Genomic DNA, 70,949 nt, shown 5'->3' on the forward strand with positions numbered 1-70,949 from the left:
CACACTGGTGACAATTCACAGAGGGCCGATTAACGTAGACACCCACACATCTTGTGCAAGTGGGCGAAAGCGGAACACCTGGAGGGAAGCCGCGTGGTCGCAGGGAGAACATGCAAACTCCACGCAGACAGCGCCCGGGGCCATGGACGGACCGGGTCTGTGGCACAAGGAGGCAGCAGCAGCAGCAGCAGCTGTAGTAGTTCTGTTCACTGTGCCGCTGGTCTTAATCAGTTTTTAAAAACTCATTTGGTTTTGTATAATGGGAGCGGGGAGAAAGAGGGGTGGGGGGGGGGGAGGGAGAAGAGGGTGGGGGGGAGGGAGAAGAGGGTGGGGGGGAGGGAGAAGAGGGAGAGGAGAGGGTGGGGAGAGGAGAGGGTGGGGTGGGGAGAGGGAGGGGTGGGGAGAGGGAGGGGTGGGGAGAGGAGAGGGTGGGGGAGAGGAGAGGGTGGGGAGAGGAGAGGGTGGGGAGAGGGAGGGGTGGGGGAGAGGGAGGGGTGGGGAGAGGAGAGGGTGGGGAGAGGAGAGGGTGGGGAGAGGAGAGGGTGGGGAGTGGGAGAGGGTGGGGAGAGGAGAGGGTGGGGAGAGGGAGGGGTGGGGAGAGGAGAGGGTGGGAGAGGGAGAGGGAGGGAGAGGAGAGGGTGGGGAGGGGAGAGGGTGGGGAGAGGAGAGGGTGGGGGAGGGGAGAGGGTGGGGTGGGGAGAGGGAGGGGGTGGGGAGAGGAGAGGGTGGGGTGGGGAGAGGGAGGGGTGGGGAGAGGGAGGGGTGGGGAGAGGAGAGGGTGGGGAGAGGAGAGGGTGGGGTGGGGAGAGGGAGGGGTGGGGAGAGGGAGGGGGTGGGGGAGAGGGAGGGGTGGGGAGAGGGAGGGGTGGGAGAGGAGGGGGTGGGGAGAGGGAGGGGTGGGGAGAGGGGAGGGTGGGGAGAGGGAGGGTGGGGAGAGGAGAGGGTGGGGAGAGGAGAGGGTGGGGAGAGGAGGAGGTGGGGAGAGGAGAGGGGTGGGGAGAGGAGAGGGTGGGGGAGAGGAGAGGGTGGGGTTGGGGAGAGGGAGGGGTGGGGAGAGGGAGGGGTGGGGAGAGGAGGGGTGGGGAGAGGAGAGGGTGGGGAGAGGAGAGGGTGGGGTGGGGAGAGGAGAGGGTGGGGTGGGGAGAGGGAGGGGTGGGGTGGGGAGAGGGAGGGGTGGGGAGAATAGGGTGCGGAGGAGAGGGGGGGGGTGGGGAGGAGAGGGGGTGGGGGAAGAGGGTAGGGGAGGGGGGAGAAGGTGGGGTGAAATTAAGGAGGAGAGAGGTGGGGTCGGAGGAAGGGTAGCGTGGGGTGGGTGGGTGGGTGGGGAGAGGGTGGGGCGGGGAGAATAGAGAGGGGGGAGGAGAGGGGGATGAGAGAGTGGGGGAGGAGAGGGTGGGGAGAGGTGGGGTTGGGAGACGGTGGGGTGAAATTAAGGGGAGAGAGGGGTGGGGTTGGAGGAAGTGTAGAGTGGGGGTGGGGAGAGAGCAGAGGTGGGGGTGGAGAAGGGTGGGGGGTGGGGGCAGAGGGTGGGGGGTGGAGAAGGTGGGCAGAGGGTGGGGGTGGAGAAGGTGGGGTGGGCAGAGGGTGGGGGTGGAGAAGGTGGGGTGGGCAGAGGGTGGGGGTGGAGAAGGTGGGGTGGGCAGAGGGTGGGGGTGGGAGAAGGTGGGGTGGGCAGAGGGTGGGGGGTGGAGAAGGTGGGCAGAGGGTGGGGGTGGGAGAAGGTGGGGTGGCAGAGGGTGGGGGTGGAGAAGGGTGGGGGTGGGCAGAGGGTGGGGAGGGCAGAGGGTGGGGGTGGAGAAGGTGGGGGTGGGCAGAGGGTGGAGATGGAATGGCCAGAGACCCATGACTATCCTGATGCCGGTCCCTGTAACGGGACCCCACTCACTGTCCAGATCCTCGATCAGTCTGGCGGTCCCGGGCGTGTAGTAATTCATCGCCGCACCTTTCCCTTCCTCTCTCACACACACTAAGGTACAACACGGCATCTCCCCCGCTGTTTTAACCCTTTCACAACTGGGGTGGGGGGCTGTGGTCCCTCTCCTTAAAGGCCCAGTCCCCTATCAGTGTGGAAAAAAAAAGTCGAGGCCGTTCGGGCCATCGCGCCTGTACTCGCCCTTCCATCCAACAAGCCAAACCCCCCCTCCTGCAAGTTTACCCTGCCCCCCCCTCCTATTAAACGATCCTCCGTTGGAGTCCCCCCCCCCCACTGACTCAGGACTCAGTAGGAAGGAACTGCAGATGTTGGTTTTACACCGAAGATAAGACACAAGGATGTTGGAGTAACTCAGCGGGTCAGGCAGCATCCTCTGGAGATAAAGGAATAGGTGAGGTTTCGGGTCGAGACCCTTCTCAAGACTGAGGGTCAGGCGGGAGGGAGACTAGAGGGAAGAAATTGGTACAGAACAAATCAGAGACGGCACCGATGACCAAGGAGCCCCACAAAGGTCCATTGTTGGCTGTGGAAGGGGTGATAACGAGGGGATGCGAGCAGTGAAGCTGGCAGGACTAGGGTGGGGGAGGGAGAGGGAATGCAAGGATTACTTGAAATTAGAGAAATCAATAGACAATAGACAATAGGTGCAGGAGGAGGCCATTCGGCCCTTCGAGCCAGCACTGCCATGCAATGTGATCATGGCTGATCGTTCTCAATCAGTACCCCGTTCCTGCCTTCTCCCCATACACCCTGACTCCGCTATCCTTAAGAGCTCTATCTAGCTCTCTCTTGAATGTATTCAGAAAATTGGCCCCCACTGCCTTCTGAGGCAGAGAATTCCACAGATTCACAACTCTCTGACTGAAAAAGTTTTTCCTCATCTCAGTTCTAAATGGCCTACCCCTTATTCTTAAACTGTGGCCCCTTGTTCTGGACTCCCCCAATATTGGGGACATGTTTCCTGCCTCTAACGCGTCCAACCCCTTAATAATCTCATACGTTTCGATAAGATCTCCTCTCTCCAGAGATGCTGCCTGACCCGCTGAATTGCTCCGGCGTTTTGTGTCTATCAAGTGTGCGTTAGTCTCCCTCACCCGCCCTCCCCAACCCATGAACTCCACTGCCCTCAAGGCAAGACCACTTCAGGGTCAAATATCCACCCATTCACCCTCTGCATCCCCTCTCTCTCTCCCTCTCCCTCTCCCTCTCCCTCTCCCTCTCTCTCTCTCTCTCTCTCAGTCCTTCCCCTCCCGTCGTCCTACTCGTTTCAGTTCAGGTTAGTTTATTGTCACGTGTGCCGAGGTACAGTGAAAAGCTTTTTGTTGCGTGCCAACCAGCCAGCAGAAAGACAATACACGATTACAATCAATCCATTTACAGTGTATGGATACCTGGATACATACATACACTGTTTGTATCGCTGCTCTGTCCACCTCTCCCACAACCAACAATGGAACATTGTGGGCTCCACCTATCTCCCAAGGCAGAGATAGATAGATTCTTGATTAGTACGGTGGGCCAGGGGTTATGGGGAGAAGGCAGGAGAATGGGGTTAGGAGGGAGAGACGTACGAGCCATGATTGAATGGCGAAGGAGACTTGATGGGCCGAATGGCCTAATTCTGCTCCTAACACTTGCGACCTTTTCCTTGATTATCCGTGCTGGGCCTCATTTGTTTCCCTACTTGTACACCCCCTCTAGTTTCCCTCCCCCACGACTCTCAGTCTGAAGAAGGGTCTCGACCCGAAACGTCACCCATTCCTTCTCTCCCGAGATGCTGCCTGACCTTCTGAGTTACTCCAGCATTTTGCGAATAAACCTATTTCTTCCTTCTCTCCAGAGATGCTGCCCAACCTGTTGAGTTACTCCAGCATTTTGTGTCACCTTTCCCATCCCCTACTTGTCCTTTTCTGAGTTCGCCAACGCCGGACGGACTCAATCGCTATCTCTCCGTATTCCCAGCTGGTCACAGTCATCACCAAAAGGAAAACAAAGACAAATTCTCTTTGAATAAAAACATAAATCTTTAATCCTTTTCTTTCACATTCAAGTTTGAATAATTTAAGATGGATTTGACAAAGTGGAACACTGTATTAAAATGTTTTCTTTTTCCCCAGCGAGTTTCAGGATGCAAATAAAGTTTCCAAACAACAATAGAAGAGACAAAGTATAAAATATATTGCACTTAAAATAGAAAGTGATGGGTTTGTACATTGGTTGAATGGGGGTTGCTAAATGTAGTGGGACAGACTTGGTCACTGGAGACCACAGTGTTGGCTTGTACACCGATCCACAACCCCCCCTGGGTGCACCTCGTTCAATGTTTCGAAATATTACAACTCTCCTCCCAACTGGAAATTAAACTAGAACATTTTCAGCTGGTTGGGCAGCGTCTGTGGAAGGAGAAACGCGCAACGGGCGAAGTATCTTTGACCCGTGTCGCGACTGCCTCCCATCAGCAGGTTGGGGGACTCAGGAACTGCAGATGCTGCCAACCTCAAACAAAACACAAAGTGCTGGAGGAACTCAGCAGAAAAAAAGGCGGCATCCGTGGAGTGTGTAGGAAGGAACTGCAGATGCTGCTTGACACCGAAGACAAGACACAAGATGCTGGAGTAACTCGGCGGGACAGGCAGCGTCTCTGGAGAAAAAGGGGATGGGTGACGTTTCGGGTCGAGATGTCCCGAGTTCTACAGGTCTGGAGAAGGGTCTCGACCCAAAACGTTACCCGTTCCTTCTCTCCACAGATGCTGCCTGACCCGCCGAGTCGCTCCTATTTTTTTTGTTGTGTCTCTCTTCTGTGGAGTGCCGAGTTCCTCCAGCACTTTGTGGTTTCCAGCATCTGCAGTTCCTGGCGGCCCTCAAACTGAAGGGGGGCAGTCAGGTGCCAGCTGGAAGTCCCTTCGCCTGTCCTGTTCGCTGTTGATTCTTCTTCCCACACGGACGCTGCCCGACCCGTTGAGTTTGTTGTTTGTCCACACAGCGTTTCAGATCGACATATATCTTTTTTAATTTCTCTCCCCATGATAACACAAGTCTTTGGAAAAGGTTTGGCAGAGACAGTTTCAGCGTCTCACGGGGATGGCAGGTATTGTGTTTGATTCGCGGTGTGTGTGTGTGTGGGGAGGGGGGGGGGGGGAGAGAGAAAGACCAAGTGATATGAGGGGGTTTGGAGAAAGACCAAGTGAAGTAAGGGGGATTGGAGAATGACCAAGTGGAGTAAGGGGGTTTGGATGGAGAATGACCAAGTGGAGTAAGGGGGATTGGATGGAGAATGACCAAGTGGAGTAAGGGGGTTTGGATGGAGAATGACCAAGTGGAGTAAGGGGGTTTGGATGGAGAATGACCAAGTGGAGTAAGGGGGATTGGAGAATGACCAAGTGGAGTAAGGGGGATTGGAGAATGACCAAGTGGAGTAAGGGGGTTTGGATGGAGAATGACCAAGTGGAGTAAGGGGGTTTGGAGAATGACCAAGTGGAGTAAGGGGTTTGGATGGAGAAAGACCAAGTGGTAAGCTGACCGCTCCATCAGTCAATGTGAAGTCCATGCAAACAAACGCTCTGTGCAAACGCAGCCCCCCCACCCTTGCCCGGCATTTGTTTGTTCGTTTGTTCCCCCCTCACTTGTCGCTCTGCGTGTAGACAGTGCCGGGGAGAGATGGCGTCGAGCTCCCGGACGAGTCCAGGGAGTCCTCCTGCCACTGCCGCCGGGGCTTCTTCGGCCGGCGCTGCGGGGAGCGGGGGACTTCTCCCCCGGGGCACCGGGCAGGGTCGTCCTCGTCCCGGCCGTCACTGGGCCGGCGGCGGGGGGGGTGGGGGGTACCGGGGGTGGGGACGAGCCGGGGGCCGCCTCCAGGGAGGTGGTGGAGGAGGTGTTGGAGCCGGAGGGGGACGGGGAGGCGGAGGGGGACGGGGAGGCGGAGGGGGACAGGGAGGCGGAGGTGGAAGAGCTGCTCTTGATGGAGACCAGGCCCCAGTCTCTGTCCAACACCCGCAAGCTGTCGGCTCCCTCGGGGACCACGGGGACCAGCCTGTAGTGGGATGCCTGTAGCTTCGCCCGGCCGCCGCTCGGCAGGTAGATGGACAAGATGCGGTCTCGGATCTCCCGCCGCTCCGTCGGACCGCACGGCGCCACAATGAGTGGAGATGTCTCCACCCGCTCCTTGTTCCTGGACTCCACCAGGCGGCTGTGGGACGTGCTCACCTTGCTAGGATGGAGACAGTGGCGGTGAACGCCCGGGTGACCTGGACAGCCGACCCCCTACCCCCCCCCCCCCCCGGCTGTGACCACCCTACCCACATCTCCAACCTCTCTCCAGAGACCACCTGCCCACATCTCAATCCTTTCTCCATGAGACCACCATGCCCACATCTTCAAACTCTCCCGAGACCACCCTGCCCACATCTCAATCCTTTCTCCATGGACCAGCCTGCCCACATCTCCAACTTCTCTCCTGTGGCATCACTGTCCACATCTCAAACCTCTCTCCCAAGACCACCCTTCCCACATCTCCAACCTCCCAAGACCACCCTGCCCACATCTCAATCCTTTCTCCATGGACCAGCCTGCCCACATCTCCAACTTTTCTCCTGTGGCATCACTGTCCACATCTCAATCCTCTCTCCATCGACCACCCTGCCCACATCTCCATCCTCTCTCCATCGACCACCCTGCCCACATCTCAATCCTCTCTCCATCGACCACCCTGCCCACATCTCAAACCTCTCTCCATGAGACCACCCTGCCCACATCTCAATCCTTTCTCCATGGACCAGCCTGCCCACATCTCCAACTTTTCTCCTGTGGCATCACTGTCCATATCTCAAACCTCTCTCCCGAGACCACCCTGCCCACATCTCCAACGTCTCTCCAGAGACCACCTTCCCCCAACTCAAACCTCTCTCCATGGACCACCCTGCCCCCAACTCCAACCTCTCTCCATGAGACCACCCTGCCCCCAACTCCAACCTCTTACCATTGACCACCCTGCCCCCAACTCCAACCTCTCTCCATGAGACCACCCTGCCCCCAACTCCAACCTCTCTCCATCGACCACCCTGCCCACATCTCCAACCTCTCTCCAGAGCTCCTCCTGTCTACATCTCCAACCTTTTCTCCGTGATTCACGGCAGCCTGACCAAGGGAGGTGGTGGTAAGAGAATGAATCCAGGCGTGCTGCAGACCACTAGGAGGGAAGGTTCAGGGGAAGAGAACACCATGGCCTCTCCCCTGAATGTCCGTAGTTTAGTTAAGTTTAGCGATCCAGCATGGATATAGGCCATTCGGCCCACCGAGTCCACACCGACCATCGATTTTTGAAAAGATTTTTTTTAGAGATGCAGGGTGGAAACAGACCCTTCGGCCAGCGAAGGGACCATCCTATACACTAGGGATCATTTACAATTAGAATTTACAGAAGCCAATTAACCTACAAACCTGCAAGTTATCAACATCCTTCCTGCAGCAGGGTGACCAAAACTGAACGTAATACTCCACTTGCGGACTCGCCAACGTCTTGCACAACTCTAATATAACATTCCAACCTCTTCACTCAATACCCTGACCGATGAAGGCCAATGTAGCAAAAGCCTTGTTGGCCGCCCTATCTATCTGTGACTCCACTTTCAGAGAACTATGTGGCTGCACTGCTCGACCCCTGTGCTCGACAACAGACCCCAGGGCCATGTCGCTCACTGTGAAGGTCCTGCCCTGGTTTGACTTCCCAAAACGCGACACCTGGCCTTTATGCGCATGTGGAGCATTGTGTAGGAAGCAACTGCAAGTGCTGGTTTAAGTGGAAGGTAGACACAAAATGCTGGAGTAACTAACTCAGCGGGTCAGGCAGCATCTCTGGAGAGAAGGAATGGGTGACGTTTTGGGTCGAGGCCCTTCTTCAGACTGATGTCAGGGGAGTGGGCGATCCATCCCCTCCCCCTTCCCAGTTCTCCCACCGGTCTTACTGTCTCCGACTACATTCGACCTCTGTACCGCCCACTCCCCTGGCACCAGTCTGAAGAAGGGTCTCGACCCGAAACATCGCCCATTCCTCCTCTCCAGAGACGCTGCCTGACCCGCTGAGCTTCTCCAGCTGTGTTTGAGTCTACCCCTCAATATGCCCCACATGTGCACTGAAACCGAGAAGCGAGACAAGTTCTGCTGCTGGGAGGTTCTGCTGCAGTTGTACAGGGCCTTGGTGAGACCACACCTGGAGTATTGCGCACAGTTTTGGTCTCCTAATCTGAGGAAAGACATTCTTGCCATAGAGGGAGTACAGAGAAGGTTCACCAGATTGATTCCTGGGATGGCAGGACTTTCATATGAAGAAAGACTGGATAGACTCGGCTTGTACTCGCTGGAATTTAGAAGATTGAGGGGGGATCTTATAGAAACTTACAAAATTCTTAAGGGGTTGGACAGGCTAGATGCAGGAAGATTGTTCCCCATGTTGGGGAAGTCCAGAACAAGGGGTCACAGTTTAAGGATAAGGGGGAAGTCTTTTAGGACCGAGATGAGAAAGTTTTTTTTCACACAGAGAGTGGCGAATCTGTGGATTTCTCTGCCACAGAAGGTAATTGAGGCCAGTTCATTGGCTATATTTAAGAGGGAGTTAGATGTGGCCCTTGTGGCTAAAGGGATCAGGGGGTATGGAGAGAAGGCAGGTACGGGATACTGAGTTGGATGATCAGCCATGATCATATTGAATGGCGATGTAGGCTCGAAGGGCCGAATGGCCTACTCCTGCACCTATTTTCAATGTCTATGTTTCTAAGTTACTGGGGAACGACACCTGTACCTGTGCTTCCTCCGTTGACATGGCTTGAAGATGGACTTGACCCCGGCCACGATGAAGTGAATGAAGGAGACCAGCATGGTCCACACGCTTTCCATGAAATATTTACTGCAAGGCACCAAGACATCGGCACCGCGTTATTTACCGGACACAGCCCTGCTCGTCAGAACATCCCCCGCGGCCTCTCCTGCTCCGGGGAACGTCCTATTCCCGAAATTCCTAACCCTGGAAAAGGACAATCAAGATTCCCCCCCCCCCCCACCACCACCACCGACACCAGCATTGGAGCTGGGTTCTTTGCTTAAAGCCGACTGGACCTTTCCACTGAGAGGGGCACAAGCGATCTTCAGCCCACCACGCACGCAAGTGCCGGAGGAACGGAGGAACTCAGCGGGCCAGGCAGCATGTGTGGGGAAGTGGGCAGAGGGCGTTTTGGGTAGAGGCCCTTCCTTGGACTGGGAGGACACGGCGCAGCGATAGCAAGTCCGGGCGAGAAGAGACGCGAAGAAGACTTCCTCAAAGCACAGGACATCTATTGGAGCCGTAGAGGGGGGGGGCAGTGGGAGAGAACTCGTGTTGGAAAGAGGAGGAGAACCTCTTCAAAGTGGCAACACCTTGAGGAGCTTCCATAGTCGGGCAGTACGATGGAGACGGTGGAATCTGGAGCAAATAACAAAACGCAAAGTGCTGGAGGAACTCAGCAGGTCAGGCAGCATCTGTGGTGGGAAATGGATAGATGGTGTTTCGGGTCGGGACGTTTCTTCAGACTCCCTCTGAGGGACTGGGACTTGGGAGCATGGGACCCCACACAACCCTCTGTGGTTGGACAGCCAAGGTCTTCATACAGTGATGAACTCGGGTGCCAAGGGTTATCAGGAGAAGACAGTTGTCAATAGACAATAGGTGCAGGAGGAGGCCATTCGGCCCTTCGAGCCAGCACCGCCATTCAATGTGACCATGGCTGATCATTCTCAATCAGTACCCCGTTCCTGCCTTCTCCCCATACCCCCTGACTCCGCTATCCTTAAGAGCTCTATCTAGCTCTCTCTTGAATGCATTCAGAGAATTGGCCTCCACTGCCTTCTGAGGCAGAGAATTCCACAGATTCACAACTCTCTGACTGAAAAAGTTTTTCCTCATCTCCCTTCCAAATGGCCTACCCCTTGTCCTGGGATGAGTGGGAAAGATAGGTCAGCCGTGATTGAATGGTGGAGTAGACTCGATGGGCCGAATGATGGAATTCTCCTCCCATGACTTATGGACGAATGAGCACTGTCCTCTCCAATCCGGAACAATTCAAAGAGAATATTTGGAACAAATGAGGAAGTATTTTGCGTTCTGCGAATACCCCGACCTCCAAAGTCGTCTTGACACAGAGGGAATCTCTTCCCGATCTGGCACGACAAAGTGGACCAGGCGCACCCCACTCAATAACTGAATGGTGGCCAATTAGGAAAAGGGGACATGCAACGAGACCTGGGTGTCGTGGTGCACCAGTCATTGAAAGTAGGCATGCAGGTGCAGCAGGCAGTGAAGAAAGCGAATGGTATGTTGGCATTCATAGCGAGGGGATTTGAGTATAGGAGCAGGGAGGTTCTGCTGCAGTTGTACAGGGCATTGGTGAGACCACACCTGGAGTATTGCGTACAGTTTTGGTCTCCTAATCTGAGGAAAGACATTCTTGCCATAGAGGGAGTACAGAGAAGGTTCACCAGATTGATTCCTGGGATGGCAGGACTTTCATGTGAAGAAAGACTGGATAGACTCGGCTTGTACTCGCTGGAATTTAGAGGGGATCTTATAGAAACGTACAAAATTCTTAAGGGGTTGGACAGGATAAATGCAGGAAGATTGTTCCCCATGTTGGGGAAGTCCAGAACAAGGGGTCACCGTTTAAGGATAAGGGGGAAGTCTTTTAGGACTGAGATGAGAAAGTTTTTTTTCACACAGAGAGTGGTGAATCTGTGGAATTCTCTGCCACAGAAGGTAGTTGAGGCCAGTTCATTGGCTATATTTAAGAGGGAGGTAGATGTGGCCCTTGTGGCTAAAGGGATCAGGGGGTATGGAGAGAAGGCAGGTACAGGATACTGAGTTGGATGATCAGCCATGATCATATTGAATGGCGGTGCGTACAGGCTCGAAGGACCGAATGGCCTACTCCTGCACCTATTTTCTATGTTTCTATGTTTCTGTAACTCACCTGCGTATCCTCTCCGCAATGATCGGCATTTCTACTCCTGTGATCGCCTGTTTGGCCCTTCGAATGACCACAGCTATAGCATAGAGGTTGTCTGAAAAACACTACACATTAACCACCTAGCCCTCCCGATGGCTGACCAAGGATACGCCAAAACGGAACCGCCCATGCTGGATTACAACCGAAGGTGGACACAGAATGGTGGAACAACTCCCTGGGTCAGGCGGCAGCGTCTCTGGAGAAAGGGATCGGATGGCGTTTCGGGTCGAGACCCTTCTTCAGATGGAGAGTCGGGGGAGAGGGCAGCTGGGGGGGTATGAAATAGGTGCAAAGAACGAATGAGCGAAAGACGTGCAAAAGGTCAAATCAAAGCCATCAACGCGAATCAAGGAAAGATGGAACCAACAAGACCGTTGTTGGCTGTGGAGAAGGTGATAACGAGGGCAAGACGACAGTGAAACTAGTAGGGCGACGATGGAGGGGAAGGGACAGAGAGAGAGAGAGAGAGAGGGAAAGCAAGTTAGAGGCACCAATATTCATACCGTTGGGTTGTAAGCTGCCCTGGTAGAATACAGGTAGGTGATATTTCGGGTCGGGACCCTTTTTCAGACTGGTTGTCGGGGGAGGTGAGGAAAGAAAGGTGTGAGACAGGAGGGCCAGGGCAGAGCATGTCTGGTGAGAGGTGAATACAGGTGAGGGTTTTCATTTTTTACTTTGATAGGCAGATTGTTGGACGAATGCGGAGACGAAGAGACAGGTGTGAGCCCAAAAAGATGAAAGAGTTGCGAATTGTCGAGCTGAGGGATGGAAAAGTTGTGAAATGTTGTACCCATTGTGAACGGCAGAACTAGAGGGCGAAGAAGGTTCCCAACACAAAACGTCATCCATCCATGTTCTCATAAGGGATTGGTGTAGAATTAGGCCATTCGGCCCATCAGGTCTACTCCGCCATTCAATCATGGCTGATCTATCTCCCTCCTAACCCCATTCTCCTGCCTTCTCCCCATAACATCTGACACATTTACTAATCAAGAATCTATCGATCTCTGCCTTAAAAATATCCACTGACTTGGCCTCCACAGCCTTCTGTGACAAAGAATTCCACAGATTCACCAACCTCTGACTAAATATTTTTTTCCTCATCTCCTTCCTAAAAGAACGTCCTTTAATTCTGAGGCTGTGACCTCTGGTCCTTGACTCTCCCACTAGTGGAAACATCCTCTCCACATCCACTCTGTCCAAGCCTTTCAATATTCTGTACGTTTCAATGAGGTCCCCCCCTCATTCTTCTAAACATCAGCGAGTACAGGCCCAGTGCCGACAAACGCCAATCTTAGGCGAACCTACTCATTCCTGGGATCATTCTTGTAAAACTCTAACATTCTCCAGGGATGCTGCCTGATCCACTGAGTTACTCCAGCACTTTGTGTCTATCAGGGGTCAATGATGATTGCCATTAGATTAGTGTCTAATACCAGCGGGATAGGAACAGCACGGTGGCGCAGCGGTAGAGTTGCTGCCTTACAGCGGCAGGGGCCCGGGTTCGATCCCGACCACGGGCGCTGTCTGTACGGAGTGTGTACATTCTCCCTGTGACCGTGTGGGTTTTCTGTGGGTGCTCCGGTTTCATCCCACACGATAATGCTAGTGAGTGGGGCAATCGCTAGTCGGCACGGATTCAGTGGGCCGAAGGGCCTGTTTCCACGCTGTATCTCTAAAGTCTCAAAGTCTAGAGGGAAAAGGTTTAATGTGATAGTTCAGATGAGATCTGGTAAAGACTTTTTCTCACTCAGAGGGTGGTCCATGTTGGAACACACTGCTTGAGGGTAGGTACTCCGAGAACATATGAGAGGTATCTAGAAGGTCAAGGGAGTTATGGACCCTGGAAGGTTACAGATCAAATGCTGGGGATTAGCATGAGGTTCGATCCTGACTACGGGCGCTGCCTGTATAGGGTCCGTACGTTCTCCCCGTGATCTGTGTGGGTTTTCTCTGGGAGCTCCGGTTTCCTCCCACATTGAAAGGCTGGAGCGATTGGGCTTGTATACACTGGAATTTAGAAGGATGAGGGGGGATCTTATTGAAACATATAAGATAATTAGGGGATTGGATACATTAGAGGCAGGAAACATGTTCCCAATGTTGGGGGAGTCCAGAACAAGGGGCCACAGTTTAAGAATAAGGGGTAGGCCATTTAGAACGGAGATGAGGAAGAACTTTTTCAGTCAGAGAGTGGTGAAGGTGTGGAATTCTCTGCCTCAGAAGGCAGTGGAGGCCAGTTCGTTGGATGCTTTCAAGAGAGAGCTGGATAGAGCTCTTAAGGATAGCGGAGTGAGAGGGTATGGGGAGAAGGCAGGAACGGGGTACTGATTGAGAGTGATCAGCCATGATCGCATTGAATGGCGGTGCTGGCTCGAAGGGCTGAATGGCCTACTCCTGCACCTATTGTCTATTGTCTATTCCAGAGACTTACAGGTTTGTAGGCTAACTGGCTGGGTAAAATTGTAAATAGTCCCTAGTGTGTGTGGGATAGTGTTAGTGCGCAGGGATCGGTGGTCGGTACAGACTCGGTGGGCCGAAGGGCCTGTTTCTGCGCTGTATCCCTAGAACTGAACTAAACGGAAGAAGGGTCTCGACCCGAAACGTCGCCCATTCCTTCTCTCCTGAGATGCTGCCTGACCTGCTGAGTTACTCCAGCATTTTGTGAATAAATACCTTTGATTTGTACCAGCATCTGCAGTTATTTTCTTATACTAAACTAAACTAAAACGCCCTCCGACAGGGTGGTACTGTGGTCGGCCTCTTGTTGGCTGGGAAGGGTGTGATGTCAAGGTCGATACAATGCGGTGAACTGTGGAACTGGTTAAACGATTCGGGTGGAGGAAGAGGGCAAGGGGAAGACCAGCTGGGCCGAAGGGCCTGTTTCCGAGTTGTAAACTAAGCTACAAGGTGCTTGCTTACCTTGGTTGCCGCCTTGCTGGGGGAGAAGAGCTGGCCTCAGTACGTACTGGCTGGTGCCCTTCCCAGAGCAGTTGTAATAAACCTTCATACAAATCTTATGGGCATTTTCCCTGGTGCGGTGGTGATGACCTTGAGAAAGAAAGTGTTGTCATTTGCAGATTGATCACATTTCCCCAGCGGACTCCGACACACAGAAGGCTGGCTTCTGTAAATCGACCAGGTAGTGGCAGGGTAGAACTAGTGCAAGGGGCGATCGCTGGTGGGCACCAGGCCCGGCGTATGTCCTCCACGCTGTACCTCGAAACCAAAGTCAACAGTTGAAAGTCAGTCCCCGGTTGCCTGGCACCGAGAAGATGACAAGGATCAACCATCCTGTCCCGAGGTTCACTCTCCCCTGGATTACTTCCCAAACCAGGTGCAAATTGGTGTCAGGTCCAAAAGATCGGAGAGTTGAACGTGCGGTTCAAAGAATGGTATGGCAGGAATTCAGAGATTTCACCTGTCATGGCGAAAGAGCTCTATTGGGATGGACATCTATTGGGACAGGTTTGGCTTGAATTAGCCAAAACAATTAATTAGGACTCATAATTGTTGGGATGGGAGAGAGGGTGGGGGTTGGGGTCTTATGAGGGGGGGAGAGTTTAAGAGAAGAAGCATTGGGTTATGGGGAGAAGGCAGGAGAATAGGGTTAGGAGGGAAAGATAGATCAGCCATGATTGAATGGTGGAGTAGACATGATGGGCCTGACTGGCCTAATTCTGCTCCTGTCACATGAACCTATGAACACTGGTAAATTTAAAGAGAAGACAATAGAAAATAGGTGCAGGAGTCGGCCATTCGGCCCTTCGAGCCAGCACCACCATTCAATGTGATCATGGCTGATCATTCTCAATCAGTACCCCGTTACTGCCTTCTCCCCATACCCCCTGACTCCGCTATCCTTAAGAGCTCTATCTAGCTCTCTTTTGAATGCATTCAGAGAATTGGCCCCCACTGCCTTCTGAGGCAGAGAATTCCATGGATTTACAACTCTCTGACTGAAAAATGTTTTTCCCCATCTCCGTTCTAAATGGCCTACCCCTTATTCTTAAACTGTGGCCCCTGGTTCTGGACTCCCCCAACATTGGGAACATGTTTCCTGCCTCTAACGTGCCCAACCCCTTAAAAATCTTATATGTTTCGATAAGATCTCCTCTCATCTGTCTAAATTCCAGTGTATACAAGCCTAAGAAAGGACAATGTGTTAGCACAGCAGGACGGTGAGGCTGATAATAAGTAGAGGGCAATGGGTTGGGACAGGGGATACATGAGAGGAACAGGGGAGCAGGGAGTTGGGAGCAGGGTTCTAATCTTAAGCACTCCTAACCAAAGATACTAGAGGAACAAGATAGACCACCCGACCCAAAAAACCGTAGTATGTCATGACGCCATTTTAGTAGGCAGAAACTTGCAGAAACATTTAAAAGAAAAATAACAAAAATCTGTGAATTGATAGATGAGATATATTCTGCATTTTTATGGTATCAACACACATACTGTTCCCCCAAAACACTGATTACACTGCGAGAGGCAGAGCGAACGGTGGGTTTTGCCTACTAAAATGGTGGACGTTACGCTCCTTTGCGTACTACACTTCAGTTTAGGAGATTTCAACGGAGTGGCCCATCTTGTTCCTCTGGTATCTTTGCTCCTAACAAGGTAGATGGAATAGTGTCCCAAATAAAGCCAATGATCCAATTGTCAAAATAGAGGTAGGCACAAAAAGCTGGAGTAACTCAGCGGGTCAGACAGCACCTCTGGAGAGAAGGAATGGGCGACGTTTCAGTTCGAGACCCTTCCTCAGACACAGGAGTCAGGGGAAAGGGAAGCGAGGGAGGTGGACAGTGATGTAGAGGGATACAGGACAAATGAATGAAAGATATAATAATAATAATAATAATAATGCATTACATTTATATAGCGCTTTTCAAACACTCAAAGACGCTTTACATGCCAAAAAAGTCACGATGATAAATGAGGCAGGCCAGTGTTAGCTGTGGGCTAGGTGTGAACTAGTACAGCCAACGAGACTCAGCAAGACGACTTTGAAGCTGGTACGACTTGGGTGGGGGAGGGATGGAGAGAGAGGCATCTCCAAACAGAGATCAGTTTGCAAGTTGATGAAGGCAGAGAACTCAATACTCCAGGGTACAATAGCAGAGAGACAAGCTTAATGGAAGGGCAGCCCTGGAGGACGATAGTAGTGAGGAAGAATCCTAGGTCAGACGATAAGGAAGTCGAATGGATTTGGATGGACATGGGGAAGACCAAGGGGTAGGAAGCAGAAGGGAGTAGTCCAGAGGCCCTCGAAGACTGGCTACACCATTGGAGAGCTATATGTAAGAGGGAGTTAGATGTGGCCCTTGTGGCTAAAGGGATCAGGGGGTATGGAGAGAAGACAGGTACGGGATACTGAGTTGGATAATCAGCCATGATCATATTGAATGGCGGTGCAGTTTCGAAGGGCCGAATGGCCTACTCCTGCATCTATTTTCTATGTTTCTATGTTTCTATTCAGCTGGTGCAAAATATACATCAGGAGCTATTTTTGCTGTTGACATGTATTCCTTGACCTTGGTCAACCTACACCTCACGCTGCCTCGGCAAGTCCAGCTGCATAATCAAGGACGAGTCGCACCCTGGCCACTCCCTCTTCTCCCCTCTCCCATCAGGCAAAAGGTATGGAACTGTGAAAACGCACACCTCCAGATTCAGGGACAGGTTTTTTCCCCGGCTGTTATCAGGCAACTGAATCATCCTACCACAGCCAGAGACGGGGGTGAACTACTATCTACTGGTGACCCTCCGACTATCCTTGATCAGAATTTGCTGGCTTTACCTTGCACTAAACGTTATCCCATTACCATGTATCTATACACTGTAAATGGCTCAATTGTAGTCATGTATTGTCTTTCTGCTGACTGGATGGCACGCGACAAAAGCTTTTCACTGTACCTCGGTACACGTGAGAAAAAACTAAACTGAAACTGAGCAGAACTGAACATTTTCCTTGAGCTGCATCTCTTTTGATGTCTCGTTTTCGCACCTTACCCTTCCTTATCTCTGTGTCTCCCTCTCCCGTGACTCCCAGTCTGAAGAAGGGTCTCGACCCGAGACGTCACCCATTCCTTCCATCCAGAGATGCTGCCCGTCCCGCTGAGTTCCTCCAGCATTTTGTGTCCGTGAACTGAACTGGACTTGGGGTTCCCTGGATTTGGCCACCAGAGCTGAGTTTGCCTCTACTCCCTGACACAGGGCCACAGTCCCCTAATGACAAGAAACTCACACTTACTCATTTCTATTCTTTCCAAGTCTGACAGAACGATGCGCTTTGATTGAGAGACTTTACATCTCGTGTTGATGCTGCAAAGGAAAAATTTGGTCAGAACACACGAGGCTGAAACAAAACAGCTTCCTAGATATATCTGCTTCATAAATTTAAGACTGCAACTGTATTAGTTGCAGATTGCAACTGAGCAATATGCAACTGAACAGATTGTGACCATTCGACCTTATGTTCAAAGTTCATAAGTCATAGGGGACAGAATCAGGCCATTCGGCCCATCGAGCCTACTCTGCCATTCAATCATGGCCGACCTATCTTTCCCTCTCAACCCCATTCTCCTGCCTTCTCCCCGTAACCTTTGACACCCTTACTAATCAAGAACCCGTCCATCTCCGCTTTAATAATGCCCAATGACTTGACCTCCACAGCCATCTGTGGCAATGAATTCCACAGATTCACCACCCTCTGACTAAAGACGTTCCTCCTCATCTCCTTCCTAAAGGTACGTTCTTTTATTTGGAGGCTGTTCCCTCTGGTCCCAGACTCTCCCAGTACTGGAGACATCCTCTTCGCATCCACTCTATCCAGGCCTTTCAAGATTCGGTAAGTTTCAATGATCCTCCCCCCCCCCCCCAAATCCTTCTCACGTTAGCTCTTTGAAAGAGTTTTCCCAAATTATCCCACTTTCCCTCAAATTCAAGAAGCAGAATTAGGCCATTCAGCCCATCAAGTCTATTCCACCATCCAACCATGGCTGATCTATCCCTTTCAACCCCATTCTCCTGCCTTCTCATAACCTCTGACACCCGTACCAATCAAGAGTCTGTCCATCTTTGCCTTAAAAATGTAATTGACTTTCCTCCACAGCCTTCTGTGGTAATGAATTCTACAGATTTCCCTCTTGACCCCTTCCCCCTGTCTTCGCCCCATAATCCTTGACGTCCTTACTAATCAAAACGCTTCTTCATTACTTCCCATTAAGAATGACCTCTTTCCAAATATTTATCCAATTCCCTCATGAACGTGGAAACATAGAAAATAGGTGCTGGAGTAGACCATTTGGCCCTTTGAGCCAGCTAGCTGATCATCCCGAATAAGTACCCCGTTCCTGGCTTCTCCCCATATCCCTTGATTTCTTTAGCCCCAAGAGCTACATCCAACTCTCTCTTGAATACATCCAGTGAATTGGCCTCCACTGCCTTCTGTGGCAGAGAATTCCACAGATTCACAACTCTGTGGGTGAAAAAGTTTTTCCTCATCTCAGTCCGAAATGGCCTACCCCTTATTCTTAAACTGTGACTCCTGGTTCTGGACTCCCCCACCATGGGGAACATTTTTCCTGCATCTAGCCTGTCCAATCCCCTAATAATTTTATGTTTCTATAAGAGCCATTTTTCCTTCTAAATTCCAGGGAATGTAAGCCCAGTCGATCCATTCTTTCATCATATGTCAGACCCCCGCCATCCCGGGAATTAACCTGGTGAAACCTACACTGCACTCCCTCAACGTTCCCGATGGAGACGATTATGAGATTGACTGAGATTCTTCGCAGTTACTCACTGGGCAAAGTAACAAGCTTCATCGGAAAGCAGAAGCAAGACATCCAGATCCTGTTTGGGCAAACCCTTCACCCTGAAACAAAAAATGATCAGCAAGGGCAACAAAACAATGAAGAGATTGGCAGAAAGGCTGTGGAATAGTGTCATGGTGTCAGTCATGTTGTGTGTCATGCTGGTCTCCAATTGGAGGCGTGGGTTCGTATCCCACTTCTGACACCAAGTAGGCCACTGCCACCACCGACCAAAGGGCAGGTGGTCCGCTTACAGACTGACATAGGCCATGACCGTATCGGAGTAATTTATGGAATTGCTTCGGAGCCACGTTCATGCATCCTGCCCATGAACAAGCCAGTTCCTCCTCTGTATAATCCAGATCGTACAAGTTCGCTAGTGGCACTCGCATGCTTTTGCCAGCACGACCTCACGCACTGCACGTTCCACTTACACTAACCCGAATCTCGCAAGCAGCGGTCACTCAAAAGCTAAAGGGGCGTAACTACAAAAGCATGTCACGTAACATGAGTGACACCATTACACTAATCTACAAGGCAGTAAAAAGGTCAGCCTCTCAACTTCTGAAATAAAGGAGGAGAAAATGCTGGTGATATTCGGGAGGTCAGGCAGCATCCGTGGAGAGAGAAACAAGAGTCAACGGCCTTCGACCGAAAAGGTTAGAATACCGGCATTGTTTTAAGTTTCGTTTCCTTTAGAGATATGGCCCTTCGACCCACCGGGTCCGCACCGACCAGCGATCCCCGCACACCAACACTATCCTATACCAGGGTCAAATTTTACATTCACTCCAAGCCAATTAACCTACAAGCCTGTACGTCTGTGGGAGTGTGGGAGGAAAACAAAGTTCTCGGAGAAAACCTACGTAGGTCACGGGGAGAACGTGAATACTCCGCACAGACAGGCTCCCCCAAGCCAGGATCGAACCCGGGTCTCTGGAGTTGTAAGCGCTGTAAGGCAGCAACTCTACCGCTGCGCCACCGTTGCAGAAAAAGGGGAGGGTGTGGAGAGGGTGAATGGAGGTGGTGACATAGAGGGAAAATGGATGACACAGATTGCCATTGGCTCAACGTGGGTGGTGAAGGTATTAAAAGCAACTAATGAGTTCAGTGGAGGTGTAAATAGGGAAGGATGAAGATACAGGGGACAAGATAAATAATAATGCTGCAAAACGCAATCAGGTCAGGTAGCATCGTCTCTGGACTGAGTCATCCATTTTACCTTCTTCTCTGTCCTAGCACAAACATTCCCTTCTCTTTATCCCCACCACTCTTCTCTGTAATTTAAAACATGCCTGCGTTCGAACCTTTAAAATTCTACTGAAAGGTCAGAAACTCGACTCAACTCTCTTTCTCTGTCCACAGTTGCTGCTTGATCTACAATAGTCTGACGGACATGGCTGTATCTGTAGCTATAATTCCAATTCCTCCTTGAGACTTTGGAGACACAGCTTGGAAACAGGCCTTGCAGCCCACCGAGTCCGCGCCGACCGGCGACCTCCCCGCACGCTAGCACACTATCCTACGCACGAGGGACGATTTACAATTGACGAGAAACCAATTCTTACCGAAGCCAATTAACCTACAAACCTGCACGTCTTTGGAGTGTGGGAGGAAACCGGAGCACCCGGAGAAAAACCCCACATGGTCACGGGGAGAAATTACAAACCCCATGCAGACAGCACCCTTAGTCAGGATCGAACCTGCGTCTCTGGTGCAGTAAGGCAGCAACTCTACCCCTGAACCAGTGTGCCACCCCTGTACCAGTCCTGATGTCAACGGGAACTCAGTCTCACTATGAATATTTCACACGGCACAAACTAGCAGCCGTTTTGCTAAAACCCACGAGAGTTCACATGAACTTGTAACATTAGCTTGTGGTAGTTTGTTTAGACATAGGCCGTGGAAACAGGCCCTTTGGCCCATCGGGTCCACACTGACCGCCAACCGCCCGTTCGCACCAGTTCTATGCTATCCCATGTTCTCAGCCGCTCCCAATGCACCAGGGGACGATTCAGAAAGCCAATTAGCCTGCAGACCCGCGAAAATGGAGCCCCCAGGGGAAATCCACGCGATCACGGGGAGAACGTGCAAACTCCACGCAGACAGCACCCGAGGTCAGGATTGAGGTCAGGGTCTCTGGCGCCGTGAGGCAGCGGCTCTACCAACCGTGCCATTCATTTGGCCACCCTCATGTTCACAGGTCACAGTTACGATTCCAAAGCCAACCTCACGTTTTCATCAGGAGACTCATATTCTAAATGAGCTCTGTTAAAAACTATTCGTTTTGGTTCATTGGGAGGCTTTCACCGCAACTCCCAACTCTGAAAATTACATCATAGCACTTTACCTTACCGTGAATACAGCAGTCTTAACTTAACACACTCTCCATAACACCCTGAATCCTTATCCGCTGCTATTTTCAGGCTGCAATTTTATTAATTAATGAGGCGCACAATATCGCATAGAGTCACCGAGAGTCATACAGTGCAGAAGCAGGCCCTTCGGCCCAACTTGCCCATGCCGGCCAACATGTCCCATCTGCACTAGTCCCACCTGCCTGCGTTTGGCCCATATCCCTCTAAACCTGCCCTGCCAATGTACCTGTCTAAATGTTTCTAACACTGTTGCGATAGGACTGGCAAATACTGTATCATATAGAAAGAGCATATTCCCCAATCACTGATATGAAGGAGCATTGTCGTGCAAGACATTTCTAATTTAATGGAAAGCTGTACACGGATGCACTACAATGCTGAGAACTGTATCCTATATTTTGCACTCTGTATCTTCCCCTTTGCTTTACCTGTTGTACTGAAGGATGACTGGATTGTATTCGTGTTTAATGTTATCTGATCGAGACGCAAAATGCTGGAGTAACTCAGCGGGTCAGGCAGCATCTCTGGAGAGAAGGAATGGGCGACGATTCGGGTCGAGACCCGTCTTCTCTCCAGAGATGCTGCCTGTCCCGCTGAGTTACTCCAGCATTTTGTGTCTGTCTTCGGTGTAGGCCAGCACCTGCGCTTCCTTCCTACACGTGTTATCTAATCTGTTTGGAAGGCATGCAAAACAAAGCTCATCCCGAAACGTCGCCCATTCCTTCCCTCCAGAGATGCTGCCTGGCCCGCTGAGTTACTCCAACATTTTGTGTCTCATTCTAAGGCCCCCCACTCGGTCATGGCTGACCACGGGTGATGCATCCTGGTTGTTGGCTGCTTGCTCCAGACCTCGGCTAGAGCAGCGTCGATCAAAGATACTAGAGGAACAAGATGGACCACTCCATTGAAATCGCCCAAACTGAAGTGTAGTACGCAAAGGAGCCATTTTAGTAAGCAAAACCCGCCGTCCGTTATGCCTCTCGCAGTGTAATCAGTGTTTCGGGGGAACAGTGTGTGTGATGATACCATTAAAATGCAGAATAGATCTCATCTATCAATTCGCAGATTGTTGTTATTTTTCTTTTTAAATGTTTCTGCAAGTTTCTGCCGACTAAAATGGCGCCGTGACGTACCACGGTTTTTAGGGTCGAGTGGTCTATCTTGTTCCTCTAGTATCTTTGGCGTCGATGGGCGGTCGGATGCAAGCCTGGGCGATGTCATATGAAGGACAGGCTCTTTCCCAAGCAGCACGTCCCCCCCTCTCCTTTGCGTCTATCTTTGATTTAAACCAGCATCTGCAGTTCCTTCCCCCCCGCTCCACATTGCACCCCCGGTACACGTGTCAATAATAAACCTAAGTCTAATTCTCAACGTAGTATTAAAGCACATACTCATACTGAGTACTAATCGCTTCAAAACAATGAGCGTCTGATAGACCTTGGATTACAGTTAACAAAGAGCCAGCCTCCCAAGAGCTTCTCGGTCACTGGTATCAGGAGTGCACTAAAGGTGGTGATTAAAGCTTCGATCTCCTGCTTCTGTCGTCTCCGCTGCTCCTTAACGAGCAAAACTCTCGCGGGCTTCTGCTTTCCAATCAGCGCATGGAGGTTTATGGTCATCTGCGCCCCGTGCATCAGATCTATGAGCAAATGGAAGACTGCTTGATTACTCTCATCGTCGCAACCGGTCTGGGACAAAGCCAACAAAGAACTGCAGATGCTGGCTTATACCCAAAGATGGACACAAAGTGCTGGAGTAACTCAGCTGGGCAGGCAGCATCTCTGGAGAGAAGGGACTAGGTCAGGACTTTTCCTCAAGCTGAACGTCTATCGGTCTCGGCCCGTCCATGTTCTCCAGAGATGCTGCCTGACCCACTGAGTTACTCCAGCACTCTGTGTCCATCTTTGGTCTGGGAGACCCTGTTGTGTTCCTGTTGAATATTGGGCAGGCAGGCACGTGTTACGTACTGGCGCCACCGTTAATGTTAAGAAATAAAGGTCATTCCCATCTGGCTGTGGTCCTCACCGGTTACCTGCCCATCCTCGGTTCCCTCTATGAAGGCAGTGCTGAACCCTCTCCACAACAGAAGGAGGACAAGGGTAGACTACTTTCTCAATGGGGAGAGCGTTCTCAGAAATCAGAGGTGCAGAGGGACTTGAGAGAGCTGGTGCAAGATTCCAAATGGGTTCATTTGCAGGTTGTGTCGCTGGTATGGAAGGCAATTGCAATTGTTTCAAGCATTCATTTCAAGGGGGCTTGAACATAAAACCAAGACTGAATTTAATCACAAAGTGCTGGAGTAACTCAGCAGGTCAGGCAGCATCTCGGGAGAGAAGGAATGGGTGACGTTTCGGGTCGAGACCCTTCTTCAGACTGATGTCAGGGGGGGAGGGACAAAGGAAGGATATAGGTGGAGACAGGAAGATAGAGGGAGATCTGGGAAGGGGGAGGGGAAGAGAGGGACAGAGGAACTATCTAATGTTGGAGAAGTCGATGTTCATACCGCTAGGCTGCAAACTGCCCAGGCGAAATATGAGGTGCTGTTCCTCCAATTTCCGGTGGGGCCTCCCTATGACACTGGAGGAGGCCCATGACAGAAAGGTCAGACTGGAGGAGGCCTGAAAGACTGAAGCTTTATCGGCCGCAGTTTTGGGCCCCATAACTGAGGAAGGATGTGTTGGTGTTGGAGAGGGTCCAGAGGAGGTTTGCGAGAATGCTCGGGGGATGATTGAGTTAATGTATGAGGACCATTTAACGGTACTGGGCCTGTACTCCCTGGAGATGGAAGGACGAGGGGGGGGGGGATGATCTTATTGAAACTTTCCAAATAGTGAAAGGCTTCGACAGGGAGGACATAGAATGGATGTTTCCAGTCACGGGAGAGTCTAGAACCAAAGGGCACAGCAATCAGAATAGAGATGAGGAGGAATTTCTTTAAACCAGAGGGTGTTGAATCTGTGGAATCCATTGCCACAGACAGCTGTGCAGGCCAAGTAATTGAGTATTTTTTCACGCAGAGATTGGTAGGTTCTTGATTAGTAAGGGCGTCAAGTTATGGGGGAGAAGGCAGGAGAATGGGGTTGAGAGGGAAAGATAGATTAGCCATGATAAAATGGCAGAGTAGACTTGATGGGCTGAATGGCCTAATTTTGCTCCTATCACATGAACATGACACTCCCCTTGCAAAGCCATCTCAGCAACCACCCTGTCACACCCCCACCCCCAGCCCTACTCCCCACCCCCAGCCCCACCCCTGTCCCTACCCCCCACTCCCACTCCCACCCCCACCCCCACTTCCCACCCCAGCCCCAGCCCCACCCCCCACCCCCAGCCCCCACTCCCCTCCCACACCCCCACCCCCACCCCCAGCCCAACCTCCACCCCCACCCCCACTCCCCAGGTTCTTACATGTTTGAAGAAGGACACCCTTATTGTGCCAAAACCCAAGCAATTCGGACACCAAACTGCCTCGCCTCTCTTGACAAGACAACCTCCCCCACTCCCCAGGTTCTTACATGTTTGAAGAAGGACACCCTTATTGTGCCAAACCTCAAGCAATTCGGACACCAAACTGCCTCGCCTCTCTTGACAAGACAACCTTGTCAACCCTGGAATTAGCCTGGTAAACCTCCTCAGGACTGCCTCTAATGCTACTACATCCTTTTCGTGGATAAGTAGAACAAAACTGTGCACAATATACTCTAGGTCACAGAGTCATAGAGTGATACAGCGTGGAAACAGGCCCTTCGGCCCAACTCGCCCACACCGTCCAACAATGTTCCAGCTACCCTAGTCCCACTTGCCTTTCGCTTGGTCCATATCCCTCCAAACCTGTCCTATCCATGTACCTGTCCAACTGTTTCTTAAACAATGGGATAGTCCCTGCCTCAACTACCTCCTCTGGCAGCTTGTTCCATACACCCACCACCCTTTGTGTCAAAAAGCTAACCCTCGGGTTCCTATTAAATCTTTTCCCCTTCACCTTGAACCTATGTCCTTTGGTCCTCGATTCCCCTACTCTGGGCAAAAGACTGTGTGCATCTTCCCAATCTATTCCTCTCATGATTTTGTACACTTCTATAAGATCTCCCCTCATCCTCCTGCGCTCCATGGAATGGAGACCCAGCCTTACTCAACCTCTCCCTGTAGCTCACAGGTCCTCACCAGTTACAAAGCCCAACTCTGTGTACAGCCCGCGCAGATGAACAAGTGCTTGGGGCACCGCCTGTTCTTGTTACGAACAGTTCCTGTCATAACCTGGTAATGGACCTGCACTCCAGGTGTGGCCTCACCAACACCCTGTACTGAAAACAAACCCTCCCTATAGTCACACACCCACACCTGTGTGATAAAGGCCAATCTGCCTTCTGAACAACTTGTCGAACCTGAATGCCAACTCTTGGTGATGCATGCACATCCAGATCCCTCCGAATTTCACTTGAGACTTTACTTTAGAGATGCAGCGTGGAAACAGGCCCGCCGAGCCCACGCCAGCCAGCGATGATCCCGTACACTAGCGCTGTCCTTTACGCTAGGGACGATTTACAATTATTACCGCAGCCAATTAACCCTCAAACCTGTACGTCTTTGGGGCGTGAGAGAAAACCAGAGCCCCCGGAGAAAACCCACGCGGGTCACGGGGAGAAAAGTACAAACTCCGTGCGGGCAGCAGCCGTAGTCTGGACCGAGCCTAGCTGTAAGGCCGCAACTCTACCGCTGTGCCACCGTGCCGCCCTAAATCTGCCGTGTCTCCCTGCCCCATTAGGATAATAACCCCCATTTTTATTCCTCGCACGGAGGTCTATGACCTCACCTTCCACAGCTCTGAGCCCCGACGCAGGGTTTCAACCTGAATCAGCGTTTTCCCACCGGAGGAGGTCTGGATTTTAATTTTTGTGTCTCAAGAGCGGGATTCGAACTCTCATCCTACGGACTTGGAGGTGAGATTTAGACCTGGGACTGGAGATTGGTGCACAGGCATTGTAGTAGGATGTGGTGGTGGGGAGGGGAGGGAGGGGAGGGGGGGGGGGTGTGGTGGGGGTAGAAAGGCGATCAGGTCTATAAGTGATAGGAGCAGAATTAGGCCATTCAGTCCATCAAGTATATTCCGCCATTCAATAGACAATAGGCAATAGGTGCAGGAGTAGGCCATTCGGCCCTTCGAGCCAGCACTGCCATTCAATGTGATCATGGCTGATCATTCTCAATCAGTACCCCGTTCCTGCCTTCTCCCCATACCCCCTGACTCCGCTATCCTTAAGAGCTCTATCCAGCTCTCTCTTGAATGCATTCAGAGAATTGGCTTCCACTGCCTTCTGAGGCAGAGAATTCCACAGATTCACAACTCTCTGACTGAAAAAGTTTTTCCTCATCTCCGTTCTAAGTCCAATCGTAGCTGATTTATCTCTCCCTCTCAAACCCATTCAGCCGTAACCCCTGACGCAGTTACTAATCAAGAACATGTCCATCTCCGCCTTGAAAATATCCGTTGACTTGGCCTCCACAGCCATCTGTGGCAATGCATTCCACAGATTCACCAGCCTCTGGCTAAAGATATTCCTCCTCATCTCCTTCCCAAAGGTCTCCTTTCATGGAAAATAGAATCATTGAGCCAGCACCGCCATTCAATATGATCATGGCAGATCATCCAGAATCAGTACCCCGTTCCTGCCTTCTCCCCGTATCCCTTGAATCCGTCAGCCCCGAGAGCTATATCTAACCCTCTCTTGAATATATCAAGGGTAATGCTGTACAGAGTGCCCCGTGAAGTGGCTCAGCAGGCCCCCCTCAGACCAATGTCTACCCATTGATGTCTGTCCTTGACTAGGAACCCTGGAGATAGGAAGCTTTGGCCTTGCCTGCACACTCACCGATCACAGTCTGTCTGTACGCGTGTCGGAAGTGGTGGAGGTAATATCTGTTGGCCGATCGATAACCGTCCTTCATCGCTCCGGAAAAATTACTCTCGCCAGTTCTAGTGAAGTCACTCTAACCAAAACAAGCAACACATTCAGTCTTAGTACACTGATGCTTTTTGATATTAAACGTAAGAATCAATCACAATCACAATCATACTTTATTAGCCAAGTATGTTTTGCAACATACGAGGAAAGTCATTTGCCATACATTCATAACAATAAAAAGCAACAGGACACGCAGAATACATTTTAACATGAGCGTCCTCCGTATTCCTCACTGTGATGGAAGGCGAAAAACAAGTTCAATCTCCCCCTTCTTTGTCCTCCAGCGGGGGCTCTAACCTTCCGTTGACGGGACGATCTTGACTCCCGTAGCCGGTGGCGAGCCTTCCTCGTCGGGGCGATCAAGCTCCTTCATCGGGGGGGAAATCTCAGCTCCCCCCCCACGCCGGGCGATCTACCCTGGGTCGGGGCCTGTCGAACGTCGTGCGGCTTGGAGCTCCCAAACGGTCTCAACCTGAGACTGCGAGCTCCTTGATGTTAAAGTCCCCAGGCCACGTTGGAGCGTCGATCCCAGGCAAGGAGTCGCTCGTTCAGATGTTAAGTCCACAGCCCCGCGGTGGGGCTCAAAGTCAGTCCCAGGCAAGGCCGCCAGCTCCACCATGTTAGGCCGCAGAGCGACCGGAGATACAATCCGGAAAACAATCGCATCTCCGGCAAGGTAAGAGATCGAAAAAAAAACGTTTCCCCCTCCCCCCCTCCCCACATAAAACAAACCAGAGAACAAACTTTTAAAACTTACCAAAAATAACAAAAAAAGTTTGAAAAGGACAGACAGACTGTAGGCGAGGCAGCCATCGTGCAGCGCCCCCTAAGGAAAACATGGAATCAGTGTGTCCTTTGGTCTCCCATATCCACTCCATCAGTGTGTCCTTTGGTCTCCCATATCCACTCCATTAAGGCAACAGCTGTTCTTTCAGCTCAGCACCACAGCCCTGCACTAAACCTCTTGCTGCCCCTTGACCCTTTAGTATCTGAAACGCTAGGTGTTGGGCTGAACTTGAAGCTGAGCCAAGGGGACAACTCTGGGGGGGCACAGTGGCGCAGCGGGTGGAGCTGCTGCCTCACAGTGCCAGAGACCCTGGTTCGATCCGGACGACCTGACGAAGGCTGTCGACCCGAAACGTCACCGGTTCCTTCTCTCCAGAGATGCTGCCTGTCCCGCTGAGTTGCTCCAACATAATAATAAACTAAACTAAACTAAACTGAGCCTATAAACCTGCACGTCTTTGGAGTGAGGGAGGAAACCGGAGCTCCTGGAGAAAACCCACACAGCTCACGGCACCCTTAGTCAGGATCGAACCCGGGTCTCTGGCGCTGTAAGGCAGCAACTCTACCACTGCGCCACCCTGATTGATAGACTGTGTAAACTCCGTTACCATGCTGTGTCACTGTAAGAGGTATTGCAGGCAGAACGTGGCGCAGCGGTAGAGTTGCTGCCTTATAGCACCAGAGACACGGGTTCGATCCTGACAACGGGTACAGTTTGTACAGAGTTCAGATTTTTTTTTACATTTAGAGATACAGCGCGGAAACAGGCCCTTCGGCCCACCGAGTCCGCGCCGCCCAGCGATCCCCGCACACTAACACTATCCTACACACACTAGGGACAATTTTTTTAAACTTATTACCCAGTCAATTAACCTACAAACCTGTACGTCTTTGGAGTGTGGGAGGAAACCGAAGATCTCAGAGAAAACCCACGCAGGTCACGGGGAGAACGTACAAACTCCGTACACATGGCGCCCGTAGTCGGCATCGAACCTGAGTCTCCGGCGCTGCATTCGCTGTAAGGCAGCAACTCTACCGCTCCGCCACCGTGCCGCCCATTTACAGCGGCCAACTAATCCCTCAACCTGCACTTGGTTTAGTTCAGTTCATACGTTCTCCCCGTGACCTGCGTGGGTTTTTCCTCCGGGTGCTCCGGTTTCCTCCCACTCTCCAGGGACGTGCGGGTTTGCAGGTTAATTGGCTTCGGTAAAAATAGCAAATTGTCCCTAACGTGAAGGATGGTGCTAGTGTGCGGGGATCGCTGGTCGGCGCGGACTCGGTGGGCCGAAGGGCCTGTATCCGCACTGTATCCACACTGTATCCACAATGTATCCGCACTGTATCCACACTGTATCCACAATGTATCCACACTGTATCCACACTGTATCCACACTGTATCCACACTGTATCCACACTGTATCCACACTGTATCCACACTGTATCCACACTGTATCCACACTGTATCCACAATGTATCCACACTGTATCCACACTGTATCCACACTGTATCCACACTGTATCCACACTGTATCCACAATGTATCCACACTGTATCCACACTGTATCCACACTGTATCCACACTGTATCCACAATGTATCCACACTGTATCCACACTGTATCCACACTGTATCCACACTGTATCCACACTGTATCCACAATGTATCCACACTGTATCCACACTGTATCCACACTGTATCCACACTGTATCCACAATGTATCCACACTGTATCCACAATGTATCCACACTGTATCCACACTGTATCCACAATGTATCCACACTGTATCCACACTGTATCCACACTGTATCCACACTGTATCCACAATGTATCCACACTGTATCCACACTGTATCCACACTGTATCCACACTGTATCCACAATGTATCCACACTGTATCCACACTGTATCCACACTGTATCCACACTGTATCCACACTGTATCCACACTGTATCCACACTGTATCCACACTGTATCCACACTGTATCCACACTGTATCCACACTGAATCTCTAAACTAAACTAAAGTGTGCAGGTTGAGGAGTTAATTGAACGAGTGCTTTGTTGTCACATGTGACAAGTCTTGGTGAAATTCCAGGAAAACAAATAGTTGCCACATAGAGGGGGCTCACAAAACTACAAAGTTCCCCCGCGTCAGATTTGTTCTCCCCCTCCCCCTCCCTCACGGTGGTCCCCCCCCCACCCCCCCCCCCCCCCCCCACAGGGTCCTCCCCGAGTGCATGGATGAGGAGCGAAGGCCCGATCAGTGTGAGGATGGTAAGATGGTCGGTGGGGGGCTGGTGTGGTTGGTGAGGTGAGGTCAGGGTGCGGGGGAGGAGGTCCTACCTTCATGGCAGCCGTGCCCGCGTACTGCCTGCTGATGGCGTCGCCGTTGTTCGCCCACATGATCTGGAAGGTCCTGAGACTTTTGTGGGAGAGGCGGCACTGTGGGGGAAGGAGCTTCAGCACCTTCAGCTGGAAGAGAGGGCCCGGGGAAAGAAAATGGAGCTGGGTTACCGTACGCTCTGCACAGCTCGACACTGCTGCGCTGGAAGTCAAGTCAAGTCAATTTTATTTGTATAGCGCATTTAAAAACAACCCACGTTGACAAAAGTGCTGTACATCAGTTCAGGTACTAAGAACGAACGTACAATGGCAGACAAACACAACAGCACATACATAAACAGTTCACAGCGCCCCCTCAGAGGGCCTCAAACGCCGGGGAGTAGAGATAGGTTTTGAGCCTGGACTTAAAGGAGTCGGTGGAGGGGGCAGTTCTGATGGGGAGAGGGATGCTGTTCCACAGTCTAGGAGCTGCAACCGCAAAAGCGAGGTCACCCCTGAGCTTAAGCCTAGACCGCGGGATAGTCAGTAGCCCCAAGTCGGCCGACCTGAGGGCCTGGAGATCGAGTGGTGGGTTAGAAGATTTTTGATATGGGGGGGGTTAAGGGAGAGTTAAATAGAGGTCTTAATGATAGCGGAGTCAGGGGGTATGGGGAGAAGGCAGGAACGGGGTACTGATTGAGAATGATCAGCCATGATCACGGTGAATGGCGGTGCTGGCTCGAAGGGCTGAATGGCCTACTCCTGCACCTATTGTCTATAGGTTCTAGGAGCATGCTGGGTCGAATAGCCATGGAGCTGGTCACAATGAGGGAGGGGAGCAGGGGTAAAAGGTTTAGGTTGGGGGGGAGTGGGAGGATAAAGGGATTCGGATGGAGCGGGAGGAAAGGGGAGGGAGGACGATTTGGTGAGATGCAGGCAATGGACAAAAGGAGGAGCGAGTGAGAGTGAGGGGGGCAAGAGTGGAGAGATGGAGGGGGGGAGAGGAGGAGACCAGGGGCAAGGTGGGATTTGGAAGGGGGGAGGGTGGGGGAGAGGAGGAGACCAGGGGCAAGGTGGGGTTTGGGAGGGGGGGAGGGTGGGGAGAGGAGGAGACCAGGAGCAAGGTGGGATTTGGGAGGGGGGGGAGGGTGGGGGAGAGGAGGAGACCAGGGGCAAGGTGGGGTTTGGGAGGGGGGAGGGTGGGGGAGAGGAGGAGACCAGGGGCAAGGTGGGGAGGGTGGGGGAGAGGAGGAGACCAGGGGCAGGGTGGGGTTTGGGAGGGGGGAGGGTGGGGGAGAGGAGGAGACCAGGGGCAAGGTGGGATTTGGGTGGGGGAAAGGAGGAGACCAGGGGCAAGGTGGGGTTTGGGAGGGGGGAGGGTGGGGGAGAGGAGGAGACCAGGAGCGAGGGGGGAGGGTGGGGGAGAGGAGGAGACCAGGAGCAAGGTGGGGTTTGGGAGAGGGGGGGAGGGTGGGGGAGAGGAGGAGACCAGGGGCAAGGTGGGATTTGGAAGGGGGAGGGTGGGGGAGAGGAGGAGACCAGGGGCAAGGTGGGGTTTGGGAGGGGGGAGGGTGGGGGAGAGGAGGAGACCAGGGGCAAGGTGGGATTTGGGTGGGGGAAAGGAGGAGACCAGGGGCAAGGTGGAGTTTGGGAGGGGGGAGGGTGGGGGAGAGGAGGAGACCAGGAGCGAGGGGGGAGGGTGGGGGAGAGGAGGAGACCAGGAGCAAGGTGGGGTTTGGGAGAGGGGGGGAGGGGGGGGAGAGGAGGAGACCAGGAGCAAGGTGGGATTTGGGAGGGGGGTAGGGGGGGGGGAGAGGAGGAGACCAGGAGCAAAGTGGGATTTGGGAGGGGGAGAGGAGGAGACCAGGGGCAAGGTGGGATTTGGGAGGGGGGGGGGGAGGGTGGGGGAGAGGAGGAGACCAGGAGCAAGGTGGGATTTGGGAGGGGGGGGCGGAGGAGACCAGGGGCAAGGTGGGATTTGGGTGGGGGAGAGGAGGAGACCAGGGGCAAGGTGGGGTTTGGGAGGGGGAGGGTGGGGCAGAGGAGGAGACCAGGGGCAAGGTGGGATTTGGGAGGGGGGGAGGGTGGGGGAGAGGAGGAGACCAGGAGCGAGGGGGGAGGGTGGGGGAGAGGAGGAGACCAGGGGCAAGGTGGGGAGGGTGGGGGAGAGGAGGAGGCCAGGAGCCAGGTGGGGTTTGGGAGGGGGGGGAGGGGGGGGGGGAGAGGAGGAGACCAAGGGCAAGGTGGGATTTGGAAGGGGGGGAGGGTGGGGGAGAGGAGGAGACCAGGAGCGTGGGGGGAGGGTGGGGGAGAGGAGGAGACCAGGGGCAAGGTGGGGAGGGTGGGGGAGAGGAGGAGACCAGGAGCAAGGTGGGGTTTGGGAGGGGGGAGAGCAGTAGGCTGGGGGCAGAGGCGGCTTTACTTGTTGCTCCAGGATGTGGCGGGAGATGGCGGTCTGTACGACGTTGGTGCGGTCCAGGCAGTCCATGCAGTTGGTGCGGAGCACTCCCTCCTGCTCTGTCACCACCACGCCGCTGTTCAAGCTGCAAAACAAAATGGAGGAACGGCGTGCTGGCTGCGAAGAGTAGCTGATTAACGCGGGGGCCGAGACCCGTCTTCAGACCGAGAGCCGGGGAAAGGGAAAGGAGAGATGTCGACAGACAGTCACGTAGCGAGATATAGACCAAGCAAGAAAGTGTACGGTGATAACGGAGACAGGCCGACCATTGTTAGCTGTGGTCTAGGTGAAAACCAGTTACAGACAACGAGACTCAACAAGACGACTTTGAAGCTGGTACAACAACTAGCGTGGGGGAGGGATGGAGAGAGAGGGGATCTGAAGTAAGATCGTAAGTAAGAGAAATCAATATTCATACCACTGGGTTGTAAGCTGCCCGAGCGAAATATGAGGGGCTGTTCCTCCAATTTGTATTTGGCCTCATTCTGACAGTGGAGGAGGCCCAGGACAGAAAGGTGAGTGTCGGAAAGGGAAGGGGAATCAAATTGTTTGGCGACCGGGCTTCAGGGGTTATGGGGCGAAGGCAGGAGATTGGGTTTGGGAGGGAAAGATAGATCAGCCGTGATTGAACGGCGGGGTAGAGATGATGGGCCGAACGGCCTAGTTCTGCTCCTAGAACTTATGCGCTTATGAGCAGTTCACCAGACCCATGGCTACTACCCACAGTCAGGACAGTGCAGAGACCAGGACTAGAGTGGAGGCAGCCACACTGTGTCACGAGGCTACCACACAGGTCACGCTTACAATCCTCTGCAGGCCAAGCTGGGAAGGGTGCAGAGAAGATTAACGAGGATGCTGCCCGGACTCGAGGGTCTGAGCAACAGGGGGAGGTTGGGCAGGGTAGGATTCTATTCCCGGGAGCGCAGGGCGAGGGGCGATGTTATAGAGGTGCACCAGATCATGAGGGGCTGAGCGCACTATGGGAACTACACTCGCCCCCCTGCAGGACCTATACATCAGGGGGTGCAGATCCAGAGCCAGCAACATTATGGGGGACCCCTACCACCCCAGCAACGGACTGTTCCAGCTGCTACGGTCAGGCAAACGCCTCCGCTGTCACGCTGTGAAAACGGAGAGGATGAGACGGAGTTTCTTCCCACAGGCCATCAGGACTGTTAACTCTCATATCACCAGGGACTAATTTAATTTACTGTATTAATTTTTTTTTTGTGTTAATTTTTTTTCTTTTTCTATTCTGTTTTGTAGTTTAGTGCAATCCGCAGGAGTGGCCACTTTCATTTCACTGCACATCTTGTATACGTATGTGACAAATAAACTTGAGTTGACTTGACTTGATAGGCGCACAGAACCTGGTGCCCAGAGTCGAGAACCAGAGGACATGGGTTTGAAGGTGAGGGGGGGGGAGAGGATTTAATAGCAATCTGAGGGGTAACTTTTATCACACAGAGGGTGGTGGGTGTATGGAGCGGGCTGCTGGAGGGGATAGTTGAGGCAGGGACTATCGCAACATTTAAAAAACATTTGGACTGGTACATGGATGGGACAGGTTTAGAGGGGGTATGAGTCAAACGCAGGCAGGTGGGACGAGTGTAGATGGGACATGTTGGTCAGCGTGGGCAAGTTGGACCCAAGGGCAGTTTCTAAGCTGTGTGGTTGTATTATTATTATTTTTTTCCTCATATTTCAGATACAGCGCGGAAACAGGCCTTTTCGGCCCACCGAGTCCGCGCCGCCCAGCGATCCCCGCACACTAACACTATCCTACACACACTAGGGACAATTTTTACATATACCCAGTCAATTAACCTACATACCTGTTTGAGGGATGTTTGTTAAAGTTAAAGTTGTTAAAGTTGTTAAAGTTCGTTTTCTCCAGACAGACAACAATGCAACAACGTTGGTGGTAAAACAGTAAAGTCTTTGTTACCAAGTGCTGGAGTAACTCAGCAGGTCTCGGGAGAGAAGGAATGGGTGACGTTTCGGGTCGAGGCCCTTCTTCAGACTGATGTCAGGGGGGGGGTGAGACAAAGGAAGGATGTAGGTGGAGACAGTCTTTATTACGCCAGGCGGGAGAGTGGGGAGATCAGCACTGGATGTCTGCAGACATCCAAGCTCACCCTCGTGTCCCACTCACCGAAACAAAGGACAAAACAGTAATGGTTATATCTTTCTCTTATCAGGGAATGAGGTGGCACCACTCACATCATGCTCACACAAGGTAGTGAAAGAATTAAGACCATGTCCATATAAGGTATTACAAAGTCATCAGTAGGTCTTTCGAAATATCAGCTTATTCTTATTACTTTTTTTAGCAAAGCCAACTAAAGGTTAGTTGTTTTGTTTTGTAGTGCATGTCGTGTTTCTCAAGGTTAGACACAGCTTGCCTCTTTCTGCTTAGCTAAGCAATTTACAATGTAAAATTGGCAACCATCTTGTGGCCTATTTCTTTTGTCGATACGTAAACCCTTTCAGTATGACTACGTGCTTCTGCTCACCTGAACCATTGCTGATCGCTGATGATGTTTCTGATTCCCTCAGTCAGGAGCTCCACGTTTTCAAACCTCCTGCCCTGGCTGCACAGGGGCAAGATAGAGACGGCCGCGTTACACATCTCCCCCCAACTCTCCCGTCAGGCAGACGATACAGAAGCGTGAAAGCATGCACCACCAGATACTAAACGGTCCTCCCAGAACCTTGGGTGGAATCCCAATCTTCCGACGTACCTCATTGCACACCCTGGGCTTTTTTACATCTGCGCTTCCCCTTTAACTGTGACACGCTCGTGCCGTAACACTACACTCTGTACTCGGGTATTTTTTAAACGTAGAACGTAGAGCACTACAGCGCAAGAACAGGCCCTTCGGCCCACAATGTCTGTGCCGAACATGATGCCAAGTCAACACTGCGCCGCAGTAGACTTGCTGGCTTACAGCACTGTACTATTGCTATTGAGGGCGTGCAGCGTAGGTTCACTAGGTTAATTCCCGGAATGGCGGGACTGACATATGTTGAAAGACAGGAGCGACTAGGCTTGTATACACTGGAATTTAGAAGGAAGAGAGGAGATCTTATCGAAACGTATAAGATTATTAAGAGGTTGGACACGTTAGAGGCAGGAAACATGTTCCCAATGTTGGGGGAGTCCAGAACCAGGGGCCACAGTTTAAGAATAAGGGGTAGGCCATTTAGAACGGAGATGAGGAAAAACTTTTTCAGTCAGAGAGTTGTGAATCTGTGGAATTCTCTGCCTCAGAAGGCAGTGGAGGCCAATTCTCTGAATGCATTCAAGAGAGAGCTGGATAGAGCTCTTATGGATAGCGGAGTCAGGGGGTATGGGGAGAAGGCAGGAACGGGGTACTGATTGAGAATGATCAGCCATGATCACATTGAATGGCGGTGCTGGCTCGAAGGGCCGAATGGCCTCCTCCTGCACCTATTGTCTATTGTACACCCGCGTTCGATCCTGACTACGGGTGTCGGCTGTATGGAATTTGCACCTTCTCCCTGTGACCACGTGGGTTCCCTCTGGGTGCTCCGGTTTCCTCCCACATCCCAAAGACGTGGGTTTAGTTTCCTCCCACGTCCCAAAGGTATTTTGGTTAATTGTCCCTGGTGTGCAGGACAGAACTGGCGTACGGATGATCGATGGTCGGCGTGGACTCGGTGGGCCGAAGGGCCTGTTTCCACGCCTGTATCTCTAAATAAACTAAACTACAACCCCCATAACCAAAGGACCAAAGGACAAGGAATCTAGTGGAGGCAAGAGCATTGCCTAATCCCAGCCCTTCCCTCAACTCCTCACCAGTTACCTAATGTACAAAAAAAATCTTTTCCTGAGGTACAAGAATGAGGGAGGGCTGTGATGATGGTTAAGTTTTAGTTTATTGACACAGTGTAATATTCGCGTTGTTCATAGAATTTGGATAATTATTTATGAACTGCATAAATGTATATTTGCGTGTGTGCATATATGTGATTATATGTATGTATGTGTCATATGTATGTTTATATTTCACAAAATGCTGGAGTAACTCAGCAGGTCAGGCAGCATCTCAGGAGAGAAGGAATGGGTGACGTTTTGGGTTGAGACCCTTCTTCAGTCTGATGTACAATATATATATATATATATATATATTTCTGTGTGTGTGTGTGTGTGTGTAAATGAGAAAAAGTTTGTGAATCAATTGATGAGTACCGGAGAAGGGGTAGGAATAAATAAGTGTATACTTCCTCCTACATTTCGAACATGTAAGATTTAATTTGTGTTGTTCATGAGAATTTATTTATTGAGTTGTGTACAGGTTTATCGTTCATTTCATTTTATTGTTATTTTGTTTTGTTTTTATCTTTTTTTGTTTTAAATGTCCGAAATAAAATATAAACATACAAACAAACAAACCCAAAAGGGCAATGGTGAAGAGGGAGACTGGCACGGGGTGGGGAGTGGAAAAAAAGACCGTGTGGCGTGAAGCGGGGGGTCCTCATTGAATCTTAATAATGAAACTTAATACCTGAATAATGAGAGCCCTGGGCAGTGGGTGCGGAGAGGATTGTCCCACTGGTGGGAGAGTCGAGGACAAGTCAAAGCTTCAGGATTAATTTCACAAAATGCTGGAGTAACTCAGCAGGTCAGGCAGCATCTCAGGAGAGAAGGAATGGGTGACGAAACGTCGCCCATTCCTTCTCTCCCGAGACGCTGCCTGACCCGCTGAGTTACTCCAGCATTTTGTGAAATAAATACCTTCGATTTATACCAGCATCTGCAGTTATTTTCTTACGCTTCAGAATTAAAGGACGTTCCTTTAGGAAGGAGATGAGGAGGAATTTCTTTAGTCAGAGGGTGGTGAATCCGTGGAATCCATTGCCACAAAAGGTTGTGGAGGCCGAGTCAATGGAGTGTTTTGTAAGTCATAGATAGATTCTTGATTAGTACGGGTGTCAGGGGTTATGGGGGGGGGGGGGGGGGGGGAAGGGGAAGGCAGGAGAATGGGGTTGAGAGGGAGAGATCGATCAGCCACGATTGAATGGCGGAGTAGACTTGATGGGCCTAATTCTACTCCTGTCACTTGAACCTTCAACCATGTGGTTCTGCATTCTTACCATTGTTGGTGGAAATCGAAAGACACATAGATGAGACGTGGGTCGTTGAATAATTCAACCTGTCGCCGGTAGGCGTCGCTAATCACCTTCTCTGGCCCCTTCTGTTTCACAAGATTGATGATAACCTACAGTAGAAACATAGAATAATGGAAAGGAAGGTTCAGGGGTAGGCCGATCGGCCCTTCGAGCCAGCACCGCCATTCAATATAATCATGGCCGATCATCTAAACTCAGTACTCCGTTCCTGCTTTTTCTCCCCATATCCCTTGATGCCTTTAGCACTAGGTGCTAAATCTAACTCTCTCTTGAAAACATCCAGTGAAGTGGCCTCCACTGCCTTCTGTGGCAGAGAATTCCGCAGATTCACAACTCTCTGGGCGAAAAAGCTTTTCCTCGTCTCAGTCCTAAATGGCCTACCCCTTATTCTTAAACTGTGGCCCCTGGTTCTGGACTCCCCCAACATCGGGGACAAGTTTACCTGCATCTCGCCTGTCCAATCCTTTCAGAATTTGATATGTTTCAACAAGATCCCTTCTCATCCTTCTAAACACACGACCCACGAACACACAGCCCACCAGCTCTGTCAAGCTTCCTCACCCTGGTTTGGATGAACAAGGGAAAGATGAATCGAAAGTCAGGTCTCAGTGAGGTTCACCTGCACCTCCTCCAACCTCATCTATCCGCTGTTCCAGATGTCAACTTCTCGACATCGGCGAGACCAAACGCAGGCTCGGCGATCGTTTCGCACAACACCTTCGCTCAGTCCGCCTCAACCAACCTGATCTCCCGGTGGCTCAGCACTTCAACTCCCCCTCCCACTCCCAGTCTGACCTTTCTGTCATGGGCCTCCTCCGTTGTCATAGTGAGGCTCACCGCAAATTGGAGGAACAGCACCTCATATTTTGCTTGGGCAAATCACACCCCAGCGGTATGAACATTGATTTCTCTAACGTCAGATAGCTCCTCTGTCCCTCTCTTTCCCCTCCCCCTTCCCAGTTCTCCCACTGTTGTCTCCAACTACATCCTTTCTTTGTCCCGCCCCCTCCCCTGGGCATCAGTCTGAGAAGGGTCTCGACCCGAAACGTCACCCATTCCTTCTCTTCCCCAGATGCTGCCTGACCCGCTGAGTTACTCCAGCATTTTGTGATACCTTCAACTGAGATTCGAGATCAATCTAATTCCCTCGAGTGTTGGACATTCCCACCCTGGGGAAAAAAGGTTCTGACTGTCTACCTTATCTATGCCTCTTATAATTTTATCCACTTCTCGGTCTCCCCTCAACCTCCGACGCTCCAGAGAAAACAATCCAAGTCTTGCCAACCTCTCCCTGTAGCTGAAACCCTCTAATCCAGGCAGCATGCTGATAAACCTCTGCTGCACCCTCTCCTAAACCTTCCCGTCCTTCCTGTAGTGGGGCGACCGGAGCTGTGTGCAATGCCCCAAATTGGGGCAATGCATCTTGCAGATGCCACACAGCACAGTCACAGCACCTTGGTTTTGGATCAATGGGATGCCAATCCAGGGGGCTGCCTTGCCCTGGATGTGCCGGCTTTTTGAGTGCTATTGGAGCTGTATCGTGACACAGGTCATTTGACCCATCAAGTTCATACTAACCCCCCCACATGGGAGCAATCCCATTAGTCTCTTCTACCCTGTACCCCTGCAAATTGTCCTCCCATTTACGTACACCAACTTTCTTTTGAATCATTTTTCTGCTTACCTAAGTTAAAGAGTGATGTACACCAGCAAACTAACTATGCGCTGTGGAAGTAAACTGGAATATCTAGTGGAAGCCATTTAGTACTGCTTTGCGGATAGATTTTTTTAGATTTAGATATACAGCGCAGAAACAGGCCTTTCAAACCTACAAACCTGTACGTCTTTGGAGTGTGGGAGGAAACCGAAGATCTCGGAGAAAACCCACGCAGGTCACGGGGAGAACGTACAAACTCCGTACAGACAGCACCTGTAGTCAGGATCGAACCTGAGTCTCGCTGTAAGGCAGCAACTCTACCGCTGCGCCACCGTGCCGCCCTAGTGAACCATTTCGTAGAGCTTTGCAGTTGCTCAATTGTAAAAAAACCTATGTTTTTCTGTGTAAATGAAGGGCGCTAAATGAATGAAACACCTAAGACATCACTGGGAACTGGAACTTTGAAACAAGGGCATTGAGCAGGCTATGACTTTATTCCTTGAAGTGCAGGAGGATGAGGGGTGATCTTACAGAGGTGTATAAGATCATGAGAGGAGTGGAACGGGTAGATGCATAGATTTGTTTACCCGCAGTAGGGGAATCAAGAACCAGAGGACATAGGTGAGAGGGAAAAGATTTAAAAGGAACCCGAGGTGCAACTTTTTCACACAGAGGGTGGCGGGCATATGGAACAAGCTGCCAGAGGAGGTAGTTGAGGCAGGTACTATCACAATGTTTAAGAAACATTTAGATACTAGACCAAGTGGACCTGTTGGGTCGAAACTTCTCCTGCATTGGTGCAACACCCTCTCCTCCCCCCCTCCCACCTCTCCTCCTCCCCTACCCTACCCTCCTCCTCCTCCCCCCTCCCTCTCTCTCGCCTCCCCCTCCCTTCACCCCCCCTCCCCCCCACTCCATCCCCCTCAATTCCACCTACCTCCCCCCCCCCCCCCCCCCTCCTTCCTCCCAAGGAGATAGATTTAAACTTTAAAATGTGAATAACTTAAAAGATATAACACCGATTTCAATGAAACTTCTTCCATTAGCACCAAAGGGACGACGGTGAGTAAGGTGGGTCTAAAATTGTCGCGCTATCGTGTACCGTTTTGGCTGTAGTTCAGGAACAAACAAACAAACAAACAAACGAGAGTTTTAGTGTATAGATGGGCCAAACGAAGGTTGGTGGGACTAGTGCAGATGGGGCATGGTCGTATATAGATGGGCCATACGAAGGTTGTTGGGACTAGTGTAGATGGGGCATGGTCGTATATAGATGGGCCATACGAAGGTTGTTGGGACTAGTGCAGATGGGGCATGGTCGTATGGGGCAAGTTGGGCCTTTGTCCACGCCGTATGATTCTATAAATTGGGAACAAACTAACCCCTTTGTTGTAAATCTTGAACTGTTCCATGAAGTGGATCTGAAAAGCTTCTGTGTTCTCTTCTTCACCTGTGTGAAAAGAGGGGAAATATCTCCATTGAAAAGGAATTAAATATGACTGCAGCTGCCAGAAACCTGAAATAAAATCAGAAAGCGCTGGGGATGGCGGAGGCTCCACATTCTGGTCAACCTTCCCCAAAGAGAGCACGTCTCACGTACAGGCTCGGAGCTGTTTGCAGCAGCCAAGATTGACCTCCCAACCTGCATAACTTTGGGAGGTTGTAGGAAACCAAGTGTGATCAAGAAGAGAACGTGCAGACAGCGGTGGGGCAGCACAGTGGCGCAGCGGTGGAGTTCAGAGATGCAGTGCGAAAACAGGCCCTTCGGCCCATCGAGATGCTGCCTTACAGCGCCAGAGACCCAGGTTCGATCCTGACTTTGTGTGCTGTCTGTACGGAGTTTGTACGCTCTCCCCGTGGGTTTTCCCTGGGGGCTCTGGTTTCCTCCCACCACTCCAAAGACGTACAGGTTTGTAGGTTAATTGGCTTCGGTAAAAACTGCAAATTGTCCCTGGTGTATGGGATTAAACTCATGTACGGGTCGGCACGGACCGGGGTGGGCCGAAGGGCCTGTTTCCACCCTGTATCTCCAAAGTCTCGACCACAGTGGGTCAGGATTGAACCTGGATCACAGGAGCTGTGAGGCAGCAGCTCTACCTGTTGTAACGCCGCACCTGGTTTGTACACTTGGCTGAGCTCATTCTTGGACCTCCTGTTCTGGACTGTCAGGAATGTCTATGGAGACTGGCCTGGGATTGGGATTGGGATTGGGATTGGGAGCTCCTAAACGAGACCCTTTCTGTGGCCCAGAATGAAAGGTCGAGCTGGTCGACCCTTACTCTTGTGGAATAGACACTAAATGCTGGAGTAACTCAGCAGGACAGGCAGCACCTCTGGAGAGAAGTTTCGGGTCAAGACCCTTCTTCAGACTGAAGGCACACAGGACCAGTTAGGTTGTACGTTATTAAGCAGACACTGATCATTGTTGGCTCGGAGAAAAGGTAAAAAACAAGCAAACAGAGATGAAACGGAGATGGAATTCTCTGCCTCAGAAGGCAGTGGAGGCCAATTCTCTGGATGTTTTGAGGAGAGTTAGATAGAGCTCTTAATGATAGCGGAGTCAGGGGGTATGGGGAGAGGGCAGGAATGGGGTACTGATTGTGAATGATCAGCCATGGTCACGGTGAATGGCGGTGCTGCCTCGAAGGGCCGAATGGCCTACTCTTGCACCTATTGGCTATTGTCTAAAATCTCTACCACACCTTACACTTCCTTGTCTCTGTGTCACCTTCTCCCCTGACTCAGTCTGAAGAAGAGTCTCGACTCGAAACGTCACCCATTCCTTCTCTCCAGGGATGCTGGCTGTCCCGCTGAGTTACTCCAGCGTTTTGTATCTGCCTTGGGCTTAAACCGGCGCCTGCGGTTCCTTGCCGCACACTTACTCTTGTGGAGCTTGGGCCGCGGCTTATACCGATAGCCCTCCTGGCTCCAGAACACGGGGATAGACCCTCGGATCTGGACAAAGGACAGGACGTTGTCTCCACTGTAGATCAGCTGCTCGGTCTCCACGTAATTGGCCACGTTTCCGTTGGAGTCGATGCCTCGGCGTTTGTAGCGCATCCCTGTGGACCAAAGAGAAGGAAGAAGCTCACTACACGATGACCATGGCGTCGGAGGCTGGTCGTTTTCGTTTAGTTCAGAGAGACACAGCGCGGAAACAGGCCCTTCGGCCCACCGAGTCCGCGCCGACCAGCGATCACCCCGCACATTAACGCTGCCCGACACATGCATGACTAGGGACGATTTTGACACTTACACTAAGCCAATTAACCTGTGGGGGTGTGGGAGGAAACCGAAGATCACGGAGAAAACCCTCGCAGGTCACGGGGAGATGTGACTCGGCAAGTCGAGCAGCATCTGTGGGGATGTTTTGGGTCAGGACCATTCTGTCCTGCCAGGAAAGGTGCCAAACCAAAACGTCACCTATCCTTGTTCTCCAGAGATGCTGCCTGACCCTCTAAGTTATTCCAGCACTTTGTGTCTTTTATGGCAAACCAGCATCTGCAGTTCCTTGTGTTTACAGGGTGGGTAAAGAAAGACAGCACATCAATACAAGATTGAGGAAGGTATGTTGTAACTGTATAAAACTTTAGTTAGGCCACATTTGGAGTATTGGGAATCAACACAAAATGCTGGGGTAACTCAGCGGGACAGGCAGCATCTCTGGAGAGAAGGGATGGGCGACGTTTCAAGTCGAGACCCTTCTTCAGATAAAGACCTGAAACGTCGCCCGTTCCTTCTCTCCAGAGATGCTGCCTGTCCCGCCGAGTTACACCAGCATTTGGTGTCTCTCTTCGGTGTAAACCAGCATCTGCTGTTCCTTCCAACACATTTGGAGTATTGGGTGCAGTGCTGTACTCTACTCCAGAGAGTGATGGTGTGCCTTGAAGAGGCTCGTTCAGACTGGTTGACCCTGAACTTATCCAATTGCCATCCTCTCCACTTAGCCCAAACATTACCGCTTCCAGCTACACCTGCCCCTCACAACATGCCCTGCTCTCTCCTGCAAACCCTCTTCAGCATAAGGTGAAAGGAACCAGGGCAAGTCTGAAGAAAAGTTATTTTTTTCCAACACAGAGAGTGGTTAACACAGTCACAAAATGCTGGAGTAACTCAGCGGGACAGGCAGCATCTCTGGAGAGAAGGCATGGGTGGTTAATATAGTGTTGTGCTGGAAGCGCTGGAATCGGACACAATTTGGAGACAATTGAGATGGACACTTAAGCAGACCAAGGCTTGGAGGGATATGTTCACCGAGGGGCAAATGGGGTCAGTGTAGATGGACAAGAAGGTTTCACAAAATGCTGGAGTAACTCAGTGGGTCAGGCAGCCATCTCAGGAGAGAAGTGGCTGACGTTTCGGGTCGAGATCCTTCTTCAGTCTGAAGAAGGGTCTCGACCCGAAACGTCACCCATTCCTTCTCTCCAGAGATGGCTGCCTGACCCACTGAGTCACTCCAGCATTTTGTGATACCTTCCATGTGTACCAGCGTCTGCGGTCATTTTCCTGCACTCCTGGACAAGCAGGTTGGCATGGACAAGGTAGGGGGCCAAGGATCCATTCTCCGTGACTCTGTCCGCCCACTGATGGGAGCACCGGCGACATCAATGATCTACCCCTGGACGGCCCTCTTGGGAACTGCCTGCTCACCTCCTCGGTACCTGCTTCTCCTGGAGATGAGGACGAACAGGAACTTTGCCCCCGGCACCTGTGGCGTGTCCTCGCCCACCACACAGCCCGGTTGGGCGGCCTCGCCCACGAGGTGCTTGGAGTAGCTGATGTGGACCTCCTTCACCTGCACGAAGCCCTGGATGATGGGGATGATCCACTCCTCCGCCATCTGGAGGGAAGGTTCCAAACGGAAACGTGTCAGGGACGCCTGAGTTTGGCTCATCGCCGTGCGCACCGAAAAGCGTTTGTCGCGTGCTCACCGGCCAGCGGAAAGACGACACATGGTTTCGTCACTTGCAAGGATGAGAGGGGATCTTATCGAAACGTATAAGATTATTAAGGGGTTGGACACGTTAGAGGCAGGAAACATGTTCCCAATGTTGGGGGAGTCCAGAACCAGGGGCCACAGTTTAAGAATAAGGGGTAGGCCATTTAGAACTGAGATGAGGAAACATTTTTTTAGTCAGAGAGTTGTGAATCTGTGGAATTCTCTGCCTCAGAAGGCAGTGGAGGCCAATTCTCTGAATACATTCAAGAGAGAGCTAGATCGAGCTCTTAAGGATAACGGAGTCAGGGGGTATGGGGAGAAAGCAGGAACGGGGTACTGATTGAGAATGATCAGCCATGATCACATTGAATGGCGGTGCTGGCTTGAAGGGCCGAATGGCCTACTCCTGCACCTATTGTCTATTGTCTATTGTCTATTGTCAAAACCGAGCCGGCCACAGCGCACAGATGCACGGCAAAGGGAATGACACGAACTGAGGTAAGGTCCCTTGCACTAAACGTCATGCCAATGGATATTTTTAAAGCGGAGATTGAGTGGTCGATTAGTAAGGGCGCCCAAGGTTACGGGGAGAAGGCAGGAGAGAATGGGGTTGAGAGGGAAAGATTGATCGGCCACGATTCTGCGCTCACGACTTATGCCCTCAGGCAAAACAGGCAGGAAGTTACAGAAACCACACTGAAAGACGGAAAATGCCAACCCTACCTTTTTTTCGAGCAAGTCTCGAACCATGTACTTGTTCCAGAAAAATCTGTCATCAACCTGAGCAAAGAGGAGATAAGAATAAGGGGTCGGCCATCAAGGACTGTGGCGAGGAGAAACCTTTTTCACCCAGAGATTTGATCATCTGTGGAATTCTCTGCCCCGGAAGGCAGCGGAGGCCAACTCACTGGATGTTTTCAAAGAGAGAGTTAGATTTAGCTCTTGGGGCTAATGGAATCAAGGGATTTGGGGAAAAAGCAGGGACGGGGTACTGATTTTGGACGATCAGCCATGATCATCATGAATGGCGGTGCTGGCTCGAAGGGCCAAATGGCCAATTCCCTGCACCTGTTTTTCAATGTTTCTATGAAACACATGGTGGTGTGAGCGGACTCCCTATTTGTCTGATTACAAGCCCGTGGTGGGCTTGGATGGAGATGGCTTTCCGTCCATCCCTGCCAGCTTGGGTGATCAAACGCGCCAACCTGTTCCTCTGACCAATGTTCGTGCCCCTCCCCTGGTATTCCGCTCTCGATTTCCTTCCTGCTCTCAGGGGCACAGGTGAGCCGACTCGTGCGGAAACTGGACAGGGCAGAGCTGTGTAGACTGGGGCCGTTTCCCAAATGTAGTGCAGGAGGCTGGTGAACAGTTTTGGTTTAGCTTGGAGATTTGCAGACCCGCTGTGCCAACGAGTGCGCGCCCACCAGCAATCACCCTGTCCACCAGCGTGGTGGGTGTATGGAACAAGCTGCCAGGGGAGGCAGCTGAGGCAGGGACTATCCCAACATCATGTTTGGCGCAGACATGGTGAGCCGATGGGCCTGTTCCTGTTCTGTTCTGTGTCCTATTGTTCTATGAAGGCATGTGGCTGTCGTGAGAGGGGCAAAGTTTAAAGGGGTAACTATTTTTCACTGGAGGGGAGTGAATGCCAGGGTTGGGAGTTGAGGCAGATATGATAGTAACGTTTAAGAGGCTTTTGGATCGGCACATGAAGAGGCAGGGAAGGGATGGATGTGCAGGTGGATAAGAGATGGTTTTGCCGTTGTGTTTGGTGCGGACATGGTGGGCCAAAGGGCCTGTTCTTGTGCCATACTGCCCTTTGCTCCCACGTCACATTGAAACCCACATAGCCGATGACCACCCCCCCCCCCCCCACCACCACCCCCCCCCCCCCCCCGACCCTCGCCTTTGCCAGCAAGCCGTGTCTGTCGTTGAGGTGGTGCCACTGCCGCTGGGCGCTGTTCGTGATGTCGTAGGTCGGGCTGAAGAAGAACGAGTCGCTGTCGGTGAACATTTTGACCACCTCTTCCAGCAGCCGCCTCTCCAGCTTCTCCTCGCCACTGGACTGCAAGACAGAGACGGCGGGAGTCACCGAGGGGGAGGGGAGGGACTGCACGGAGGGGCGGCGGCGCACGGGACGAGCCGCCGCGGGAAGCCGGACAAGCGCAAGGCTTCAAATATATTTCGTGGGCCGGCACATGGAAACGAAACGAAACTATCAACTACAATACACTAAACTAAACTAGATGGAGAAACAGATGCTGGACTCTAATAAAAACACAACATGCTGGAGTAATTCAGCACCTCTGGAGGACATGGACAAATTACATTTCAGGCCGGGGCAGGTACAAGGATGGGAAAGGGTGGGAGGGGATATGGGCCAAATGTAGGCAAACTGAACCAGCTCAGGTGGGCTCCTTGCTTGGCACAGAACAGTTGAGTCGAAGGACTTGTTTCCCTGCTGCATGGCCCTGTGACTATATTTCAGCCGAGCTAGGAAATGAGGTAAAGAAGGCATCCAGCAGGCTTGCTTTCATAGGTAGGGGGGCATTGAGTACAGGAGTCAATATGCCATGATGCAGCTTTGTAGGACTTTGGCTCGTTTGAGTTTAGTTTACTGTCACGTGTACCGAGGTGCAGCGAAAAGCTTTTTCGCCGCGTGCTCTCCAATCAGCGGAAAGACTAGACAGCTTTTTTTCCACGAGTAGTAGTCCGACTCAATAACCAAACGTCTGTCGTCTCTTTTCTGCTCTGGTTTATTTTCACCCACATAGTTTAGACGGTAATGTTGTATCCTTATTGTTTTGATGTGCTTACGCTTTATTATTGATTGTTTAACTGTGTGTTTGTGTTGTCATTTGTGAGCGGAGCACCAAGGCACATTCCTTGTATATGCACATACTTGGCCAATAAGCTTATTCATTCGTACATGATTACAATCCAGCCGTCGACAGTGTACATATGCAGGAGAAAGGGAATAGTGTTCAGTGCAAGATAAAGTCCAGTGAAGTTCGATTAAAGAAAGTGCGAGGATCTCCAATGGGGGTAGATAGCAGCTCAGGACAGCTCTCTCGTTGGTTCAGTTGCATATCACACTGATGGTCTATGACGCATTTAGAGTTCGAACCCTAGGGATGGGTGCGCGGCACTGGGAGGCCATTGCAGCGAAAGAGAACTGAGAGATCGGCCCCCCTTGGCCCAGCGGATAGAGCCGCTTCCTCACAGCGCCAGAGACCCGGGTTCGATCCTGGCCTCGGGCACTGCATGTGTGCGGACATTCTCCGTGTGACCCCGGCGGTTTCCTCCCACGTCCCAAGGGAAGCCCGGGTTTTGCAGGTTAATTGGCCCTCTGGTAAAATTGACCCTGGAGTGCAGGGAGCGGATGAGAACGTGGGATGGGATCGAACCGGCCGCATGGTGGCGCAGCGGTAGAGTTGCTGCCTGACAGGGGCCGAAGGGCTGGTTTCCGCGCTTTATCTCTAAACTAAACCAAACCAGCGAGCTAGTGTGGACGGGTGATCGATGGTTGGCGTGGATCATGGTGAGCAAAGGGCTGAATCCGTGCTGTATCTTCCACTCATTCAACTAACTAAACCGAGGGGGGTAATGGACATCACCTGCCGCTTGGCACCAGGGTCTCCCAGCTGTTTTTTCGAGTTGACCGTGAGAGTACACTCGTCTGCAGCCTTCATGTGCACCTTGCAAAACTGGATAAAAAAGATAAAACGTCCATCACAAAACATTCATCCCAGACGGACCAATGTAATCATTTCACTTTGCATTTTTGGTCACGGTTGAGGCTTTAAAAAAGTTTTTTTTTCCCCCCCCTGGGAGAAAGAGAAAAATTTATCGCAGAGACGTCCAAAGAATGCACTCCATCATCAACACCTCCCAACGTGGCGGGCTCTGCCACCAAGAAGGCCGAGGTCAGGAGAAGCAGACGGGAGCCACCATCATCTGTCATCATCACCGGGTCAAGAATCATTGACCATTGCTGGACAACCTTCACCAGAGGGACTGGGTTAAAGAACTGTTTTATGGCACTGGCTCACCATCACCCGCTGGTGGACGATTATAGACGGGCAACAAACACTTGGCATTGCCAGTAATGCCCGTATTCTGTAAATAAATGTTCAAGGAATCTCCCAACCCTTTGAGGGAAAAATATCATCAACCAGGCAGGCGTTCACAGCAGAAAGACAATAACCAGGATGGGTTCAAGTAGGCTCGGAGGAAGAGGGAGTGTGTAGGCTTGGTGCTATGCCACCCAACGGAAGGAAGTGTGGCACAGCGGTAGAGTTGCTGCCTCACAGCGCCAGAAACCCGGGTGCTGTCTGTACGGAGTTTGCAGGTTCACCCTGTGACTGCGTGGGTTTTCTCCGGGAGCTCTGGTTTCCCCCACAGTAGTACAGGTTTGCAGACGAATTGTCTTGGTAAATATTGTAAATTGTCCCTGGTGCGTGTAGGGCAGTGTTGGTTTGTGGGCATCGTTGGGCGGTGCAGGCCCGGTGGGCCGAAGGGCCTGTTTCTGCGCTGTGTCTCTGAAGCTAAACGAAACTGAACCAAAACGACCGCCGGCAGGGTGGTGCTGCGGTCGGCCCCTTGTTGGCTGGGAAGGGTGTGATCTCAAGAGCGATACGGTGCGGTGAACTGTGGAACTGGTTAAACGACTCGGGTGGAGGAAGAGGGCAAGGTGAAAGGGCAGAGGCCCAGGTGAAAGGGCAGAGGCCCAAACCTCTCCTGTATTGGTGCAGCACCCTCTTCCTCCCCACTCCACCCTCCCCTCATCCTCCCTCCCCCCCTGCCTCCCCCTCCCTCCACCCCCCTGCCTGCCCCTCCCTCCCCCTTCCCCACCTCCCCACTCCACCCCCCCCTCATCCTCCCTCCCCCCCTGCCTCCCCCTCCTTCCACCCCCTTGCCTGCCCCTCCCTCCCCCTTCCCCACCTCCCCACTCCACCCCCCCTCATCCTCCCTCCCCCCCTGCCTCCCCCTCCCTCCACCCCCTTGCCTGCCCCTCCCTTCCCCACCACCCCACTCCACCCCCCCCCTCATCCTCCCTCCCCCCCCTGCCTCCCCCTCCCTCCACCTCCCTCCCTCCCTCCCCCCTCCCTCCCTAGGACATAGACTTAAACTTTAAAATGTGAATAACTTTAAAAATATAACACCGATTTCAATGAAACTTCTTCCATTAGCACCAAAGGGACGACGGTGAGTAAGGTGGGCCTAAAACTGTCGCGCTATCGTGTACCGTTTTGGCTGTAGTTCAGGAACAAACAAACAAACAAACGAGAGTTTTAGTGTATAGATGAGAGAATTCGACATTTGTACTGCCGGGTAGTAAGCAACCGAAGTGAAATATGAGTTGCTGCTCCTCCAATGTGAGTATACCCTACGTCATGAGCGCGAGGATAAGCTTTTTCATCCAGAGAGTTGTGAATCTGTGGAATTCTCTGCCACAGAAGGCAGTGGAGGCCAATTCACGGGAAGTTTTCAAAAGAGAGTTAGATTTAGCTCTTTGGGCTCAAGGAATCAAGGCATATGGGGAAAAAGCAGGAACGGAGTACTGATTTTAGATGATCAGCCATGATCATAGTGAATGGCGGTATTCATTCACAAAATGCTGGAGTAACTCAGCAGGTCAGGCAGCATCTCTGGAGAGAAGGAATGGGTGACGTTTTGGGTCGAGACCCTTCTTCAGACTGAGTGAGTGACCGTAGTGAATGGCGGTGCTGGCTCGAAGTGCCGAATGGACTACCCAGCTCCTATTTGTCCGTTTCTATGTTTCTATCCGGCAATGGAGGAGGCCCAGGACAGAAAGGTCGGTCGGTGTGTGCGAATGGGAAGGGGAGTTGAAATGGTTGGCAACCGGGAGATCCCATGGGGTCTCAGCAAACCGAAATCAGGCTGTTTGTGAATGAGACGCTGAACTTTTACCTCCAGCTTCAAGTCCTGAGGCTCGGCGTTAGTCAACGGTATCACTGCCACTTTGGCGATCTTGTACATCTCATGTTGCCCGGGAACCGTGCCCACAAAGCCTTTCCGTTGAATGAGGACCAGGAAACATTCTAAATCTACAAAAAATAACAATGAGCAACCTCACGGCTGCACGTCCTTTTGTGCTGAGGTAATAGCCTCTGGTCCTGGACTCTCCCACCAGTGGAAACATCGTCTCCACATCCACTTTATCCAGGCCTTTCACTGTTCATTTTGTTCCACTGAGGTCCCCCCTCGTCCTTCTGAACTCCAGCGAGTACAGGCCCAGCGGCTTCAAATGCTCATCACATGTTAACCCAGGTGAGTTGACGTCAACAGCCGTCTCATCTATACTAGCCCACACCAAACAGGTGGTGGCACAGAGACACAGCGGTAGAGCTGTTGCCTCGCAGCGCCAGAGAGCCGGGTTCGACCCTGGTCTCGGGTGCTGTCTGTGTAGAGTTTGCATGTTCCCCCCTGACCACGTGGGTTTTCCTCCGGGTGCTCCGGTTTCCTCCCACATCCCAAAGGTGTGCAGGTTTGCAGGTTCATTGGCCCGCTGTAAATTGCCCCGCGTGTGCAGAATAGAACTAGTGTACCGGGCGATCACAGGTCAACACGGAATTGCTGGGCCCAAGGACCTGCTTCCACACTGTTTCTCTAAACTAAAACTAATGTTAACAGCTAGTTTGTGAGGCACTTGAAGGCTACATCAGGTTCAGAGGGATTGCACTATTATTGCTTGTTTTTTTGTGTGTACATATGCGTGCGTGTATATGTGTGTGAGTATATATATATATATGTGTGTGTGTGTGCGCGCGTATATATATATATTTGTGTGTGTGTGTGTATATATGTGTGTGTGTTTGTGTGTGCGTGTATATATATATATATATATATGTGTGTGTGTATATATATGTGTGTGTGTGTGTATATGTGTGTGTGTGTGTGTGTGTGTGTGTGTATTTGTCAGTATATGTGTACATATACACAAACTGAAGTTTTTTTTCCTATCTGGGACACATGACTTGTTTTTTGTGTACGTATGTGTGCGTGTATATGTGTGTGAGCATATATATATATATATATATGTATATATGTATAAGTGTGTGTATGTGTGTATATATGTGTGTGTGTGTGTGTGTGCGCGCGTGTATGTGTGTATATATATGTGTGTGTGTGTGTGTGTGTGTATATATATGTGTGTGTATATATATATATACATATATGTGTGTGTGTATATGTGTGTGTGTGTATTTGTGAGTATATGTGTACATATACACAAACTGAAGGTTTTTTTCTATCTGGGACACATGACAATTAAAAACACTCTTGACTCAACACTCTTGTGTGGGCAAGTTGGACCGAAGGGCCCGTTTCCACGCCGTAAGACTCTATAACTCTATGACTCCATCAGGAGTCACTGTGTCCATGAGCGGAGATCCCGTGCGTTGGTGTAACCATCTGCAGCCACAGTATTGCAAACACCCTAATGCAGGCATTATGGTACATCAGGCGTCTTGTCATAGATTTGTGTAGCAACTGCGTATATATGTGTGTGTGTGTGTGTGTGTGTGTGTGTGTGTGTGTGTGTGTGTGTGTGTGTGTGTGTGTGTGTGTGTGTGTGTGTGTGTGTGTGTGTGTGTGTGTGTGTGTGTGTGTGTGTGTGTGTGTGTGAGTGTGTGTGCGCGAGGGGGCACTTTGATCAAATCGGTCCTGTGATTGCAGCAGATACAGCCTCACCTGGGTGAAACTGAAACTTCCCAACAACTCCCTCCACCAGGCCGAGACAGACAGCCTTGGACAGGTCCACATCAGAGGCTGAAAGCACAAGAAAGCAGTCGTCAGCATCTTGCTGGAATTGATCAATGTTGCCCTGCATTTCGCATTAACCGTTGAAGTTAGAAAGCCCGAACCTTCTCCGAAACTCTCAGCTTGGGATTATTACCCCTAATGTCATATTTTCACTTTTTCACAAAAAAGGGTGGTGGGTGTCAGGAACAAGCTGCCAGAGGAGGCAGTTGAGGCTGGGACTATCCCAACGTTTAAGAAACAGCTAGACAGGTACATGGATAGGACAGATTTGGAGGGATATGGACCAAACACGGGCAGGTGGGACCAGTGTGGTTGGGACATGTTGACTGGCGTAGGCAAGTTGGGCCGAAGGGCCTGTTTCCGCACTATGACTCTAGTGGATGCCAGATTACAATGGTTCAGGGTAAAACATAGAAACTGCCTCAACTCATCCTGGTCTTTCAATCTATAACCTTGAAGCCAGGCCCTTTGGACGTCAGCAGGACTGAGACGAGGTTTTCTGAGAGAGTTTCAAGGTTTCAAGGTCAGTTTATTGTCACATGTACCAATTAAGGTACAGTGCAATTTGAGTTACCATACAGCCATACTAAGTGAAAGGCAACAAGACACACAACGACATAAAAGTTCACATAAACATCCAGCACAGCGGATTGCACATTCCACACTGTGATGGAAGCCAATAAAGTTCAATCTTCCTGCTTCTTTGAACAGCTAACGACTAAATTATTGGGGTGAAACAGGAAAAGGGGAGGGGGAAGAGGTTAAAATTCAATCTTCATATTGAAATATAAACTCTCCCATCTACAATCGGTCTGAAGAAGGGTCTTGACCGGAAACATCACCTGTCCATTTTCTCCAGAGATGCTGCCTGACCCGCTGAGGTACTCCAGCACTTTGTGTCAACCAGTGTTCATACTGTTAGGTTGTGAGGTACCCAAGCTGAAGATGAGTTGGTGCTGTCCCTCTAATTGTCATGTGGCTTCACTCTGGCAGTGGAAGAGGCCCAGGACAGAAAGGTCAGTGCTGGAATGAGAAGAGGAGCTAAATGGTTGGCAAGTGGTAATGACCAGGTAGCCCACGATGGAGTAGAGGTTCATACGTCCATATGTCATAGGACCAGAAGAAGGCCAATCTTTCTTCCCAGCTGAATCATTCTATTAGCAACTAGAGAGTAGTCCTGGGCTACTATTTACCTTTGTAAGAAGGAACTGCAGATGCTGGTTTAAACCGAAGATAGATACAAAAAGCTGGAGTAACTCAGCGGGACAGGCAGCATCTCTGGAGGGAAGGAATGGGTGACGTTTTTGGGTCGAGACCCTTCTTCAGACTGAAGAAGGATCTCGACCCGAAACATCACCCATTTCCTCTCTCCAGAGATGCTGCCTGTCCCGCTGAGTTACTCCAGCTTTTTACTACTATCTACCTCACTGGAGACCCTCGGACAATCTTTCATTGGACTTTATCTTGCACTAAACATTATGGCGTGTGTGTTATGGCGTGTGTCTGTGTGTGTCTGTTATGGCGTTGGCTGTGTGTATGTGTGTTATGGCGTGTGTGTGTGTCTGTGTGTGTGTTATAGCGTGTGTGTGTTAGTGTGTGTTATGGTGTGTGTGTGTCTGTGTGTGTGTGTTAGGGTGTGCGTGAGTTATGGTGTATGTGTATATATGTGTGTTATGGCGTGTGTGTGTATATGTGTGTCTGTGTTATGGTGTGCGTGTCAGTGTGTGTGTGTGTGTGTGTGTGTGTGTGTGTGTGTGTTATGGCATGTGTGTGTATGTGTGTCTGTGTTATGGTGTGTGTGTGCGCGTCTGTGTCTGTGTGTGAGTTATGATGTGTGTGTGCGTGTTGGTGTGAGTTATGGTGAGTGTGTGTGAGTATCTATGTGTGTGTGTGTGTGTGTGTGTGTGAGTTATGATGTGTGTGTGCGTGTTGGTGTGAGTTATGGTGAGTGTGTGTGAGTGTATCTATGTGTGTATGTGTGAGTTATGGTGAGTGTGTGTGAGTGTATCTGTGTGTGTGAGTTATGGTGTGTGCGTGTGAGTTATGATGTGTGTGTGTGTGTGTGTGTGTGTGTGCGTGTTGGTGTGAGTTATGGTGAGTGTGTGTGTGTGTGTGAGTTATGGTGTGTGTGTGTTATCTGTGTGTGTGTGTGTTAGGGTGTGTGTGTGTAAGTGTGTGGGCTGTGCTCACACCTACCTGCCTTGATCTCCATGCTGCCGCTGGAGCGGCTACAGGACAGGCAGCTGCTGCAGGCGCCCCGCACCGTGTACTCAGTCGCTGACTGGAAGAGCTCCATCAGTAGCCTTGCTTGCTTGCCCCTCGCCCCTCGCCCCTTGCCCCTTGCCCCTCGCCCCTTCCCTCTGGCCTGGCCTGGCCTGGCCTGGCCTGACCTCCTCTCTCCCCGCGACCGTTGGAGTCTGTGCAATGGTCCGGGTTTCCAATGAAAACATGTTCCACGGTCTGCCCGTCACAGCGGGCGCATTCCAAACAGTACCCGGCGCCCGGGCGTTCTGGGGCCGCTCCCCTGTCGTAAGTTGTCGCCCCATCCCACCCTCAATACCCTCAGGCATTCCCCACCCCCCCCCCCCCCCCTCCAAAATAAATTACAATTGCAAAAAAAAAAAACACCCGGACGTTGAGCATCATGCAAAATTGTGTCCGTTCGGCCCATTAAGTCCATACTAACCCTTTACTCTACATTCCAACTGGCCTCAAGGACAACAATAGACAATATTGTCGAGGCCAGTTGGAATGTAGAGTAAAGGGTTAGTATGGACTTAATGGGCCGAATGGACACAATTTCAGCCCTTCGAGCCAGCACTGCCATTCAATGTGATCATGGCTGATCATTCTCAATCAGTACCCCGTTCCTGCCTTCTCCCCATACCGGGTCAGGCAGCATCTCGGGAGAGAAGGAATGGGTGACGTTTCGGGTCGAGACCCTTCTTCAGTCTGAAGAAGGGTCTCGACCCGAAACGTCACCCATTCCTTCTCTCCCGAGATGCTGCCTGACCTGCTGAGTTACTCCAGCATTTTGTGAATAAATCGATTTGTACCAGCATCTGCAGTTATTTTCTTATATTATATATATTCTCCCCATACCCCCTGACTCCGCTATCCTTAAGAGCTCTATCTAGCTCTCTCTTGAATGCATTCAGAGAATTGGCCTCCACTGCCTTCTGAGGCAGAGAATTCCACAGATTTACAACTCTCTGGCTGAAAAAGTTTTTCCTCGTCTCAGTTCTAAATGGCCTACCCCTTATTCTTAAACTGTGGCCCCTTGTTCTGGACTCCCCCAACATTGGGAACATGTTTCCTGCCTCTAACGTGTCCAACCCCTTAATAATCTTATACTTTTCGATAAGATCTCCTCTCATCCTTCTAAATGCCAGTGTATACAAGCCTAGTCGATCCAGTCTTTCAACATGTGACAGTCCCGCCATTCCGGGAATTAACCTAGTAAACCTACGCTGAGCGCCCTCAATGCAAACCATTTTGCAACATATCCTCCAGGGAGAGGTTGAGCAGACACAGGGACTTTATTCCCTGGAGCGTGGGAGGATGAGGGGTGGCTGCGTGTGGAAGTTGGGAGGCCCTGTTGCAGTTGTATAAGACGTTGGCAAGGCCGCGTTGAGAGCATGGTGTTCAGTTCTGGGAAAGTTGTTGTCAAGCTGGAAAGGGTACAGAGATTTACGAAGATGTTGCCAGGACTAGAGGGTCTGAGCTATAGGGAGAGGTTGAGCGAGGCTGGGACTCTATTCCCTGGAGCGCAGGAGGTTGAGGGGTGATCTTAAAGAGGTGTCTCAATCATGAGAGGAATAGATCTGGTAGACGCACAGAGTCTCTTGCCCAGAGTAGGTAAATCGAAAACCAGAGGGCATAGGTTTAAGGTGAAGGGGGAAAGATTTTATAGGAATCTGAGGGGTAATTTTTTCACGCAGAGGGTGGTGGGTATATGGAACAAGCTGCCGGAGGAGGTAGTTGAGGCAGGGACTATATCGTATCGTGTAAGAAGCAATTGGACAGATACATGAATAGGACAGGTTGAGAGGGATATGGGCCAAACACAGGCAGTGGGACTAGTGTAGATGAAGGCAGACACAAAATGCTGGAGTAACTCAGCGGGACAGGCAGCATCTCAGGAGAGAAGGAATGGGTGACGTTGCGGGTCGACACCAGAAGGTTACTCCAGTATTGTGTGTCGATCTCATATACAGTCATAGAGTGAGACAGTGTGGAAAGAGGCCCTTCGGCCCAACTTGCCCACCGACTAACATATCTCATCTACACTGGTGTGTAGGAAAATGACTGCAGATGCTGGTTCAAATCAAAGGTAAACACAAAATGCTGGAGTAACTCAGCGGGTTGGGCAGCATATCAGGGAGACTTCAATGTGGGTACTGTAATCTCAAACTGCCAAGGATGGTAGTGCAGGCAGAAATGATAGTGGTATTTAGGAGGCTTACAGATAGGTGCATGGAGATGCAGGGAATGGAAAGATATGGATTAGGTGCAGGCAGGGAAGATTAGTGTAACCTGGCATCATGTTAGGCCCAGACTATCTTACAAACCTTCTGCTTATCAGATTCCCAGCCCATCATTGAGCAGCACGGTGGCGCAGAGGTTGAGTTGCTGCCTTACAGCGCCAGAGACCCGGGTTTGATCCTGACTACGGGATGCCGTCTGTACAGTTTGTACATTATCCCTGTGACCGCGTGGGTTTTCTGCAGGTGCTCCGGTATCCTCCCTCATTCCAACGATGTGCAGGTTTGTAGGTCAATTGGCTTCTGTAAATGAATAGGATGGAACGAGTGTACGGGTGGCCGCTAGCTGGCACAGACCCGGTGGGCCGGAGGGCCATGTGTCTCTGAACTAAGTTAAATAAACTAAACCTTGCATTTTTACAGACAAGAGACCGTGAAGGTGCTGGAATCTTGAGCAAAAATCTGGAGGAATTCGGCAGGCCAGGCAGCAGGGTGTGGGGGCAATGGAGAGATAGTTTTGTTTTATAAGAAGATAACTGCAGATGCCGGTACAAATCGAAGGTATTTATTCACAAAATGCTGGAGTAACTCAGCAGGTCAGGCAGCATCTCGGGAGATAGTTTTGTTTTGGTTGGGCCCCTTCTTCACACTGATGTTGTCGAGGGTTTTCCCTCCCGCTCCTCCTTCCTTATCTACCACTTTCTTGCCTCTTTTGCAACTCTCTAGCCCTTGTTACAATCTCGACCCATTCGCCACTCACTGCTCCTCGCTTGTATCCACCTATCTTTCACTTGTCAGTTTTTGCCCCATCCCCGTCGTTCTTTACCAGCTTTCTCCACTCTGCGCCTTCAGTCTGAAGGGTCCCCGGCCCCAAAACAACGTGTCTCCATTTCTCTCCACAAGACGCCTTGTTTGTGGCGCAGCGGTAGAGTTGCAACCAGCTACCTTACAGACCCGGGTTCAGTCCTGACTCCGGGTGCTGTCTGTACGGACTTTATACATTCTCCCCGTGACCTGCGTGGGTTTTCTCCTGGATCTCGGGTTTCGCCCCCCACACACTCCAAAGACGTACAGGTTAATTGGCTTGGTATAATTGTAAGTTGTCGCTGGAATGTGTTGGATAGTGTGAGCGTGCGGGGATCCCTGGTCAGTGCGGACTCGGTGGGTCGAAGGGCCTGTTGCCCCGCTGTATCTCTAAGCTAAACTAAACATTTGGACGGATATATGTAAAAGAAAGAAACATTAACAAAGAACTGATCATTAAGGGGTTGGACACGTTGGAGGCAGGAAACATGTTCCCAATGTTGGGGGAGTCCAGAACAAGGGGCCACAGTTTAAGAATAAGGGGTAGGCCATTTAGAACTGAGATGAGGAAAAACGTTTTCAGTCAGAGAGTTGTGAATCTGTGGAAGGCAGTGGAGGCCAATTCTCTGAATGCATTTAAGAGAGAGAGCTAGATAGAGCTCTTAAGGATAGCGGAGTCAGGGGGTATGGGGAGAAGGCAGGAACAGGGTACTGATTGAGAATGATCAGCCATGATCACATTGAATGGCGGTGCTGGCTCGAAGGGCCGAATGTCCTCCTCCTGCACCTATTGTCTATAACTGCGGATGCTGGTGCACGGATCGCTGGTCGGTTCACAGAAGCACCTGTCTCTACACTATTTCTCTAAAGTCTGAAGAAGCAGCCTGACCCACTGAGTTCCTCCAGCACTTCGGGTTTTTTTCCACTCTCCTTTCATTCTTGTGGTTCCCTTCCCAATCTGGGTTTTTCCAAAAGCACAGATGCCACAGGGCCGAACAGGCAAGCACCATTTCCCTGAAATCAATAACATAACACGGATCGTAGCAGGAAGGAACTGCAGATGCTGGTTGACACAAAAACCAAAGATAGACACAAGAAGCTGGAGCAACTCGGCGGGTCGGGCAGCATCTCTGGAGGGAAGGAATAGGTGATGTTTCAGAAGGGTCTTGAACCGAAACGACACCCATTCCTTTTCTTCAGGGATGCTTCCTGACCCTCTGAGTTACACCAGCTTTTCATGTCTGTCTTCAACATAACGCAAGTTGATTATTTTAGAAATGGGTGCCGAGGAATAATAATTGTTGGCTACGTAACTAGAATTGCTCTGAAAACAAATCCGTAACCAATTGTTTGACTAGGTCTCACTGCTAAAGATGCAGCACACATTCAGAACTGTGTTGGATGGGCTTCTTTAATGGAAGTGAAAGAACTCTCTAGCAAGCAGTGACTGGAGTGGACAAAAGTCCCAAATGTATAAGAAGATAACTGCAGATGCTGGTACAAATCGAAGGTATATATTCACAAAATGCTGGAGTAACTCAGCAGGTCAAGCAGCATCTCAAGAGATGCTGCCTGACCTGCAATGTCCCAAATGTAATTGGTATTATTTAATTGAGTATCTAAGAAGTCCAGTGCAGTCAGTTCATGGCAGGAGAGCTGAGGCCTGTGGAGTTCTCCTTGCCAGCAATTTTCAGCTTCTATGGCAACTGTATGTGATTGGAGTGTATCCACTGGCTCCGTCTAATGCAGAGTTGGCGCTGGGGATGGATTCTCTGTGGAGCGTCCGTGATGCTGGGGGCAAACGCAGCACTAAAGAGTAGTGACCAAGGAGTGTGTAAGAAGGAAATGCAGAGGCTGGTTTGTTTAAAACCAAAGATAGACACAAAAAGCTGGAGTAACAGGCAGCATCTCTGGAGAGAAGGAATGGGTGAAGTTTCGTGTCTCGACCCTTCTTCAAACCAAGGAAGTCAGGTCGTGGGGAATCCCCCTCCCCAGCAGAAATGAAGGAGGCAGATTTAATAAGTGACTTCATCCAAGATCCCTTAGGAAATGATCACAGCACGATGACGTGCTGTCTGCGCAGAACTGGAAGCTCCACTGTTCATAAGTTCTAGGAGCAGAAATCGGCCATTTGACCCAACAAGCCCACTTCACCATTTCCAATCACGGCTGATCTATCTTTCCCTCTCAACCCCATTCTCCTGTCTTCTGCCCATAACCCCTGACACCCGTTCCAATCAAGAATCTGTCAATCTCTGCCTTAAAACTAGCCCTTGAATTAAGTGAATGTAAAAGGCTCGTTGGATATGAGAAAGTGTGTATTCAGTCCAATCTTGCCTTTGCTCAGTATTGCACAAAACTAAAGTTCTGCTTATTTTACTTCATTGTGATGACTCCGTTGTGCTGCTGCCTATAATATTTTGTTTTTAGAGTGTTAGGTGCTTTGAACACTCAGCTAGGAGTGATGGCAGAGAGATATGTTAATCGTATCAAAGAGACTTGCAGATAGGCACATGGATACGCTGGGAATGGATGGGTTTGCATCACATGCAGGCAGAAAGGATTCATTCAACTTAACATCATGTTCGGCACAGACATTGTGGGCCAAAGGCTTATTGCTGTACTGGACTGTTCCAAGTTTATTTCAGCAGTAACAGCAGTTCGAAAGAACATTATTAACTTCAAGTGTAACTTCAAGCAGATGCTGGTTTACACCGAAAATTGACACAAAATCCTGGAGTTACTCAGTGGGTCAGGCAGCATCTCTGGAGAATAAAAAAAAGGATGGGTGATGTTTCGGGTCAGGAGAAAGGTCCTGACATGAAGGTCCTGTCACCCATCTTTTTTCTTCAGAGATGCTGCCTGAACCACCGAGTTACTCCAGCACACTGAGTCCATCTTCCACCGTTGAGCCAGCGGTGCTAGCTCGAAGGGCCAAATGACCTCCTCCTGCACCTATTTTCTATGTTTCATTAACTGTACTTTGTGATGTACTAAACGTTCCTGAAACCGCTGTGCAAATGCATACCTTTCACTCTTCATCTGAATTCCCCATCCCTTTGCTTCCACATTCATACCCTTTGCCTTGGTCACTTTGCTCTGTTGCCCTGAAATTTGTCCCGAAACCTCTCCCCGTCTATCCTACGATAAAACATTCCTGACAGATCTTTCCGTGCCTTCCCCCCCACCAGAAATTTCCTCACAGCCCTGATTACTCTTCCACTTCCTGCAGATCTTTCCCAGTGAGAAGAAATGTGTTTACAAAACAAGAGTTAAACATAAACAGACGTTTATTGCACAAATCAGAGCAAGCTAGGGAACGGAAGACAAGCAGAGTTCAATACTTATACATCAGAGCACAATAGCAACAATCAGGTGAAGGAAGGCAACACATGTAAATCGGCATTAACAAATGGCCTGGTCAACATCACAGAAGCACTACTGCTTTTAGATAAAAAGATATATATTTTTTTCTCATCAAAAAATTAATCTTTAGAAACATTTTCTCACCTCTTGAAACAAGTGAGGCCCCACTACCTATTTTTAATTCTGCAATTCGTGACTAGAGAGAACTGGAAAATACCTGAGATTGCTACACAAAATCATACGGAGAACGTAGGTGATGGAAGGACCCTTGTGGATATGACTGCAGTCCCGGAGCAGATACTAAAACCCAAAATCCAGTCACGAGTCAAAAATCGGTGCTGTTGCTCCAAGTTTGTGTGGGTGTGTCGGCGTGCACATACATTCATATCATAAGACCCCCAATCAATCAAACTTGATTCTTCAAAGTGTTAACAAAATATAAAATGTTCTATCATGCATATAGAATATAGATATTTATATATAAAACTGCATATAGGCTGCTGCACTAGGACAACATATTTCACACTACCCCACAATCTAGTAATAACAAATCACCCATTCCTAAAGAACCGAACATGGTTATCATCACAAGCATATGTTCATAGGTCTGCAACTTTAAACATTATGGTTTATAATCAAAAGGACGGTCTGCGACACACGGTTTACACAAGGAGAAAGGGGCAGGGGCTAATGGAGGAACATACTAGAGATAGCTGCTAAAGCGAAGTATACTCGCGACCCAACACTTGTGCTGAAGGCCACGATATTACAGCAGACAAGCAATAGTCTGTTGGACAGAAGCACGCATGCAAACATTGACCAGCCTTCCGATTTCCCATCGAAGGTCGATTTTAACCAGAGAGGGACGGAAGTGATGAAAAGAGGAAACTGGGTCTATGATATTCCATAGCAGATGGTCTCCACACACACACACACACACACACACACCTCACGTGGCTTGTGAGAACACGGAAGCTTTGTATTTGCTCCTTGCTTCTGGGCACTCTGCATCCGTCCCGTCCATTCTCAACAGGTAGCTCAGTCTCTTTCCTAGGGGGTATCTCCAGATGTGAAGCTAACAAAACACTCGCCACCAAGCCAGTAACTGACCAGTGCTGAGGTCTCGAAAACATTCCCAAGAAAAGAAAAAGCCCAAACTGACTGCTCGGATATCCACTTTAGTCCTGGCCAACCCGATGGGCCTGTCCAAGAACTGCTGCATGGTGAGGCAGGGATGGTAAGGGTGGCTTGCCTCACAGTGTAGTCAACCCTGCTGCACTCACATCCCTGTTCAGTCGAGTTATTGTTAATGCCTCTGCAGTTGTATGCGGCAGGATGAATGAACAGAGTGCCGGGCAGCCTGAGAATATGCTGGTCCACAGAGGGTCATGTAGTGGCTGGCTTTCTCTAAACAAAAACAAAATGGGAGAGAGGAGCAGAACGGAGACAAACAGACAAGGCTGTGGTATCTAGTTTGCTCCCCTTTGATACCAGGTTGCCTGGGTTCTCTGAGTCACAAACAAAAATCACTGCTGTTCTGAGGCTTGCTTCATTTTTAATTTCTTCTGAACCTTTCGTGGCTATCCAAGTCTCCACTCTCCATGTGGCTTGCGAAGGGATAGGAGACGTTGCAATTGCAATTAGAGAAGAAACAATACGTGCGCTCAGCTGGAAGCTGATCGCCAACGCCTCCACATCAGACCTTCTTGTCGCACCGTGTCAGGACGTAGATCCCATGATCGTGAGGGTGGAATGTCCGACCCGCCTTGTCCACGATGCACATTCCCCACGCGGCATCCGCATCCTCAGCAAACCCATGCATCAACTTGTGACGAGAGGCCGAGTAACCGGGGGGGGGCAAAGGGAAGAATGGCATTAAAGGCTGAAAAACACTCCAGGTCCTTTTTTTAAAACAGGAAAACAATTCACTATCCAGGGTCTCAATTCCATTCCTACAGTAAGTGTGATCAGAGTTCTGGAGCCACTGATTAATAGTGAGCCACACTGCAGTTAGAGATGGTGTTAACGATGGCAGTTCGATGACCAACGTACTCATGACAATATGACATCAATTGTATTCAATCATTGACAAAGTGATGCAAGCCAACAGTGAACACCGACCGGCTTGACATTCACCTCATGGTTTTCTTCTGAGGGCTGGGTGACGTTGTTAAATCACAACAATTCTCCGCACCCTAGCACGAATTAACGAAGGACACCTACGCCAAAGTGCCGTTGCTGCACAGATCAGTGTGCAAGTGGAGAATGAACAGGTAAATGACGGATTTGGGTTCCAGTGCAGCAGCAGAATCTAAAGCAGCATCATGGCTCCCACTGTTGTTGTGCCTGCTTTACCCAGTTGCTGAATCCCAATTCTTGGTAGCCAAGTCATTCCGGTTTCCAGCATTGATCAGCAGTCTTCAGCTCCACTTGCGATTGCAGAGGGGATTGGAAGTCTTAATATTCAGTCCTTCAACCCTCTTTCAGCGTACAAATACATTCAGACTCCACCGCACTGCAGTTTACCTGCAAACCATGGCTCGTGTTCAGTAACATCACAGCAAAAGCCTTCACAACGGGGCAAGCGACTGACGATATGAAGATAAACAACCCACGACACATCCACAAGCAGGGTTCACCCAAGATAACTATTTACTCAATCACCCTTTTCACCTTACACATTCCATACTAGGTTTTCACCAAAGCACAGTGAAATAATATCTTAAACGTCGAATGCAATGAAGCTTTTAATCAGTCCCATGTGGATACAGAGAGATTCAGATTTGTCTTAAAAAGGTAAATTCATGAAATTGGTCATGTTTTCTTACAATGCTCACCTGTTCACTACTAAACTGAAATTCTTTATTTGGACTGTTCACTCATGGTTTCATGGTGAGCATGCTAGGTTTGTTTCAAATGCACCTGTAAACCAAACAACCTAGTCTGCACAAGAACAATTCATACAGTGAGGTCAGGTTAAGAGTTTTACTAGCAACAAGGGACTTATGGCCCTGGTCTGTCAGTCCTGTTCCCCTGGTGAATCAACAGTGCTGGAAAGTTATTTCAACTGTTTACTCCTGACAGTGGTGGGCGAATTCTCCTTCTGCTGGCCTCAACTTCTACCTTGCAATCCTCTCCAGTTTCTCCAGCACGCTCTGAATCTTGTGCACGGCCTCTTTCCGCACCTGCCGAATGTGCTCCTGGCCGTTCGTTTCCACTGAGTCCACCTCCAGGAGCTGCTTGGTCAGCAGCTCCTCCAGTAAGCAGTAAGTCTTGTCCCCCCTCTTCCCTTCAAACTGGTTCACCTCGATCTCCAGCTGCTGCAAATTGTTCAAGACCTGCTCCACCTTGACTTGGCCAGGGTGCACGGGACATTCAGCCTGCTGCGTCCCGTTGGTCGTTGCAGCCCCCGGCGGATTCTCCTTGTTCTCTGTGTGGATCTTGTACACGGTCGGCGGGGCGCTGTACTCCATCCGTGTGGCTTGCGACGTGCTTGGCAGCTGGTCTGGGGGCTGTGCTGGGAGGTAGCCCGCGGGCTGCTGGTCACTCCCTGGGAAGTTTGCGTTGTTTAAGCAAGGCAGGGGGTCTTGATGGTTCATGGAATATTGAATATCCTAAAGAAAACAGCAAGAAACAGTTTAGTTTATTGCCACTTGTACACTTTTTTTTGTAGCAAGCTACCAGTCAGCGGACACCTTCTTTCCAGAGATGCTGCCTGTCCTTTTGAGTTACCCCAGTTTTTTTGTGTGACTATCAGCGGAAAGATTATACAGGATTGCAATCAAGCTGTCCACCGTGTACAGATATAGGATAACGGGAATAACATTTAGGGCAAGGTAAGTAAATGCTGCTGTTGGAGTAGATGTTTAAAATAGTGGAGCGACTGTAAGGAATGATTGCAGATCCGTTTCTGGGACCATTTTCACACAGTCAGCCATTCCCCAACCCCGGATAAATCCTAAAATTGTGAAAGGGAAATGTGTTTTCTCTTTGAGATTGCGACGAATAAACCAGACAAGGCAGAACCAGTGAACATTGCACGTGTGAATTCAAAAGGCTTTACTAAAATTCTATAAAGGTCACCAAGCAAACTTAAAGCCCAAATTTGGAGATAGTACACTGATGAATTAAGCTTGGTTAACGGGTAGAAACAGAGCAAGATTATTCGAGTTGGGAAGTTTTGGCAACAGTTTGGTCGCAAGCTGTTTCCACGATCTACATCGAGGATTCGGATGAGGGGACCAAGAGGGACGCAGAGCAAGTGCCGATTGTGAGGATACAGAGAACGACAGAAGATTAGTGAATGGATAAAGACATCGTAAGTGTAATTTTAAATCGACAGGAAAGGTTTAGAGGGATATGGGCCAAACACAAGCAAATGGGACTACCTTACATGGCACAAAGTGCTGGAGTAACTCAGCGGGTCAGGCAGCATCTCTGGAGAAAAAGGATGGGTGACGTTTTGGATCTGGATAGGAGTCTGAAGAAGGGTCTCGACTCGAAACGTCACCCAGGTTTTAGAGGGATAAGTGCCAAAAGCAGGCAGGTGGGACTGGCGTGGATAGGGCATCTTGGTTGGCAAGGTCCTGTTTCCATGCTGTATGGCTCCATGATTGTAAGTTGACTAGAACGGTTGGAGGAACTCAGAATATGATGCTATATCATGACTGGGCAACAGGTTCGATGATTACACCTGATTTTCATTGTAGGTTTTCTCCAGGTGACATTGGGTAAGACTTGAATCAAATTTCTCTCCTCATCCCGTACAGGAAGAAACTCATTTACAACTAGGGAGATGTCTAAGAAAATTGTATTGAGAAAGCTCAGAGCCATAGAGCATGAATTAGGCGCTGAGGCTGAACTTGCCCATGCCAATTAAAATGCCCATCTACACTAGTTCCACATCCCCTCGTACCTTTCTGAACCTTTTCTATCCATGCACCTGTCCAAATGTTGTTATAGTAACTGCCTCACCTTCCTTTTCTGACAGGGAAAAATTCATTTGTAAAAGATGCCAAATTTGTTATCATGTCACCCAATTTTGAGCATCAGTTCCATGGTGAATTATTTACCTTCACCAATTCTAATGGGAGAAAGGTAAGCCCCAAGTGGTCTGCCTGTACACAATTCACTTAGTTTAGTTTAGAGATACAGCATGGAAACTGGCCCTTCAGCCCACCGAGTCCGTGCTGACCAGCGATCCCCGCACATTAATACTATTCTGCACACACTAGGGACAATTTACACTTATGCCAAGCCAATTAACCTACAAACCTGTACGTCTTTGGAGTTTCGGAGGAAACCAGAGATACAGGAGAAAACCCACGCGCATGCCATGGGGAGAACGTATAAACTCAGTAAGCACCCGTAGTCTGGATCGAAACCGGGTCTCAAGGTGCTGTAAGGCAGCAACTCTACCGTTACGACACCACTTGATGCGACATGTCGCAATAAAGGTGCTATTATGCACAAGGATTTACTTACTTTCTGGTCATACACAGACGATGATGGATTGACTCTCTGCCAGCTTGGCGTGGGTCCCGAAACAATGTTGCTCCCAAAAGCCGCCATCGAATGGGCGAACTGGTCCGCGGATGACTGCATCCCTGGGACTCGGACCTGGGCCCAGGGGTCGTGGGATGGCACTCCCACTGTAGGAAGTGCAGATCCTGGCATCGAGGGTTGCCAGGGCTGGCACTGTGCAGGCTGATGCTGAGGAGGATAGAGGGCCTGCTGCTGGGCAGAACCCGGGCTTCCAAAGGGGTACTGGGAGGTCGTCACTGGGTAGGGAGGCTGTTGATCGTACAGCTCCTATTTAGAGAGAAGCAGAATACAAGAGGTTACGTTAGCAAAGATAGGTTAACAGCATAAATAACATAGTGGTACCAGGTGCTGGAATCTTGCGTAGAACACAAAGTGTTGGAGTAACTCAACGGGTCAGGCAGGAGAAGAGGGACAGGTGACTCTTCCCAAAATGTCACCTGTCCATGTCCTTCAGAGATACCATCTGACTCTCTAAGTTACTCCAGCATTCTGTCCTCCAAGCATAAATAACACCCTGAAATTGCTTGTTAGCATTAGTATAGCAACCCATGCTAACCGAAGCGACCTGTTATCAGTGATATAATAGAGGGAACTGCTCAATTTATTCTGTCAGTGTGAACCATGCTGGTGATAATCAACATCTGGAAACTGCGAAACGTTTCCCGAGTTAAATAGCACCCCATTACCCGCTACCTAGAAGCCATCACGCCAACCTGCGCTCACAAGAGTCAAGAACTTAGTTACTGACTTCAAACTTCTTGTGCAATCAGGGTGGCATGGTGGCACAGCAGTAGAGTTGCTGCATTGCAGCACCAGAGAACTGGGTTCGATCCTGACTACGGGTACTGTATGTACGGAGTTTGCACGATCTCCCTGTGACCTGCGCGGGTTTTCTCCGAGATTTTCGGTTTCCTCCCACACTCCAAAGACGTACAGGTTTGTAGGTTAATTGGCTTGGTTTTAATGTCAATTGTCCCTAGCGTGTGTGGGAGAGTGTTGACATGCGGGCCGAAGGGGCCTGTTTCCGTGCGGTATTTCTGAAGCACCTACCCGTTGCCCTTGGGCCGGTGAATAAGCCTGGTGAGCGGGGGCCTGCGGCCTCGACAGCAGCCCCTGGTTGGGCGGGCCGGTTTGCGAATGGGCCCACTGTGCGGAGGAAGCATTCCCGTTGGACGGAGGCCTTGGCAGACCTGCCTGCGGAGCGGGGTTTTGCTGGTGCTGAGGGTGCTGGCGGTAGGGCTGCTGTTGGTGGCTCTCGCTCGTTACCGGCTCGTCCCGCGGGTGCTCAGCCGGCCCCGGGGGATACCAGGAGTTCCCCTGGACAGGCCGAGGCGACGCTGCTCGTCCAGAGGTGAACACACCATTGACCAAACCCTGAAAGAAAATAGGTTGTTACAGATCATACACCCAGCAGAAGCTCGTTCACTGCAACAAGACAGAAAAGGAAAATCACCATCCCCAGTTACCACACTTTATAACCGACTGGTGCACTCCCTTTACCATGACCTCATTGAGTTCCAGCCTATTGATGCATCCGTGCAGCAGCTTACACTGAACGAGCTCACCCTTTGTGAGCTCAGAGGCTGAGCCTGTTATCAATGTAGAGGCAGCATCAGGCACCAGGCCTCACCCCCACAGAGCTCGTGGCAGATCAGTCTGCGAAGGATCCCGACCAAACCGTCACCTTATTATCCACCTTCTCCACTGATGCTGCCCGACCCGCATGGTTACTCCACCACTTCGTGCCTATTTTTGTGGCAGATCGGGAGGAGGAATTAGAAAGATGTGAAACAGAAGTCTGAGAACATGGATAAAAGTAGAAAACCAGAGTGAACAAGTTAACACGAGAACTTTGGGTGTGGGAGGGGAGGAGATCATAAAGATGTTCTGGAAACATAGATGTTAAGAGAGGATTTCAGCGGGTCAGGCAGCACCTGGGGAGGGAATGGACAAGATGACGTTTTGTGACCCTCCTTCAGACCCAAGAGTCCCAATTCAAAACATTACCTATCCATTCCTTCCCCAGATGCTCCCTGACCCATTGAGTTCTTCCAGTGACATGGTAGAAATGTGTTTGTGTTTTACTCAAGACTACAGCATCTAGTTTGGTTCAGAAATACAGCTTAGAACCAGGCCTTTTGGCCCATCAAGCCCATGCTGACCATCGATCACCCGTTCACACCAGGTCTGTATTATCCCGCTTGCCCATCCCACCCCCTACATGCCAAAGACAATTTACAAATACACGCACGTCTTTGGGATGTGGGAGGAAACTGGAGCACCCAGAGGAAACTCACGCGATCACAGGGAGAACATGCAAACTCCACAGACAGCACCCGAGGTCAGGATCGAACCTGGGTGTCTCGTGCGGTGAGGCAGCTGATCTACCAACTGCACCCTGTGCCGCCAAAGTGTTGACATGTTGGGAAAAGATAGAGGTGAGATTAGCTCACCAGTCTGAGGGGGGGAAAATGGCTTAGGTCTGCTCCTGAAATCTGATCAAAATAGTGGATGCTGTGCACGATGAGAGAATTACACTAGGAAAGGGTTTAAAGCAGGAGATGGAAATGACTTGGTATGGAAAAGGATTTGATCAGTACTCCATACAAGCTAAAGTGAATGATAAAAGCCTTATAATTGCAGGCTAGCGCGAGGGAGAGGATTACAGTATCGGACGTTTGGCTTAGTGTTGGCATAAGGATACCAGGTTTGCAAACCATTAATCTCAGTTCAAAACAACATGTAACATAGAACTGGAACATGTCCGACAGTTTTTTCCGAACTTGATGCCCAGTTAAATTAATCTCTTCTGCCTGCATGTGATTCACATCCCTCCATTCCCTGATAATTTCATGTGCATATCTAAATACCTATTAAACGGCAATATCATGGCTACCTCCACCAGCACACCTGGCAGCAAGTTCCAGGCATTCACCACTCTGTGCAAAAACTTGCCTGCCCTTCTCCATCAAATTCCCTCCCCTCTGATCTTAAACCTGTGCTCCCTAGTCTTCGATATTTTCACTCTGGAGAAATTGTTCTGACCGTCTTCCTAGAGTGTTTATAGAGTTTAGAGATACAGAGCGAAAACAGGACCTTCGGCCTACCGAGTCCGCACCGACCAGCATTCCCTGTACACCAGCACCATCTTACACAATAAGGACAATTTATAAATGTTACTGAAGCTAATAAACCTACAAACGTGTACATCTTTGGAGTGTGAGGAGAAACCAGAGCACCCGGAGAAAACCCACGTGGTCACAGGGAGAACGTACAAACTTGCTACAGACAGCACCCATAGTAAGGATCGAACCCGGGTCTCTGGCGCCGTACGGCAGCAACTCTACCGCTGCACCACCGTGCCTTCAAGTGATGAAGGGAGTTGAAGGCGGATGTGAAATTAACAGCAGCTGTTTAATTCACTGGCTCACGGGTTAGCCTATCACCCATTCATTTGTTCCAGTTTTTCTGACTCACATTATTGATCCGATGCAACAATGTGTTCTGCCAACCAACAGGGACTCACAGATTCAATATCATTAATCAGTTGCTACGACATAGTAGCTGGCACATCTAGATTAACAAAAGATTACGGGCAGCGTAGTGGCGCAGCGGTAGAGTCGCTGCCTTACAGCGTCAGGGACACGGATCCAATCCTGGCTACAGGTGCGTGCCTGTACGGAGTTTGTACATTCACCCCGTGACCTGCATGGGTTTTCTCCAAGAACTTCGGTTTTCTCACACACTCCAAAGATGTACAGGTTTGTAGGTTAATAGGCTTGGGATAAAGAAACATTATCCCCAGTGCAGTGTTAATGTGGGAGGATCGCTGGTCGGTGTGGACTCGGTGGGCAAACTGGCCTGTTTCCACGATGTATCTCTGAACTTAAACTAAATTAAATTACGCATGGAACTGACATATTTATCTAAAAACTAGACCAAGTGGACCCGTTGGGCCCAAACCTCTCCTGCATTGGTGCAGCACCCTCTCCTTCCCCCTCCTCCCCCCTCGTCCCGTTCCCCTCCCCCCCTTCCCCTCCACCCCCACTCCATCCCCTTCAACCCCCTTATCCTCCCTCCTCCCCCTTCCCTCCCTCCCTAGAAGATTTAAACTTTAAAATGTGAATAACTTTTAAAATATAACACCGATTTTAATGAAACGTCTTCCATTTGCACCAAAGGGACGACGGTGAGTAAGGTGGGCCTAAAATTGTCACGCTATCGTGTACTGTTTCGGCTGCAGTTCAGGAACAAACAAACAAACAAACGAGAGTTTTAGTATATAGATGCAGACGCAAGAAAATGCAGATGCTGAAATCTGGAGTAAAAGACAAGCTGAGTGAAGAAGGGTCCCGAACCAAAACGTCATCTGTCCATTTCCCTCCACAGATGTCGACGAACCTGCTGAGTTCCTCCAACAGCTTTTTTTTAAATACAAATGTGCTGTTAGGTTGAATTGTTATTGGCAGTCACACGGACTGATATGGAGATTACCAGCAGTTTAACTTGAGAATGAATCATCAAGAAAATG

At 50.6% G+C, this 70,949-nt stretch overlaps 3 protein-coding genes across 3 annotated transcripts in view; all 3 read right to left on the reverse strand.

Annotated features, from left to right (window-relative positions):
* The window catches only part of lsm1 (LSM1, U6 small nuclear RNA associated), an 11,719-nt gene extending 9,779 nt beyond the window's left edge, over positions 1 to 1,940 (reverse strand). The window contains exon 1 of the mRNA XM_078428976.1: positions 1,886 to 1,940. Within this exon, the coding sequence (XP_078285102.1) occupies positions 1,886 to 1,934 (49 nt within the window). The 5' untranslated portion in view covers positions 1,935 to 1,940. The remainder of the gene's footprint in view (positions 1 to 1,885) is intronic.
* Positions 1,941 to 5,552: 3,612 nt separating this feature from the next.
* On the reverse strand, positions 5,553 to 54,516 carry LOC144610287 (phosphatidylinositide phosphatase SAC2-like). Its single transcript, XM_078428876.1, has 22 exons — positions 54,417 to 54,516; positions 52,149 to 52,226; positions 50,367 to 50,503; positions 48,050 to 48,139; positions 46,339 to 46,497; positions 45,138 to 45,212; positions 44,144 to 44,321; positions 42,376 to 42,555; positions 40,876 to 40,943; positions 37,801 to 37,925; positions 35,196 to 35,273; positions 32,644 to 32,764; positions 30,243 to 30,371; positions 27,025 to 27,142; positions 22,592 to 22,793; positions 18,767 to 18,838; positions 17,213 to 17,283; positions 13,882 to 14,010; positions 10,924 to 10,996; positions 8,727 to 8,831; positions 5,844 to 6,140; positions 5,553 to 5,724 (listed from the first exon to the last, which is right to left on the reverse strand). The coding sequence occupies exons 1-22, from the start codon at positions 54,514 to 54,516 to the stop codon at positions 5,553 to 5,555; spliced, it is 2,757 nt and encodes a 918-aa protein (XP_078285002.1).
* Positions 54,517 to 60,786: 6,270 nt separating this feature from the next.
* The window catches only part of LOC144610320 (BAG family molecular chaperone regulator 3-like), a 17,792-nt gene continuing 7,629 nt past the window's right edge, over positions 60,787 to 70,949 (reverse strand). Inside the window, exons 3-5 of the mRNA XM_078428931.1 lie at positions 67,469 to 67,792; positions 66,359 to 66,685; positions 60,787 to 64,488 (exon numbers count right to left, since the gene is read on the reverse strand). Coding sequence (XP_078285057.1) covers positions 63,994 to 64,488; positions 66,359 to 66,685; positions 67,469 to 67,792 — 1,146 coding nt within the window. The 3' untranslated portion in view covers positions 60,787 to 63,993. The remainder of the gene's footprint in view (positions 64,489 to 66,358; positions 66,686 to 67,468; positions 67,793 to 70,949) is intronic.

This window comes from Rhinoraja longicauda, chromosome 36, assembly GCF_053455715.1.
Source record: "Rhinoraja longicauda isolate Sanriku21f chromosome 36, sRhiLon1.1, whole genome shotgun sequence".
NCBI classification, from domain to species: domain Eukaryota; kingdom Metazoa; phylum Chordata; class Chondrichthyes; order Rajiformes; family Arhynchobatidae; genus Rhinoraja; species Rhinoraja longicauda.

Excerpts from the sequence above, each read along its gene's own strand:
- LOC144610287 (XM_078428876.1), bottom strand. The coding sequence starts at position 54,516 with ATGGAGCTCTTCCAGTCAGCGACTGAGTACACGGTGCGGGGCGCCTGC. Across the intron at positions 22,794-27,024 it reads GTACAGACAGACTGTGATCG|ATCTGATGCACGGGGCGCAG; the intron begins GTGAGTGTGCAG and ends ATTTGCTCATAG. Across the intron at positions 10,997-13,881 it reads CCAGCAAGGCGGCAACCAAG|CTGTGGTCATTCGAAGGGCC; the intron begins GTAAGCAAGCAC and ends TCTATGCTATAG.